The sequence below is a fragment of the Ceratotherium simum genome, chromosome 8, assembly GCF_057802395.1.
Source record: "Ceratotherium simum simum isolate JZ-2026a chromosome 8, ASM5780239v1, whole genome shotgun sequence".
NCBI lineage: Eukaryota > Metazoa > Chordata > Mammalia > Perissodactyla > Rhinocerotidae > Ceratotherium > Ceratotherium simum.
The window spans coordinates 54,815,202-54,887,290 of record NC_141907.1 but is presented as its reverse complement, the minus strand read 5'-3'; the positions used below and the strand labels follow the sequence as shown (position 1 = coordinate 54,887,290).

Genomic DNA, 72,089 nt, shown 5'->3' with positions numbered 1-72,089 from the left:
GCAATATTGAGTAGAGATTTTCCATATACACCCTGCCTCCACTCACGCATTGCTTCCCATATCATCTACATCCTCCACCAGAGAAGTACGTGTGTTACAACTGATGAAGCTATTGTGACACATCATTATCATCCAAAGTCGATATTTTATATTAGGGTTCTCTATTGGTTATACATTCTATGAGTTTGGACAAGTTATAATATCATATTTCCACCTTTAAAATATCATACAGCATAGTTTCACTGCTCTAAAAATCCTCTGTGCTCTGCCTATTCATACTACACATTACTTTTACTGTAATTTTTTTCATCTACAATAAAGTCATTAGATATTTCATTAAATATCTTGATCAAGGCAGACATACAGATTGAGGAGTTACATATTTCTAACACAACACTCTAGGGAGCCTTGAGGAAATTGCTTCCCCTTGTTTAGGTCAGATCCATTTAAAAAATAAACTCTTTTGCCATATTAGCAGAAGGATTCCTTCACAAATGAAAGATACAATGGCTCTATCTCAGACATATGAACCCATAATTCGAGTTTCTAATAATTACACATTCCTTCACTAAGTACTTACAAATCATCTGTTTTACAGGCCTAAAATATTGTCAAGAGGTAGACATTCAAGTTACTAGGCTATATTTTATAAAACAAGGTCTTCCATTAAAGATAAAATGAGCCAAAATTAAGGGTGAGCACATCTAATTCCATATTTTATGAAAACTTTCCAGCTGTATTTTAAAATGACATTCATTCATTATGCAAATATTAAGTTCTTAACATGAAGCAAATACAGGAATAGCCATACATCCAAAAAACTCACAGTTTACTTGGAAAATCTAGGACCAAGTGAATAGCTTGCTAAATTGTAGAAACTAGACTGAATACTCTAGGGAAAGGTTTTCCTGTGGAAATGGTAGGGTTAATTAAGTGAGCAGTTGAAATCATTGTTTACATTTCCGTCAATTACTTTTGCAGCTTTACAGAGTAAACAAATGCATGTTTAATTCTTTAGTGGCTTAGGTTTAATAATTGTTTATGATTGTGAATGCACTGATATGATGATACATATGAAAGCTCTTACATTTCCTCATATATATATATATATAAACAACATATATAAAACATATATATTATGTATATACACACATATTTGGATTATGAAACCACAAACCCTTTTAAACATCTTTGGCTATGTCATTCCAAGCTCCTTTCAGAAAATTACCTGGTATTTTCATTTTACAATACTATTATTTCCTCCACTTTTCTTTGCTTTTTTTCCCTTCAGGAAGGCCCACTACATTATCTGAGTTAATGAAGAAAGCTGAAATGTGGCTCATTCGAACCTATTGGGATTTTGAATTTCCTCGCCCATTCTTACCGCATTTTGAATATATTGGAGGATTTCACTGCAAACCTGCCAAACCCCTGCCTAAGGTGACCTGTTCCTGTTTGTTTGCTTGTTTATTTTGCATTTTCAATAGAAATGATTCTGTGTTCTTCATTTAGAATGTTTGATTACAGTGAGAGTGTTGTGGGAAGCTGGGTAAAGTGACCTGCCAAATAGAAACACATATATTTCAATAACATTACAAGAATTTGAACTTCATTGTCATCACAGAATAAAGTATTATACCTAGAAGACTTTTGGAATAGGGTCAATTAAATGAAAATCTCATTATTTAGCACATAAGAAAGTATCAGTCACTCATTTAAAGAATATTCTTCAAGTGACTAGCATAGTCCAGACATAAGTGCTGGATATGCAGAGAAGCAGTGCAGACACAATTTTCCCCCAAACAACCTAACATTCTACTTGGAAAGATAGAATAGAGGCATGCAATTAAAACTGTGTGAACAGTATAATAATAAGGAAAGACCATAATGCTAAAGAAAATCCAGCAGGGATAATCGAATAAGAATGATTAGGATTTGAAAGTATACTCTTTATCTTGGAAGGGTTCTGTCATTATTTTCCAAAGAGAAAAGAACAAATAAATTTAAAACAGAAGGGCCAAACAAAAAGGATGAGTATGCATTTTTGATGAGATATCCAGGAAAAATTTGACTCTTTTACATTCGTATTTTTTTTTTTGATAAGGGACTATATTGAGCAATAAGAAAATATTACAGTACAGAAAGGAATAAATTGAATGTAAATTGGCAAGAATATGGGTCTACAAATCAGAATAATTCTGAAACAGTGCCAGGCAAAAGAGTAACCGGAAATCTGCTGCAAAATGCTCTGCTGCACCTCTCCCAACGTGGGGCAGCTGCTCCCTGGGAGACTCAGTCAGGTGAGGATGAGGGTCCCTCACAGCCAGTTACACATAGTACATTCCACTAGGACATCCTTTTTACGATATAGGTAAAAGGTATCGTACATAAACAAACCAGAAGTATGGTCACTCAAATTAGTAACATACATGTATATTTCTGGATTATAACTGGGAATCTTAGGGCTATCTCATGGAAACTCCAAACAGTAATACTAGACTCATGAATGACAGCAATTCTGCAGCCTTTAAAGAGTGATTTGGTGGGGAGCTTGGGAAATACTGACAAAGGTTAAGGTGAGGTATCAGTTATTACAGAGCTAAGAGAAAAAAGATGTAAAATCATCTAAATCATAGCAAGCTTTTTCGTAGTGGTCATAGTCAGAGAAATAAAATACTAATGACGAAACTAAAATAATTCTCCATAAATCCTGCCTGCAATAAACACAAGTGATTTAGTAGAACTATAATGATAAAGAATCAAAGGTGAGTTAAGATGCTGCTCGGTGGCCTCCTTCAAGAATCTACATTAGTAATTAATAACAGTGTAAATGGAGAGTCTAGGTATAATATTGTCTAAGAGCATTTCCTCTGCTCTACTGTGTACTGGCTCTGTTTCACTTCTAGCTTACACAGACACACCCATGCACATATTTGTACAAATATACATAATAAAGGAAGTCAATCTCATATGCATTGTGTCATTCTAAAGGAACCAAGGGATTAGATGTGTTATAAACAGCCACTGACTGAGGAAAACAGAATGGAGGTTCCTAAAGAAATTAAAAACAGAATTACCATAAGGTCCACCAATTCCACTTCTTGGTATTTATCCAGAAGAATTGACATTAGGAGAACCATGAGGTATATGCACACCCATCTCCATAGCAACACTATTCACAAGAGCCCAATGTGGAAGCAACCCAAGTGTCAGAAGAATTAATAGACAAAATGTGTTATTTACACAGAATGGAAGATTACTCAGCCTTAAAATGGAAATAAATTCCACACATGCTACAACATGGCTGAACATTAAGGATGTTATCATAAGTGAAATGGGCCACTTATGAAACAAATAATACTGTATGCTTCACTTATATAACTTATCTAGACTGGTCAAATTCATAGAAACAGAAAGTAGAATGCAGGTGCCAGGGAATCATTGTATAATGGGTATAGTTTCAATTTGCAAGATTAAAAGTTCTGGAGATTGGTTGTAGAACAATGATAATGTACATACTCCTGAACTGTACACTTAGGAATGGTTAAGATGGTAAATTTTATGTTATGTATATTTTACCACAATTAAAAATAAACAAGCACTAGTCTAGTAATTCCTGACAATAGATAATTTTCTCTCCTTAGTTGTTTGTAACAATCCTTTCAAAAGTGTTTGCTATGCTGTTGCCCTTTTGTGATGGAGTACATTATTTCTTCACAGGAAATGGAAGAGTTCGTCCAGAGCTCTGGAGAAAATGGTATTGTGGTCTTTTCTCTGGGGTCAATAGTCAGTAACATGACAGAAGAAAGGGCCAATGTGATTGCATCAGCCCTTGCCCAGATTCCACAAAAGGTTAGATAAAGTACTTATAGTGGAGAACTATTTACTGCATCTGTTAAAGTTTGAAAATGGTTTCATTACAGAAATTTCCTGCATGAAAGATAAACGACACTGTATTATGATAGACCCAATTTGTCTCATATATCAGTTTAAAAACCGAAATGTACATGGCAGGTGCCAACAGTGCAGAGAGTGTTCTTGTTTGACAATAACATTTGCATTAACATTGAGATCAGAAATAAATATATTTAAGAGGTGCAGCAGGAAGTGTTGGTATTATAATGATATTACAAGCACATACAAATATCATCAAATTCTGCCCTGTCATTTGCTCCTTTTCTTCGCATGATTCCTGAGGGCACCGTACACAACACAGATGTTCTCAGAGAGGAGTTAAATTTTAACAGCAACCTTAAGAAAGAAACAATAACAGTCTGAAAGGCATCCTGAAGTTTAGGTCTGGTAATCCAGGCCTCTTTTACTTCCCCTCCATTTCAGAATAGGCCTATTCAATGTGCTTTTCACGGTGCTACACAGACAAAGGATGGCCAGGGCTCACCAAGCTGCATCCAGGTACCTTTCCAGCTATGATGATTTAGAGAGAGAAAGAAACTAACCTGGAAAAAAGAAAGAGAAAAAATTGCTCTTGTGTACTGTGCCCTGTTAATGTCTGAAACAGGAAAACATACGTGAAAGGGTAGAGGTGGGTCAGCCCTTAAGGTGTTTTATAAAATGTGGCCCTGCAAAGACTCTGCTCCTAAAACATCTGAAAAATAATGCCTCCTGATTGAAGATGGAGAAGGGAATATAAAAAGTAGTCAACCAGAAGCAAGGCTAGTATGGGAAAGTTTCAGATGTCCTTCTCTATAAATTATGGTAGTAAATTATTTCTAATATATGGAACATACCTGAAGTCTCTGGGTAGTTTAAAACTACCCAGAGTAGTTTTTAGTTTCCTAACTGACATAGCTTTCTGCTTATTATCTATGCTAATTTGCTGAGAACTAAAGTTACTTTAAGACTCACATTGAAAATAGATGATAACACTGGCAAATTAGAATCTCGCTTACAAAGATTGCTTGGGAATTCCACAATCTGGACCTAATCTTGGTACTGGACTTGGAAATAGCTTGGCTATAAGAAACCATATTAATCAATGCTGTCAGTTTTTTGAGTGCATCTTTAAAGTGTTAGCAGTCAGTTGAATAAAATTTAGCATCATCAAAATATTCATTTTTTTGACAGCTTTACTGTTATTTATGAAGTACTAAGAGGCTCTTCTTTTCAGCATTTAAAGAATTTTCAAACCTAGCAATAGTGTTAATACTCTGGATTCATGTGAAAAAATTACTACTTGAAATTTCTCTTGGAAATAGTAAATAATACTTGGTAATTTAAAAGAATCTAAACATACTTACCAAGCAGAAATTATTTATAATTAATAATAAATTGTTAATAATCAGAACTGTTTTCTTCTCACAAACAGCTGATTGCATACATTTCCCTCTCTGTCAATCAAAAGAAGTAGAACTCTAATAAAATAACTTATGGAACAAGTGGATATAAGTAAGCTGCTTCGCCCAACAATCAAAAAGAAATAAACAGGCTAATGTTAAATTTAGAAGCCGAGAGCTAGAATAATAAATAGCCAAATAAGCAGAAAATTAGTAATTTCCATTTTTTTTGCACTACAGTTATAAAGACTACTTTAAAACTTTTGATGCACTTGAATTGTTATTGAAAATGCCATTTGTCTAATCTAAGTGTGAAACATCAAGATGGCAGTCACACTAGACTGAATACAAAATAAGTACATGAAAGATGAGTATTCCTATTACATCAGTGTTTTACTAGTTCTCATTAGCATGTCTTGTTCTCATTTCCTCATCTGTCATGCTGAACAGGTTTAACCAGATTCCTCTTAATCTATTTAGTCTCTAACATGCTGTGTCTTAATTTTGACTCAGGGAATAAGGTTTTTTCTTTACTCTAACAGGTTATATGGAGATTTGATGGCAAGAAGCCAGATACCTTAGGGCCAAATACTCGGCTCTATAAGTGGATCCCCCAGAATGACCTTCTTGGTAAGAATCTGGAAAAGACACCCTGAAATGAAAGTAACTCCCACCAGATAATAATGGTTCACGAGGAAGCAAATTTATTGAACATTTGCTATTGGAAACCTCAAAAATAAAAATTAACTTCATTATATTTATTTCCCAGCCCTAAGGGGAAATGATTAGTGTAACTTTTCCTTCTTCTGATCCCTGTGCCACCACCAACTTCCTTGAAACACTGCTTGTCAGACTCAGTGACTTCATTAGTTCGTTAAGAGAAGTATTCGAACATATCCTCTACCCCTTTTTATTCCACACATTGTTTTTTTATCCAGCGTGTTCTCTTTCAGTACTGTCCACCTGGCAATCTTGTACTCATTTTCCAAGTAGCAAGTCATACATCAATCTTCTATGTAGCCTTCATTTACTTTCAGAACAGACTTAGGTGCTTCTTCCTTTGAGTTCTGAAAGACATTTTAATGTAGTTTCCTGTGTACAATAATCTGTTATCTAGAATACAATGCCTCTTTCAGTGTCTTATATTGCCCTACTCTCATTTTATTCTAAGACTTATACTTAATAAGTTGCTGAAATTCACCTAATCCTAGGTCATCTGAAAACCAAAGCCTTTATAACTCATGGTGGAGCCAATGGAGTCTATGAGGCCATCTACCATGGGATCCCTATGGTGGGCGTTCCTTTGTTTGCTGATCAACCTGATAATATTGAGCGCATGAAGACGAAAGGAGCAGCTGTTAGACTGGACTTCAACACAATGTCGAGGACTGATTTACTCAACGCATTGAAGACAGTCATTAATGACCCATCGTGAGTATCACAATTTCTTTTTAATAGGTGCTATTTACAGATAGGTTCTTTTGCCAATGGTGAGTGTGAGTTTCACCACATTTTTAAGATTCAAAACATGAAATTGTTAAAATGATTTAACCATTCTTAAATCTACGTTTATGATCACCCAGACATTTATTTCAAAGCTGTATTTTAACCCCATAGATTTAATGGGTAATCAACTGGTGCAACAATTTTCTCTTCAAATAATGTAAAGTTTCAGAGGTAATTGTAAGAAGGACATATTTTTAAAAGTATGATAGAACCAGAGAAAAAAGAAAGATAACCTAGAAAAAACATCATAAATTCTTTCAATTCAGTACCTAACATCTCTGAAACTATGAATCTATTTAAAATTTAAAAATTGACCTTATTATTATCATTATTTTAGCAGATTTTATAATGAGATATAATTTATATACTTTAATACTATAAATTCCAATACATGTGTTATGTTTTCAGAGCTACGAATCCTTCAAAATAATATATATTAGGACATTTTTATCACCACAAAAAGAAACCTGACATGCCTTAGAAGTCACTTCTGGGGCCAGCCCAGTGGCACAAATGGTTAAGTGCACACACTCCGATGTGAAAGCCCGGGGTTTGCCAGTTTGGATCCAGGGCGCGCACCTACGCACTGCTTGTCAAGACAAGCTGTGGCGGTGTCCCATATAAAGTGGAGGAAGATGGGCATGGATATTAGCCCAGGGCCAGTCTTCCTCAGCAAAAAGAGGAGGATTGGCAGATGTTAGCTCAGGGCCGATCTTCCTCACAAAAAAAAAAGAAGAAGTCACTTCCCATTCCTGGTCAAGCACCTATTAATCAAATTTCTGTCTCTATAGATTTCACCTTCTGGACATTTCATATATACAGAATCATACAATATATGGTCTTCTGCAACTGGTTTCTTTCACAGAGGATAATGTGTTTTTTTTTTTTTTTTAACTTTTGTTTATTGTGAAATTTTTGTGGTGCATTGTTGTTTGTCAGTCACCATATAAATGCATCCCTTCACCCTTTCTGCCACCCCCCACCCTCCTTGCCCCTGGTAACCACCAAACAGCTCTATCTGTCCGTGTCTTGGTTTATCTTCCACATGTGAGTGAAATCATGCACTGTTTGTCTTTCTCTTTCTGGCTTATTTCACTTAACATAATACCCTCCAGGTGCATCCATGTTGTTGCAAATGGGACGATTTCGTCTTGTTTTATAATTGAGTAGTATTCCACTGTATATACATACCACATCTTCTTTATCCAATCATCAGTTGAGAGACACTTGGGTTGCTTCCATGTCTTGTCTATAGTGAATAATACTGCGATGAATATAGGGGTGCATAAACTTCTTTGGATTGTTACATTCGGGTTCCCAGTAGTGGGATAGCTGGATCATAAGGTATTTCTATTTTTAACTTTTTGAGGAATCTCCACACTGTTTTCCATAGAGGCTGCACCAGTTTGCATTCTCACCAGCAGTGAATTAGGGTTCCCATTTCTGCACATCCTCTCCAACATTTGTTATTTTTTGTCTTGGTGACTATAGCCATTCTGACAGGTGTAAGATAATATCTTAGGGTGGTTTTGATTTGCATTTCCCTGATGATTAGTGGTGTTGAACATCTTTTCATGTGCCTATTGGCCATCTGTATATCTTCTTTGGAAAACTGTCTGTTCATTACCTCTGCCCATTTTTTTATCAGGTTGTTTGTTTTCTTGTGGTTCAGTTGCGTGAATTCTTTATATATTATGGAGATTAATCCCTTGTCAGATATATGGTTTGGACTACCAATTCAATTTGGTAGTTCTATATTGGGGTTCTCTTGGTTTTCTCTTTCTTTACCATGTGTGACTCTGTTCTGATTATTTGGTTAATGGTTACCATGAGATTTGTATAAAAAATCTCGTGGATATGATAGTCCATTTTTTGATGGCCTCTCATTCCCTTAGACTAAGTCGATTAGATCGCAGTTAATATGTAGAAGGCAATAGTGACTAAAATGTCCAGGAAAATGGGGAGCTTCTAGTAGCCTGTGGTATCCTATATCAATGTGTAGGTAGTAGGTACATTGGTATATTCACTTCTTGACAGTTTTCTAGCTGATAATGAAATTTTGAGGTGTTCACTTATGATGTGTGCATTTTTCTAATGTATTTATACTTAAATAAAAGGTATATTTTACAAAAAGTATTTAGAAATCTAGAAATGAAATAGAAAAAAATTTAAAAGTATAGAAACAATGTCCAGGGGTGCTGTCAGTGGGGCCAGGAAAAGCCTCTCTGAGAAGTGACACTGAAGCCAAAGCCTCCATCAGGAGTTAGAATGAAGCCTTGGGTGTCACAGGGAATGGCGCTCCAGGACAGGGACAGAAGGGACGGGAAGTGCAAAGGTGCTGAAGTGGGGACACGTTTGGCAGCTTCAACAAACAGCTACGAGGCCAATGTGCCTACAACAGAGTGTGCTGAGGACAAAATGATTACAGGAGGTTGCCAGTCTCTGCATGTAAGTCCTGAGGCCAAAGTGATGATTTAGAATTTATTCTACATAAGATGAGAAGCCAGACGGAAATTTTAAGCAGGGAAGTGTTACAAATTACCTGTGTCAGAAAAACATTATTCTGGCTACTAGGTGGAAGATAGAAGAGTTATGAAGAACAGAGTAGAAACAGAGGGACTGGTGAAGAGGCATTTTACCCATGATGAAACAATTCCTCTTAAAAACTTCAAGAGCGTCATCCTAATTTGCATTCGTCCTCTGACTTATAGCCTTTTGAATGGCTCCTATCATTTTCCCTGAAGAAAAGATTTAACTTTCTCACCTTAACTTCATCTTCACTTTTTAAAATATTTGTCATCAGAAAATTCCAATTTAAAAACCAAACTATCTGTGAAGACCCAAATAAAAATATACTTCTGCAATTCTATGATATTTATTTTAAAACATATATATGACGCTTCAAAAACCTTTCATGGGAATGATTTGCATAGGCAAATTAAATTCCTTTCAAATTTTCGATCTTTGTGTTTCCCCTTTAGATATAAAGAGAATGCTATGAAATTATCAAGAATTCAACATGATCAACCAATGAAGCCTCTAGATCGAGCAGTCTTCTGGATCGAGTTTGTCATGCTCCACAAAGGAGCCAAACACCTGCGGCCAGCCTCCCATGACCTCAACTGGTTCCAGTACCACTCTTGGGATGTTCTGGGGTTCCTGCTGGCCTGTGTGGCAACTGCTATATTTGTTATCACAAAATGCTGTCTGTTTTGTTGCCAGAAGTTCTCTAAAAGAGGAAGGAAGGAAAAAAGAGAATAGTTGTATCTGAGGCCTGAAGCTGGTATGCCTCATAGATGGGACTCCTCCTGTTAATTTCAGTGAGAAGAAGTTGTGATGTAAAGGTTTCTTCCTTTTGTGACAAAACAACCTTGCATAATTAGCACCTAAGATCAAAAGTTGTTTTCAAGTGCTTGTTTACCTGTTTCAGAGTTAGAAATATATCATGTCAAAGAGAAAAAGAGGCAAAAGATAAAATAAAAATAAAAGTATAGGGGTATATTGAAATTTACTATTCTAAAACAAAAATTATACCAAAAAAATTATGGAAGTTAACTGTGTTTCAACATTGCACATGGACAAAATGACATTAAGTTATCTATTCACAATATCGATATTTGTGTGCAAGTACTTAGAATAATTTAACTTCAGGCTCATGCAGATTTTGTAGTTTTATCTTTTGGTGTCGAAACTATTCAATATTTAGAATTGTATAAAATGATTCACCCCCTCCATTTTCTTTTGGGAGACCACTAGTGCTACTTGGCTTTTACTGTGCAACTAACCTCGGCATCACTCCTTATCTAAAGACATGGCAAGATGTTTGCCTTCATCCAGTTTAACTCATTTGCTAGTGGAATGTATGTGGATTTAGAAATATAACAACTGCTACCTACTTCCTATTACACAACTGAGCTATTTAAGAAAGAGTTTGGTTTCACTAACAACTTCTCTTTACCTCACAGCCCTTTCAAAAGATTCACTTGGCTGCTTTCATGCTCATTTTAGCCTTTGATTATGGGTGTAACATCCCAATTATAGGTTTGATAATATAGAGTCTATTCTCTAAAGGAATTATTGAATTTTCATTCTCACAAAATATGTGTACATATGACCAATCCTTCAAAAAAAGGCAGAACATCACTTAGCTACTTAAAGCTATGGTGAGCAATTCAATGTATTTGTTGAAGGCAGTTTGAAATAATGATTCTTATTCTATATAACCATACTAGATTAGCATGTCTCATCCCTTCTCTGTTTCCTAATAAACCTGTTATCTCATCCCTTCCATTGATCTAATATGGAAACATTAAACCTATTGGCATGAAAAGAATACATCATCATTTTCCTAAACCTAGGCACACTATGACTTATCATAATCAATACCAATGCAAATAAAACAAAAATTATGTAAATTTTATGGAAATATGAAAATTCAATCTCGAGGATGCTCAAGGCCCTTTTAAGACTCAAACATCCGGTGGTGGGAGAGCCAGAGCGGCTGGTTGAGGGGTTGACCCTGCAGCCTAAGGCGACTCTGGTCAGAAAAGAGGTTCTGTGCATAAGGCAGCAGCTAGTGTTGCCTGCACTCGGCATGCAGGAACAGTTGTGCCGGGGGACCACATCCGTGCTGGTCGTATGCTGTGGTGGTCTCTGCTGCCCACACCTTGTAGGTACAACCTAGTAGAAATGAGCAACCTGGTCTGCCAAGTGCTGCATGGGGAGACAGAGTAAAAAAGACAGAGAAAATCTGAATAGGCCTATAACAAAAACTAGAGATTGAATTAGTAATCAAAAGAACTACCTACAAAGAAAAGATCAGGCCCAGATGATTCACTGATAAATTCTATAAAGAATTTAGAGAAGAATTAATATCAATTGTTCAAAAATAGCCTCCAAATAAAAGAACTGGAGAAAACAGTTGCTGAGATATTCAATAAGGCCCTGATATTGAAAACACACAAAGGCATCACAGAAAAGATTAGTATAGACCAATGTTGCTTATTGCTTTAGCATCACAACATGCTAGCAAACTGAATCCAGGAATATACAAAAGGGGTTATAAACCAATAAAAACTGGAATTTATCCAAGGAAGGTAAAGTCACGTTAATAACTGAAAAATCAAATATTTTAATACCCCATACCAATAGAATGAATAATAAAACCTGAATGATCATCTTGATACCGAGCAAGGGCTCAATATGCTTTCCACAAGACAGAAGGTCAAGCAGGTGGTGGTAGAGAAAGAACTTTAATAAGTGAGAAGCTAATTATATTTGGAAGATGGTAGACTATCGTCCAAAAAAACCCATCTCAAAGGGAAATGATTTGGGAGTGACTTATACAAGCAAAGGGGGTTGGGGAGGCTCAGAAACATCAGGTGATGGATGACCATAGAACATTAGGTGCCTCTCTATAGTGGGTATGCTGAATCCAGTATTTCTGAGGAATCTAAGAAAACCTCAGTTACTTCCTTATCTGGGAAAGAAGGAACAGTTTGGGCAGAGGACATAAATTTTCTGCTAACAAGTTATTCTTTCTACCGGTTACAGATTGGACATGCAGTTCTAAGGGTTTTCCAAAGCATACTGTTGGAATAAGATGGGGATGGGAGCATGTTGCCTTGGGGGCTGAATTTCCAGGAGTTCTCTGCACAGAAGTGACTGTCTTTCACATTTTTTCATAGGCTGCATGTGCAAATTTAGAGAGGGTCTACGTGTTGCATGCAGTGGATCTTTAGTCTATGACGTGTGAAGTTTGCAATCCGTCGTTTTAGCTTCTCAAAGCTCCTGCATGATGCTTAGTCAGGCTTAGGGCTGTCAGTAAGCTACCCTCTGCAACGGTCTCCCTGCTGTTCTGCAAAGGAAGCTCAGAAACTTTTGTTACTTTGTTTCCCACATTAACCTTGTGGATACAGGCACAAGTTTCATCCTAATGCAGGAAACTTTAACTCCTTTGTTCTCAGTTTCAATCTCAATAAACAGAAAAATCATTTGACAAAATCCAGTACCTTTTATGATAAAAATACTCAGTAAACTAGGAATAGAGGGAAACTTCCTCAAATGGATAAAAGGAGTCTACAGAAAACCCACAGTGACTTCATACTTAATGGTTAAAGACTAAATGCTTTCTTTCTAATATGAGGAATGAGAAGAGGCGGTCCACTCTCATCCCTTCTATTCAACATTTTATTGCAGGTTCAAGCCAAACTAATTAGGCAAGAACATAAAATAAATCCACATTGGAAAGGAAGACCTAAAACTCTCTCTATTGGCAGATGACATAGTCTTATACACAGAAAATCTTTGGGAATTCACTAGAAAATATACAATACACAATTGCAATGAATAATCCAAAACGAAGTTAAGAAAACAATTCCACTACAAAACCTTCAAAAGTATAAAATACATAAGAATAAATTTAACAAGAAAAGTGCAAAACTTATACTGTAGAAAGTACAGATAATTTTAGACGTATACTAAAAATTTTCTAAATAAAAGGAAAGACATCTAGTATTCATATATAGAAACAGTTAATATTGTTGTAATGGCAACTCACTACAAATCAACAAATGTCTATCAAAATTCCAGATGACTTCTGCAAGAATTGATAAACTAATCCTAAAATTCACATAGATATTCAAGAGAGCTAAAAATAGTCCAAAATTTTGCAAAAGAAAAGAACAAATTTGGAGGAATTACACTGATTTCAAAGTCAACTACAAACTACAGTGTTCAATAGAGTGCGGTACAGGCATACAGATAAGCATGTACACCAATAGAGTAGGTTTTGGAATCCAGAAATATTCTCAAACATGGTTGGTTAGTTGATTTTTGACAATGGAATGAACACTCTTTTAAATAAGTACTTCTGGAAAAAGTGAGTATCTACAAGTAAAATAATGAAGTTGGGCTGTCTACCTCTAGTCATATGCAATAATTACTCAAAATCTATCAAAAACTGAATGTAAAACTAGAACTATAAGATTCTTAAGGAAAAATGTATAGGGGTAAAACTTTGAGATCTTGGATTTGGCAATGGTTTCTTAGATATGACACCAAGAGCACAAGCAAATTAAAAATGGAGAAATTGGACTTCATTAAAATTTAAAACTTTTGTTCTATAAATGACACTGTCAAGAAAGTGAAAAGACAACTCACAGAATTCGAGAATATATTTTCAAATCATATGTCTCATAGGGGATTTAAATACAGTCTACATGAGGAAAATATCTTACAATTCAATAATAAGACAATAAACCCAATGTTTTAAATCAACAAAGATTCTGAATAGACTTTTCTCCCAGGAAGATATACAAGTGGTCCACAAGCATTTGTAAAGGTGATTAATATTATTAGGCACCTGGGAAAGGTACTCAAAACCACAATGGGAAAATTGACATAAGTGGAGCCATTTTAAAATACACCTGAAGCAGCGATTCCAGTGGAACCGCCATGCTCATCTTTATCCTTCAACCTTGCACTGGGCCAATACGGCAATTATTTTACAAGCAATTGTTTAAGAAGCCAGCAGGAAAATGAGCATTCTAATTACAAAGACTGATAATTTTTGAAGATAGAGTCAACAATCAATGCATGTATAATCAAGAGTAGCTTAGCTTGTTAAAATCAAAAGAATTTATTTTCTTTCCTCTTTCAACTCATGTAATTTTCCCCTTCCATTTCTCATAAAAATCCCTTGCTTTCATTCTGTAATTGGGACACTATTTGGGTTTCTACTTGAATCTGTACTTCTCAAATTGCAATTCTTTGATCTCAAATAACACATTGTCTCTTAGACTGGTTTCTGTTTTTGAAGGTTGACATATGTTGTCAGAAGCAGAACCTCAAGCAATGTCACCTTTGTGGACCAGCATTCCCTGGCACCGGGAACAGTACCTACATGAGCTTCTTTTGCTCACTACTTACATGGACCACCATCTCCTCCAACCATGAGACCTCTCAGGCTCGGACTTCCCTCCTTTGGTTGAAGTCACTGCCTTGATTTGGGATTTGTGGGCAATTGCCCAGCAGGAGATGATGGTCTCAAAGCCGGTTCATGGCTGTTGCCATTCAGAAGGGTTTCCCTATTTGGTCCAGCATTGCTGTCTGGAAGTGTTTCCCTACTTATTTGGTGAGTACTCTGACGAAATGAAAAGGGCTCCCTTTGGTAGGGGTTCCTCTATTATTATCATTATTACATGATTTTCTTCAATGTGGGACCTTTAATTTCTAAAAACTCCTGAGAAATTCCTCCTTTGGGAACTCTAGCTGGTTTTATGCTCGAAAATTATGCTCCCTTCCCTTGTAAGTTTCTACCTCTGTGGAACAAAATTACTAAGAATGATTTAAAATTGCAGTGGCCATTTTGGGACTCTTTTGAATTCCAAAAACTTGTGATTTTGCAACTAGACATGAGAAGCACAGATTAAAGACCAGACAAATTCAATGAGATCTTGAATTTTTAAAGAGTTAAGCACACCACCTTCCAGCACACCTGCTTGAGAACTATGCTCCCAGAAGCTAGAAATATTTACAAAAACAGCAAAATCTTACTAAGCTTGTTTCATGTTCTGAGAGCTTGGCTTTGTAAACATCAAGTTGGGATCCCCAAATGCGGTCAGAGAGAAATGTGGTTGCACCCCATTTGCATTAGATATGGCTGGGCAGAAATGGAGAATGAACTCCATTTGTAGCTAAGGTCCTACCAAAATATTGCCAGCCTCAGGGGAATAACAACCTGGAATAATAATGATCATTATGAGGAACATTCAAATCAGATAAGATCATTTTGAGACAAGAACCAGCCTAACAAGACAGGGCCATCTGCAAGGCCTCTGGCCTAACAACATAAGGCCCCTAACCAATCCACAAGCTAGGAGAATCTGATAGAGATCACCAAGGGCCACATTCCACCGTTTCAGGACTTTCCTGGGCTTAGGCATATGCCTTAGCACCCAGGAGTTGTCTGAAGGTGACCCTAGCGCCATTACTATACTAAAAATCACACACAGGGATGGAGAACTAGCATGGAAATGATACGGTCAACACATGTGGCAGCATGTCAAACAAGAGTGCAAGTGCAAGAAAAACCCCACCTCTACATGCCATGACAAAGCACTCCTCCCCAACCTTTGCCTAATAAAAGCCCCATACTCCCATTCCCAAACAACCCCGTCACCTGCGCCTTTCCTTTCTGAACTGGCTCCCTTGTGCCTCTCCTGTGCACAAGCTAATAAACTTTTACTTTTTACTCGCATTTGTTGTCTCTCTTGATTTCTATCCCGGGGTACAGCAAGAGCACAATGTGCCAATCACATTTTAAGAAGTGCCCTTAAAAGCAAAGGCTTTGAAATTCCAAAATAGCTGTACTGAAAGTTGTGTTGCAAAAAACCAATGAAAGTTAAAAACGAGGTACCTAAAGGGAAAAGCTACAACTCTAAACAAAAGTTTACCAACTTAATGATATTACAGACACCCCCATGTCTACTTTTGAAGGAGGGTCCCCATATGGGTCCCTCCCAGAGTTGATGAGCCTCTAAGAAATTTTTTGGTAAACCGCCTCCGAATTCCCTTAAACTATCGAGGTGGAACTCAAGTTAAAAGTTAGTGGGCTTGACTAATATTGCCAGAAATATTTACTGTTTGTCTTGGCTAAAATCTGACAAGATACTTGAAAGAATCTAATAATCACAATTTGGCCAAATTGGAAGCTGACATTCAGAGCCTGATAGGAGTTATCTTTAGGCCTTCTCAACCAAGTTAAAATAAACCTATGTACCCAGAGGAAAAGAACCAAATTGAGGGTAACGTAGTTGGATGGGTGGATCGATTTACAATGTAATTTAATTTCATCTTACAAATTTTTGCAAACTAGAAGTGCAGTCCTAGTGATAATTCAAATTCCATCTATTCCTTTCATTAATTCCAGAACCTCCCACAATTTATCTCAAATTGATGATAAGTATTCTGGACCTAAAAAACCAATGTCCTTCTTAGAGGTGTTTGCATTCTTTCCCTGTGCCTTTGAGTTGTAAAAATTTTACCAGATCTCCTCCTGGTAACAATTATCTAGACCATCCCTAATTCCTAAGAAAGAAGAAAAAATAAAGAAGGGGAGATGCATTTCTAAAATTTAAAATACTATAAAAACCCCTTGCCCCAGCTTTCATAAGATTACTTGTCAATGGCAAATACAAATCTTAAATGTCTTCTCCACAAATTTAGTGGAAAAGCTTTTGCCATCTGAGCAGATAAACTTACCCTATTCCAAATTGTAAAACAATGTTTGGATCTAACAATTCTTTCATAACTAGTGAGTTTTGTATTACTGTATCTAATTTGTGGCAGAAGATTTAAATAACTATAGCTGTGGATCTCTATATATGTAGGTCTATATTTATATGTGTTGTAAATGTATGATACTTTTTTGCCTCCAGATGACATTGCTAAAATTGATTTATTAAAAAGCACTATTTATTTGGTTTAAAGGTCAAGCACTTATAAGGACTGAGTATTCCAACGCTCTCAGGAACGTAGAAACTAACTCAAATGTTTTTCTTTTTTTTTTTTTTTTTTTTTTAAAGATTTTATTTATTCATTTTTTTCCCCCCAAAGCCCCAGTAGATAGTTGCATGTCATAGGTTCACATCCTTCTAGTTGCTGTACGTGGGACTCGGCCTCGCGTTGGACGGAGAAGTGGTGCCTCGGGGCGCGCCCGGGATCCGAACCCGGGCCGCCAGCATCAGAGCGCGCGCACTTAACCGCTAAGCCACGGAGCCGGCCCTAACTCAAATGTTTTTCAATTTTACATGATCTAGGATCAATCTTTACTAAATAAAAGCCAGTTTAGTTCATTGATTTAATTGAAACAGACATGTCTTTAAAATTATCAACATTGAATGTAATGCAGATAAAGAACTTTTATTCTTCCTGTGTTTACTAGTCAAATTCATGTTATCTCTGTTATAAAATTTTTCAGCAAAGAAAATAACTTAGAATGATGATTTATTTTGTCTAATGTCTCATGAAGTTTTCGTGGGTAATCTAAACATAATTGTTGGGAGCATTGATTTAGAACTGAATGATAAAAAGATTTTAGGTGAACTCTGTAACAATAATTATATTAAAAAAATAGTTTCCAAAATCTCTTTGGTAGCTAGAAACTTTGAGTTTTGCTAAGATAAATTAAATGATTGAAATTCCTTGAATACCTAGATCATTTCCAAATAAGATAAAATAATGAAACATTAATTCCTAAACATAGGTTCACCTATTTTTGGCTTCCTAGTGCAGAGGAATAAAACGTATTTGGATTTATTAGTAAACATGTTTGTGCCATGCTGCGAAATTTTCTAGAAACTACAAAACATGTTTATAAATCTGTCAATCCACAGAATGCTAATATAGAAGACAGGTCATAATTGTTTATTTCTTAGTTTTTCACTAGAAATTAAGATTTGTGTGTGTGTGTGTGTGTGTGTGTGTGTGTGTGGAAGATCATCCCTGAGCTAACATCCATGCTAATCCTCCTCTTTTTGCTGAGAAAGACCAGCTCTGAGCTAACATCTATTGCCAATCCTCTTTTTTTTCCCCAAAGCCCCAGTAGATAGTTGTATGTCATAGTTGCACATCCTTCTAGTTGCTGTATGTGGGACACGGCCTCAGCATGGTTGGAGAAGTGGTGCGTCGGTGCATGCCTGGGATCTGAACCCACCCCACAAGTAGCAGAGCGCAAGCACTCAACCACTAAGCCATAGAGCTGGCCCCAGAAATTAAGATTTTCAAAGGTTAAATAGTCTAGTATTAAGATGTATTTTTGTTCAGGGAAGTAAGACTTATTTTGTTTCAGAATAGGGTGGAAAGAAAATGAAGAAGAAACTAAAAGTATATAGAAATTGGAGAAGAGAGAGGGAATTTTACCTTGTGTAGTCCAGTTTGTTGCCACACCAGGTCCATTTTTGCCCACCACCCAGAAAGCCAAATACTGAGATAATGAGATCGCAACAGAGAGAGAGGGTTTAATAATCACAAGGCTGCCAAGTGAGGAAACAGGAGAATGAATCTCAAATCTGCTTCCCTAAAAATAGGGACTCTGGAATATTTATGGGGTAGGGAGCAAGGTGGTCTTAAATGATTGGAGGTGAGGAGATACAAGGTAATTGATGATCTGCACAAGCATAGTCAGTCTTCATGTCTCTTCTTAGGAGGCATGTTCACAGAATGGTGGCATGAGCATGCCTTGAGGGTGGAGTTCCAACCTCTTGACATCGACAGGTTAGCCCAACATTTTAAATTAAATTCTAATACTTATTTGGTCAATTTAAAAAATTTACTTACGGGTAGGTGGAGTCAAGATGGCGGCGTAGGCAGGCTCGGAACTCACCTCCCCCCGTGGACACAGCCAATTTACAACTTCTCGTGGAAAAATTACCCCTGAGACAGAACTGAAAAGTGCATAAGAGGAACTCCTGCAACAACGGACAATCCTAACTGAGGTGGAAGAGGCAGAGACCCCCTTCCGGAGAGGAAAAACGCTGCCTTCACAAGCCGCCAGCTTCACGGCCGCCGGGAGCAGCTCACAGGTACCCACCGTCCCTGGAGGCGCAGGGCCCTGAGCCAGGGAGCGCCCCTGCTGTGGGCATTTTGTGGACCCAGCACAATCGAGACCAGCAGCATAATATCTGACTGTGCCTGCTACTAAAACACTGGGGAGTACCCCCAGAAAACCCGGTTCACAAAGAAACTAAAACTGGCTCTTAAAGGGCCCGCGCGCAAACTCACCCGTTTCAGAAAGCATCCTAAAATCACCAGAAAGAAAGGTGCACAGTGCTGTGGTGAAAAGAGACTCATCTAATAGGCCCTGAGTGCATCTCGGTGAGAGGTGAGACCTCTCCAGGGACTGGGACATTGGCGGCGGCCATTGTTGTGGCCCGGTGTGGGCGTGCTGACACAGATGCCATTGGAGTTCTCCCTGAGGCCTGCTAGCCCAGGTCTGCCCCACCCGCTAGAGCACCGATTTAATCCAGCTCAGCCAGGGCAGGCAGCCCACCCTAGAGACGGGCCCCATGCAACAACAAGCCCTCAGGCAACTAGTGGGCCTGCATAGATTGGTGACTGGATTCTCTGCAGCCTGGCAACTGAGCCAACTTGAGTGGGGCAGGGTGTGCACAAGGAGTGGGTAGAGAGTGTGGGGCGGTGGCAGAGTGTATGGGGCTCCCGCTGTGGAGAGACTGGGTCCGCTTCGGGAGGTCGAGGCGCTCACACGGGGCAGGACTGTGTTGATTGTGTGTGTGGACCTGTGGGTGGCAGGGTTTGTCAGCTGCAGAAGACTTGTGCTTCTCAAAGACCCACATAGGAAGTTTGCCCCACCTTCCAAAGCCTGAAATGATTGGGTGCTCCTGTGCCTGAGGCCAGCCCCACCCAGCTGCAATCCTCAGAGAACTGACAAGAGACCTAATAGGCTAGAGGCTTACAGCAATTGTAAGGCCCTGAGCCTAACAACCTGCCACACTGGGGGCCTACTCACTGAAAAGAAATGCTGCAACACAAACGTGGTATTAGAACTTGCAGCCAACTGTGCTGGGGATCCCCACACCTGATAAAGTGACTGAAGGGCCCACAACAACTACAAGCAGCTGAGCATTACAACAGCTGGCAAGGAGCATAACTCAGCCTCCCTGGGCACCTACAGGGAGAGCAAACAGGCCACAACAGAAGGACACACGTAGCCCACATAGGGGTCACCCATGGAACATTGAAAACTGAGGGAAGCACACTGGAAGCCTCCTAAGGCATCACTTACACAAGGTCACCTATCCAAGAGCAGGAGACGTAGCGGACCTACCTAATACATAGACACAAGCACAGGGAAAGAGGAAAATGAAGAGGCAAAAGAATACATTCCAAGTAAGGGAACAGGACAAAACCCCAGAAAAGGAACTAAGTGAAACAGAAATGAGCAACCTACCTGACAGAGAGTTCAAACTAAGAGTGTTAAGGATGCTCACTGATCTGGGGAGAAGAATAGATGAACTCAGTGAGAATGTCAACAAAGAAATGGAAGATATAAAAAAGAACCAATCAGAAATGAAGAATACAATATTGGAAATGAAAAATTCATTAGAGGGACTCAAAAGCAGAGTAGAGGATACAGAAGAACGGATCTGTGAGCTGGACGAAAGACTAGAAGAAATTACCCAAGGTGAACAGGTAAAAGAGAAAAGAATTAAAAAGAGTGAGGACAGTCTAAGGGACCTCTGGGACAACATCAAGCGCACTAACATTCGTGTTATAGGTGTCCCGGAAGGAGAAGAGCAAGACAAGGGGGCAGAGAATCTATTTCAAGAAATAATAGATGAAAACTTCCCTAACATAAGGAAGGAAACAGACATCCAGGTACAGGAATCACAGAGAGCCCCAAACAAGATAAACCCAAAGAGGCCCACACCAAGACACATCATAATCAAAATGTCCAGAATTAAAGATAAAGAGAGAATCCTAAAAGCCGCAAGAGAAGGTCAAGTTACATACAAAGGAAACCCCATAAGGCTATCAGCTGACTTCTCAGCAGAAACCTTACAGGCTAGAAGAGAATGGCACGATATATTTAAAGTGCTAAAAGGAAAAAACTTACAGCCAAGAATACTCTACCCAGCAAGGTTATCATTCAAAATGGAAGGAGAGATCAAAATTTTCCCAGATAAGCAAAAATTAAAGGGGTTTGTCACCAAGAGACCAGTGCTACAAGAAATGTTAAAGGGACTGATTTAAGGGGAAAAGAGAAGACCACAAATAGGAAAAATTATCTATTTCCATGATTAGAACGTAATGGATACAAATGCACAAAAAAGAGGTTGGATATGATATCAAAAACATAAAAGGAGGTAGGAGGGGAGTTAAGAGTACAACTTTCAGACAGAGATCAAACTAAAGTGACCATCAATTCTGCATAGAAGAAGAAAGGAACAGAGAAGGACTACTAAAACACTGAGAAAAAAAAAAAGTTAAAAAATGGCAGTAAGTACATACTTACCATCAACAAAACGAAAAGACAACCTAACAATTGGGAGAAGATATTTGCAAACCATACTTCTGATAAGGGCTTAACCTCCAAAATATATAAAGAACTCATGCATCTCAACAACAAAAAAACTACCAACCCAATTAAAAAATGGGCAAAAGACTTGAACAGACATTTCTCCAAAGAAGATATACAGATGGCCAACAGACACATGAAAAGATGTTCAAAATCACTATCAGGGAAATGCAAATCAAAACTACAATGAGAGATCACCTCACGCCCGTCAGAATGGCTATAATTAACAAGACAGGAAACAACATGTGTTGGAGAGGATGTGGAGAGAAGGGAACTCTCATACACTGCTGGTGGGAGTGCAAACTGATGCAGCCACTATGGAAAACAGTATGGAGATTCCTCAAAAAATCAAGGATAGAACTACCATATGATCCAGCTATTCCACTGCTGGGTATTTATCCAAAGAACTTGAAAATACCAATTTGTAAAGGTACATGCACCCCTGTGTTCATTGCAGCATTATTCACAATAGCCAAGACTTGGAAGCAATCTAAGTGCCCATCAGGGACGAATGGATAAAGAAGCTGTGGTATATATACACAATGGAATACTACTCAGCCATAAGAAACAATGAAATCCAGCCATTTGTGACAATATGGATGGACATTGAGGGTATAATGCAAAGTGAAATAAGTCAGAGGGAGAAGGTCACATACCATATGATTTCCTTCATTAAGTAGTAGATAATAACAACAATAAACAAACACATAGGGACAGAGATTGGATTGGTGGTTACCAGAGGGGAAGGGGGGAGGGAGGAGGGTGAAAGGGATAATTCGGTACATGTGTGTGGTGATGGGTTGTAATTAGTATTTTGGTGGTGAGCATGATGTAATCTAAGCAGAAATAGAATTACAATGATGTACCCCTGAAATTTTTACAATGTCATAAACCAATGTTACTGCAATAATCAAATAAAAAAGACTATTTTGGAGGTCAAAAAACAAAATTTACTTACTTTTGTTTATTTCATGGGAGTCAATGTTAAGCCTTCCTCTGCTCTGGTGCTCTTGTTACTCAAATGTGGTCAAAGGGCCCCTAAGGAAACCACGTTCCCGCCAACACAGGACATGACATACCAAAAATGAGCCTTCCTAGTGAGGGGAGACCAAAGACGCTTTCCAATAGTCAATCAGCCATGATTTCAAATGGCTGATGAGTGATTTTTTCAGAGTAAGATCTTGATCAAAAGAGGAAAATATGAAAATCAATATAGTGGATCCACTTTAAAATACAGCTGGAGCAGCCACTTCAGGAGAATTGCCTTGCTCTTCTTGTTTCATAATACTTGAACTAGGCTAAACATTTGGACTGGGTCAAAACAGCGATTGTTTTAGAAGCAATTGTTTGAGAAGTTTGCAGGAAAATGGACACCCTGATTTCAATGACTGATGACTGTGGAGTTTAGAAGATAAGATTAATAGCCAATCAACATATAACCAAGAGTAATTTAGTTTGTTGACACCAATAATTTTTTTTCCTTCCTCTTTCAACTCATATCATTATCCCCTTTTTTTCCTCATAAAAGCATCTTGCTTCCAACCTGTAATTGGGACATTGTTTGGGTTTCTTCTTGATTCTGTGCTCCTCAGATGGCAATTCTTTGATTCCAAATAAGCACTTTGCCTCTTAAATCGGTTTCTTTTTTGAGTTTGACAAAAATGAGATATGACTTCACTCCCATAGGCATGGCTATAACCAAAGAGACAATTAATAAGTAGTGGCAAGGATATGGAGAAATTGGAACCATCATACGTTGTTGGTGGAAATGTGAAATGGTGTCTCCACTTGGCAGAACTGTATGCCATATCCTTATGGGTCAAACATAAACTTACCATATGACCCAACAATTCCACATCTAGGTATATATGTAAGAGAAAGGGAAACATATCCACAGAATCCTTTTACATGAATGTTAATAAACAACATTATTCATAATAGCCAAAAATTGAAAAATGACAAATGTTGATCAACTGATGCGTGAATAAACAGAAGTGGTATATCCATACTATGGAATGTTATTTGTCAATAAAAAGTAATGAACCCTGATACATGCCTAACATAAATAAGCCTTTAAAACAAATGCTAAGTGGAAGAGGTCACTCACAAAAGACCACATATTGCATGATTCCATTTACAGAAAATTCATAGAATAGGTGAATCTATAGATACAAAATCTAGATAAATGGTTGGCTAGGGTTTGAGACAGACAAATATTCTGGAGATCCATCTAAAATGTAAAGGGTTATTTTTGGGATGACAAAAATGCTCTTAAGTTGATTATCATGCTGGTTGCAGAATTTTGTAAACATACTATGAAATATGGAATACTACCCTGTAAATTTTGCTATTGTATGTTGTGTGAAATACATATCCACCAAGCTTTTATTTAAAAAATCTCTTTAAACATCATATCCAACAAATTCTGATTCACCGTATCATAGCCTTATCTTTACTTCTTGAATTAAGGAGACTGCAAGCACAGTCGTTTCTCAATTGCCACTGTTCTTGATACTCTTCTAAAATACATTACATAACAGATAACTTGCACGTGCAAGATCACTGGCTACTAGCTGAATAAAAATGACATCAAACACTTTTGTATAAGCTAGAGGTCACCTACCTTTTGCTTTTTCCACTTACCATAAAAATACTCTTACTGTTTGTATAATGTATTTACTTCGAGGTGTAGGAGCTATATTTCAACACTCTGATTGATTTCTCCTTGGATATGAACATGGAAATGGCAAAAGGGAACAGCAGTTTGAAAAAAAGCATTGCATTCCAAAAGGATGTCTATGAAATGGATTTCAGTTCTGCTGCTACAGCTGAGTTGTTACTTTAGCCCTGGGAGTGGTCAAAAGATGCTGGTGTGGCCCACAGAACATAGCCATTGGATCAATATGAAGACAATCCTGCATGAACTTGTACAGAGAGGTCATAAAATGATTGTTCTGACATCTTCAGTTTCCATTCTTGTTGATCTCAATAAACCATCTAGTATTAAATTTGACATTTATGCAAAACATTTGACATTTATAACAAAATATGATTTTGAGGTTTTTTTCAGGAAATTGATCAACAAATGGACATATGATCTGCCAAAAGATATATTTTGGCTGTATTTTTCACTAGTGCAAGAACTCTTCAGTGACTATTCTGATTGTATTGAAAAGCTCTGTAAAGAAATGGTTTTGAACAAGAAATTTAAAACTATAAGAGTTAAGGTTGGATCTCATTCGCACAGATGCCATTAGACCATGTGGAGAGCTGCTGGCTGAGCTACTGAAAATACCTTTAGTGTACAGTCTCCACTTCATTCCAGGCTATAAAATGGAAAAGTATAGTGGAGGACTTCAATTCCCTCCGTCCTATGTACCTGTTGTCATGTCAGAATTATGTGATGAAATGACATTCCTGGAGAGGGTAAAAAATATGATATATGTGTTTTATTTTGACTTTTATTTCCAAACAGTTAATGAGAAGAAGTGGGGTCAGTTTTACACAAGAGTACTAGGTACTCATATTTTTAATAGCTCGAAGTCTTAATTTTCCTAGTGCCTTGGAAGGTGGGTTTTTAATTGTGTTTGATAAGTCAAATGATGAAATGAAAATATAATGATACGTCAACTCTCACAAATAGTACCGAAATGCTTAAACTATTGGGTCATTTAAAACTCTGTGGTCCATTACTAGTACAGGACACTCCAGGAAGTCAAAAACCACAGATTAAAGCAATGAAGAATTCTTTAAGCAATCATATATCCATTCTTGATTATTTGTTTCTTTGTAATAGGCTTTATTTCATAGAGGAGTTTTAGGTCCCCAGGAACACTAAGTAGTGATTTACCATATGTGCCCTGCTCCCTCACATGCATTGCTTCCTCTGTTCTTAACATCCACCACCACAGAAGTACATTTGTTACAAATGATGACAATACATTGACACATAATTATCATCCAAAGTCCACAGTTACCTTAGAGTTCACTCTTGGTAGGCTACATTCTCTGAGTTTGGACAATTTTATAATGTCCTTTACCCACCATTATAGTATCTTACAGAGTAGGTTCCCTGCCTTAAAAATCCTCTGTGCTCTGTTTATTCATAATATACATCAAATAGACTGTATATTTTTTTCATTTTTGGTAAAAGGTATTAGAAATTTCTCTAAATACTTTAATCAAAGCAGACATGTAGATTGAGGAATTACATATATCTAGCACAGCAGTCTATGAAGCATTGAGGAAATTATTTCTTCTTGTATACTTTAGATTCATTTAAAAATTAAACTATTTTGCCATATTACCTGAAGGATTCCTTCACAATTGAGAGATATGGTGGCTCTATCCCAGACACAAGAATCTATAATTTGGGTTCTTAATGATTACATTCCTTCACTAAGTACTTACAAATCATCTGTTTTAAAGGCCTAAAATCTTATTGAAGGGTGATCATATACATTATTAGTCTATATTTTTGAAAACTGTGTCCATCCATTGAAGAAAAATGATACAAAATCAAGGATGAGCACATGTATTTCCATGCTTTACGACAATTTTCCAGTTGTTTTTGGCAAATACATTTACTTAATACACAAATATTATTAAGCTCCTAACATGAACAAAATGCCAGAGCAGCCATACTCTCAGAAAATCTAGGATCAACTGAGCAGCTTGCTAAACTGTGGAAACTAGACTGAGTACTCTAGGAAAAGGTGTTTCCATGAGTATGGTAGGGTTAACTGATTGAACAGTTGAAATCATTGTTTACATTTGCATTTGTTATTCTTGTAGCTGTAAAGAATAAACAAATGCATGTTTATCTCTTTAGTGGCTTAGCTTTAACAATTGTTTATGATTCAGAATATCCTATGGTGGCATTAAAGATAAAATTCTATTACACTTTTGTCTATATATATGAATAACATTTATAAAAATGATGTGTATATATATATATATATATATACACACACACACACACAAATATAAGTATACAAATTGTATTTTCACACCACAGACACTTTAAACATCTTTGGCTATGTCCTTCCAAGGTCTTTTCAGAAAATTATCTGGTATATTCATCTTACAATATTCTCATATCCTCTACCTTTACTTGTTTTTTTCCCTTCAGGAAGACCTGCAACACTATCTGAGTTAATGAGGAAAACTGAAATGTGGCTCTTTCAAAACTATTGGGATTTTGATTTTCCTTGCCCATTCTTGCCACATTTTGAATTTTTTGGAGGAATCCACTGCAAACCTGCCAACCCCTGCCTCAGGTAACCTATTTCTGTTTGTTTTGCTTAGTTTAATTGGCATTTTCAAAAGAAAATGCATTCTTTATTTAACATATTTGATCACAGTGAGAGAGATTTGGGAAGCTGAGTAAAGAAACTTGCAAAGTAGAAACTTAAATATTTCAATACCACGGCAATTGTCTTAATTTCATTATAATTACAGAATAAATATTACACCTGGAAGATAAAATATTATATCTTTGTGAATAAGGTCAGTTAAATTAAGGCCTCATTACTCAACACATAGGGAAGTATCAGTCATTCATTCAAAGAATATTCTTAGCATAGTGCAGGGATAGTACTGGATATGCAGAGAAATAGTATGGAAACAATTTCCACCCATACACACCTAGCATTCAACTTGGAAAGATATAATATAAACAAGAAATAAAAATTGCATGAAAAGTATTATAATAAGGAAAGACCACGATGCTAGAGAACATCCTGCAGGATCTCAGAGTCATTGATAATTAAGTGAGACCTGAAGGATGTGCAGTGACAGGAGGAAGAGCTGGAGAGAGAGGAAGATGCGAAAGGTAAAGCAGGGAGAGTAATAATGAGAGTTCTCAAGAAGTCTAGGTATAGTCTAGTGGGAAGAGGCTGAGGAAAGAGATGGATAATGCTAGAGAAGTTAGAGACTAATAATTATAAGGATGTTGAAGCATCGAGTAAAGGCATTAGGAAGCCAATCAGAGGAGAAAAGGGAAAGATATGATCAGATATCTTTTTTTAAAAAGCACTCAAGTGCAGTCACTGAATTAGACTGCAGAGGGGAAAGAGGAGACAAGGGGACCATTTAGGAGGTTGTTGCAAGAGTTCAGGCAACAGAAGATGGAAAACTAGAATTTAAGATATGACTATGCCTACTCTTATAATCTCAACCTCCTATTTCCATTCAGTGGAAAAAAAATACTTAGTACATACAAAATGCTTAAAATGTCTCTGGCACATAGTCAGTGATTCAGAGGTAATATTAAGTATTGTCACTATTGTTATTTTTGCTACTATTATGAATATTAATAACTACTGTGTCAGCTTATTTTGATATGATTTCTCATTTAATAAGAATTGTTTTCCAATAGATCAAGATTGAATTTTCTAGCAAAGTCACAGGCAACACATATCTTGTGCAGTACTTAAAAGTAAATGTGTAATTTGGCAATCACATGAGGAAATTGAAAGGCTAAAATTTTTTGTAAGGTTAGAAGCTCTTCATCAGTATTGTAGCATTAAGGGAAGACCATTTTTCAAAAATAAGAAAGTGTACCCAAACACTATTGTCAGCCAAACCCAATGTTTACTTACCTTTGCTACAGCATTTAAACAATTCTTCTCTTGAGATCCAGGGTTGGACATCTGAAGCATAAAAGGAATTTGCTTATTAGAACAAGTGTGTTCTGCCATACACCAAGCCTGTATGATATCTCAGTAAGGATCTCTTGGGGAACATGGTTCTCAACATCATAGCTGCCTGTCAAAATGATCAAAGAGAAAATGAACACTGCATATATATTAAAGACCATAAATTATGCTTATTCAATAAAGACCTAATAATTTCTACCACTTGGATCTGAAAACTGCCCACAGTATAAAATTACAACATAATTCTGTTAGTATGTAGGATGATATTCCTTATAAGAAAAAGAAAGAATCTGTATGTTTTAAGTTGATATCATACCTTTAACAGATAAATAGAAAGCAAGCATCCTTTAACGAGCTATTAAATGATCTATTAAGAGATTCTTTTTGTCTGCCATTTGATTGGCAGCAACGTAACACTTAGATCTTCTTCAAGGGTTAATGCAATATCTCTTTCAATTTAAAATTATTGAGGCTCATATGAAAACTTTCACAAGGGTAAAGCCTGAGGTAACATAAGTAAAATTCTAGTCAATCCAAACCTATTCTTGAAACACGTTCCCTTTTACAGCAAGGGAAAGTGGCCACGTCCGTAGGAGTGAAAAAAGAGGAGGAGAAGAAGATGGACATGGAGAAGGATAAATAGCAGTACAATCATGATAATTAGTAACGGCAGCTGTTGTTACTAAGTTGCAGAAATAAGACTTGAATCCGTCAACGATTATGAAGCTTGTTCTTACTCTCTATTATATAAATTGCTCCCCAAACAACTTGCTTTCCATTAACTATTAGGATCACAGATTATTTCTGTACTTTCCTTTTAATAAATAAGACATTTGACATATTGCATCAAAATTCTGAAAAATGCTTATAGACTGTGACTGCACTATACACTCATGTGAAACTATACGGAGAAAAATAATCAAGATGAGCAGAAAATCATAAAAATTCACACCAAAGATGTACCTGGAGGGAAAGTAGAGCTGAATTTTAATTCCTTTTTGATTCTTTTTCATACTTTTCCAAACATTCTTTCAATGTATTATTTTTTAAGTATGTCAATGAATGAAGAAGATCAGTCCAACTCAGTGACTGGCCTACAAAGAGAGGTTGTATTGCTATAGTTCTATAGGAAATCATCTTCCACAGCATGGTTGAAAAAGGCTATTGGAAGAGAGATAATGAGACAAAACATTGAACACAGGTAAATATAAATGTTGCTACAGGTTACCGGGCTTCCACAGATTACCAGGATGCACAATGTTAGTCATAGGGATGTACAGTGACCTTCATATGAAAGTAATGTCTTCAGAGTGGAATTATACTTTTAAAGAATTCTCTAGACAAGGTAAAGTCTCTAAGGTAAAATTTGAAAATTTATTCCACTTTTCTTTATTTTGTAAAAAACTGCTTTGAGAAAAAGCTTTACAACAATGATTAGGATAAGAAAATATACTATTTATATTGGAAGGATTAAGTCATTATTTTCCAAAGAGAAAAGAACAAATGAATGAATTTAGAACAAGAAAATTACTTTAAAATAGAAAGACCAAAAAAAATTGGATATGTGGTTTTAGCATCATATCCAGGAAACTTTTGGCTCCTCTACATTTGTTTCTTGTTGTTGTTGTTTTTGGTGAAAGAGCACATTGAGCAATGAGGAATTATCTTGCTCAATAATATTTTTTAAAATTGTCAAGGACCTGGGAATAATTCTAAAATAATTCCAGGCAAACACGAATTCACCAGAAACTTTATGCATTTGACCTGAGCCCCTCAAGTGGGTGACCAGATCTCCACTACAGAAAGCCCTGCTGTACCTCTCCCACTGTGGGGCAGGTGCTCCTTGGGGGACTCAGTGAGGTGATGATGAGGGACCCTCACAGCTGGTTACAATAGCACATTCTACTGGGATATCAATTTTGTAATATGAATTCAGACAAAAGGTGTCATACATAAATAAGCCAGAAATATGGTCACTCAAATAAGTAACTAGACAAGTACAATTTTGGATTATAAATAAAGATCTTAGCGTTATTTCATGGAAATTCCAAATAGTAATAGCAGACTCATGAATGATAGTGACTGAACCTCCAGCCTTTAAAGAGTGATTTAGGGAGAGAGCTTAGGAACATCTCATAAAGCTTCAAGTGATGTATAAATTATTACAAAACTGAGAGAAAAAGAAAAATAAAGTCATTCCAATCATAACAAACTTTTTCTTTTTGCTCATAGTCAGAGAAATAAATACTAATGGCTAAACAAAAATAATTCTCCAGAAAACTTGCCTGGAACAAATACTAATGTTTTAGTAGAAATCTAACAGTAAAGAATTAAAGACTAGTTAAGATCCTGCTGTACAGCCCCCTTCCAAGAATCCATATTAGTCCAGGCCTACCTCATTTTCTTCGATTGCTTCATTGCACATTGCAGATATAATCTTTTTTTAATTGAAATAACATTGGGTTACAACATTATAGAAATTTCAAGTGTATGTCATTATGTTATGACTTCTGTATAGACTGCATCGTGTTTATCACCAAGGTCTAGTTGTCATCCATCACTCTACACATGTGCCCCTTTATTCCTTTTGCCTTTCCCCAACTCTTACCCCTCAGGTAACCACCAATCTGTTCTCTGTATCTGTGTGTTTGTTTGTTCATTTATCTTCCACATGCTAATAAAATCATACAGTATTTGGCTTTCTCTGCCTGACTCATTTCATTTAGTGCTAGAAATAATTAATTTTAGTGAGGAAGGCATATTGAAACCTGAGATAAGTTGAAAGCTAGGCCTCTTGCATGAAGAGTTAACCAAGTTGTAAATGCAAAGGAAAAGTTCTTGGAGGAAATTAAAAATGCTACTCCAGTGAACACAAGAATGATAAGAAAGCATAACAGATTTATTGCTGTTATGGGAAAGTTTTAGTAGTCTGGATAGAAAATCAAACCAGCCACAACATTCCTTTACGCCAAAACCTAATCCAGAGCAAGGGTCTGACTTTCTTCAATTCTACGAAGGCTGAGAAAGGTGAGGAAACTGCAGAAGAAAAATTTGAAGCTAGCAGGGGTTGGTTCTTAAGGTTTAAGGAAAGAAGCCATCTCTATAACATAAAAGTCCAAGGTGAAGCAGCAAGTGCTAATGTAGATCCTGCAGCAAGTTATTCAGACCTAGATGAGATAATTAACAAAGTGGCTACATCAAACAACAAATTTTCCATGTAGATGAAATATCTGTATTTTGGAAAAAGATGCCATCTAGGACTTTCATAACTATAAAGGAGAAGTCAATGTCTGGCTTCAAAGCTTTATATTTCCTTTTATATGTTGAAAAGGCAATTTATGTTTTGAATAAATATATTTTGTTGACATTTCATAGGAATTTTTTGACCCCTCACTGAATTGTTAATTTTAATTTACATACACAAGTCTAAATTCTTATTTGTCAAAATTATTTCTAAGTCCTAAGAGAGGATAAGTTTATCTGGGCTCTATGGACCATTCAGAGAGAGGATTGGTTCATTGATGGATTAGAGGTCAATGAATTCTTCTAATTATCCGCAAAAAAAAAATAGGCTGACTCTCTTGTTAGGGGCTAATGTAGCTGGTGACTTTCAGTTGAAGCCAATGCTCATTACTCTTTTGAAAATCCTTGGGCCCTTAAGAATTATGCTAAAGCTACCCTGCCTGTGCCTTATAGATGGAACAACAAAGCCTGGGTAACAACAAATCTGTTTACAACATGGTTTACTGAATATTTTAAGACCACTTTTGAGATCTACTGCTCAGAAACAAGATTCCTTTCAAAATATTACTGCTTGTTGTCAATGCACCTGGTCACCCAAAAGCTGTGAGGGAGATGTACAACAAGATTAATAGTTTTTTTCATGCCTGCTAACACAACATCGCTTCTACAGCCCGTGGAACAAGGAGTTATTTGGATGGGCAAGTCTTACTATTTCAGAAATACATTTTATAAAGCTATAGCTGCCATAGATAGTGATTCCTCTGATGGATCTGGGCAAAGTAAATTGAAAAGTTTCTGCAAAGGATTCACCATTCTAGATGCTATGAACATTTATGATTCATCGGAAGAGCTCAAAATATCAACATTAACAGGAATTTGGAAGAAGTTGATTCCAGCCTTCCTGGATGACTCTGAGGGGTTCAAGACTTCATTGGAGGATGCAACTGGAGGTTTGGTGGAAATAGTAAGAGAACTAAATTGGAAGTGGAGCCAGAAGATATGGCCGAAATGCTGCAATCTGGTAGTAAAACTTTAATGGATAAGGTATTGCTTTTTACGGACAAGCAAAGAAAATGGTTTCTTGAGATGGAATCTACTCCTGATGAAGATGCTGTGAAGATTGCTGAAATGACAACACAGGATTTAGAATATTACGTAAACTTAGTTGATAAATCAGCGGCAGGGTTTGAGAGGATTGACTCCAAATTCGAAAGAAGTTCTACTAGGGGTAAAATGCTATCAAACAGAGAAATGCTACAGAGAAATCATTCGTGAAAGGAAGACTCAATTAATGCAGCAATCCTCACTGTTGTGTTACTTTAGAAAATTCCCACAGCCACCCTAACCTTCATCAACCATCACCGTGATCAGTCAGGGCATCAACTTCGAGTCGAGACTCTCCACTGGCAAACATGTTATGACTTCCTGAAGACTCAGAGGATGGTTAGCAATATTTAGGAATAAAGTACTTTTTAATTAAGGTATGTACATTGTTTTCTAGATATGATGCTATTGTACACTTAATAGGCTACAGTATAGTGTAAACATAACTTTTATATGCTCTCGGAAACTAAAAAAATTTGTGTGACTCCCTTTATTGCAATATTCACTTTATTGCAGTGGTCTGAAACTGAGCCTGCAAGATCTCCAAGGTATGCCTTAATTAACGACATTATAAATACAGAGTCTGGATATAATATTGTCTGATAGCTTTTCCTCCTCAATACTGTGTACTGGCTCTATTTCATTTCTTGCTTGTACACACAATGACACACACACAGACACTCACATATTTGCACAAATATAAATAATAAAGGAAATCAATCTCATACCATTTGTATACCAGCAAAGGAAATGAGGGATTACATCTGTTATAAAGAGCCACTAATGTAAAAGAAATGGAGGTTCCTTACAAAACTAAAAATGAATTACCATTTGGTCCAGCCATTCCTTTTCTGGGCATATATCCAAAAGAATGGATATTAGCATCCACATGACATATTTGCACACCCATCTTCATAGCAGCACTATTGACAAGAGCCAAAACACGGAAGCAAAACAAGTGTCCATAGGCGAATGAATAAAAAAACAAAATGTGGTATTCACATACAATGGAATATTAGCGTTAAAACTGAAGGAAATTCTAACACTTGCTCCCACATGGCTGAACACTAAGAATGTTATGATAAGCGAAATAGGCCACTCACAAAAAGACAAGTACTGTATGATTCCAGTTATATGAGGTATCTAGACTAGTCAAATTCATAGAAACAGAAAGCAGAATGATGGTTGCCAGGGCTGGTGAGGAGGGAAATGGAGAATTATTGTATAATGGATATGTTCCCAGTTTTCCAAGAAGAAAAATTTCCTGAGATCAGTGACGCAACAAAGTGAATAAACTTAACACTACTGAACCATACAGTCAGGATTGGTTAAGGTGGTAAATTTTACGTCATGTGTATTTTACCACAATTAAAAATAAAAAACATGATTTTTTAATGATTTCCCATAATACAAAATTTCCTCTCTATAGTCATTTGTACTAACGCTTTCAACACTGTTTGCTATGCTGTTGTGCTTTTCTGATGGAGCAAATACTGTCTCCACAGGAAATGAAACAGTTTTCCCGAGCTTTGGAGAAAAGGGTATTGCGGTGTTTACTCTGGGGTCAGTGTACGGAACATGACAGAAGAAAGGGCCAATGTGATTGCATCAGCCCTTGCACAGTTTCCACAAGAGGTAAGATGTAGTAGCTCATAATGAGCAACTATTTAATGTGTCTGTCAAATTTTTAAAAGAGTCTGATATTGAAATTTTCTGCATGAAAGAATACTGCACTGTATTATGATATAGATCTAATTTATCTCAGAGATTAGTTTAAAAACCAAAATATACAAGGCAGGTGCTAAAGTAATGTAGATGGTGTCTTTGACTGACAATAACTTTGGCATTAACTTTGTGATCAAAAAGAAATATATTTAAGAGGTGTAGTGTGAAGTATTGGTATTATAATGATATCGTGGGCAGGTACAGACATCACCAAATTCTGCCCTGTCCTTTGCCCTCTCTCCTTGCAGGATTCCTGAGGGCACTCTACACACTACAGATTTACTCAGAAAGTGGTTAAATTTTAACAGTAACATTCAGCAGGGATTGAAAACAGTCTGAAAGTCATCCTGAAGTTTAGGCTTGCCAGGTAATCCAGGCCTCTTTTACTTCCCCTCAATTTTGTAATAGGCCTAGTCAATGTGCTTTTCAGGGCGCTATTCGGAAAAAAGATGGCCAGGGCACACTGCATCCAGTTACTTATCCAGCCATGATGATTTAGAGAAAGAAAAAAACTGGCATGAAAAAGAAGAAAGAGAAAAAACTGCCCTTTGAACTGGGCCCTGCTAAACTCTGAAGCAGGAAAACATAAGCCAAAGGGTGGAGGTGGGTCTAGCCCTTAAGGTGACCCCGTGCTTCATAAAATGTGGTCCTGAAAGGACTCTGGTCTAATCAATCAGATAATACCTCCTCTGGATTGAAGAAGGAGAAAGAAATATAAAAAGGAGTCAACCATAACCAAGCCTAACATAAAAATTTTCAGATGTCCCTTTTCCATACAATACTGTAGTAAATTATTTCTAATATAGAATGTACTTGGAGTCTCTGGGTATTTGTGAACTACTTCGTAGTTTCTTAACTGATATACCTTTCTCCTTATCACCTATGCTAATTTTCTGAGACTCTGAACTTACTTTAACACTTACATAGTAAATAGATGTTAACCACTTGCAAATTAAAATCTGCCTTATGAGGATTGCTTGGAAATTCCAAAATATGTACCTAATTTTGGTCCTACACTTGGAAATGGCTTGGCTATAAGAAACCCTATTAATCAATGCTGTCAATGCATTGTATCACATCATTGACGTGTTAACTGTCAGGTGAATAAAATTTAGCATCATCATGATATTCAATCTTTTCTAATGGCTATACCATTATTTATGATGTGCCACTGGGCTCTTCTTTTCTACTTTTAAAGAAAATACTGGATTCATGTAAAAAATTACCACTTGAAATTTTTCTTGGAAGTAGTGACTAATAACTAGTAATCTAATAGAAGATAAGCACACTTGTTAAGCAGGAATTATGTATTATTATTAACAAATTGTTAAATATCAGAATTATTCAATTCTCACAAATAGCTGCTTACATTGATTTTTAAATCAAACATGTAAATGTAATAAAATAACTTATGAAATAAGAGGTTGTATCTCAACCATTTCCTGTATCATTTAAATAAACAGGTTCATATTAAACCTGGAAAATGAGAGCTAGTATAATAAATATTTAAAAGAAATTAAATATACAGATCATTACTAATTTGTTACTGTTTTTTGCATGAGTTATAATGACTACCTAAAAATTTTTAAATGCTTAAATTGGTCACTGATAGTCCCATTGTCTAACTCCTAAGTGTGAAAGAATACAATTGCATTCACACCTGATTCAGTATAAAAATAAGTACATATAATATGTGTTCCTATCCGTGTTTCATTGGTTCTCATTATCTAACATCTCTTGTCCTCATTTGTCATATGGAAGGGGTTTAACTAAATGACCCTTAATCTATTTAGATTCTATCATGCTTTACTGTAGAAGTTTGACTCTTGGAATAAGGTATTTTCTTTACTGTAACAGGTTAGATGGAGATTTAAAGGCAAGAATCCAGATACCTTAGGGCCAAATCCTCAGGTCTATAAGTAGATCCCCTTGAATGGCCTTCTTGGTAAAACTCCGGAAAACAACACTGAAATGGGAGGAACAGCCAATAAGTGTGATAATAGTTCACCAGGAAAGAAATTTATTGACTATTTATTATTGAAAACATCCAAAATAAAACATAATTTTCTTATATTTATTTCCCAGTCTTAGGGGAAAAGGATAAGATATAAGAGTTGGCATTTTATTATACACAGTCATACTCCTCATGGAATCAAAGTCTCTTTAGTTCACGTGTAATCACCTCTCACACAGCATTTTTCATCACCTTTCTGGGTTGTCCCTCTGTCACCTAATTCTCCCTTTGTTGCTGAAAAAAACCAGGACCTTGTCACCATAGCCAAATCAATGAACACAATGACAAGAGATTGAGGAAAAGAAAGTAATTTTTAATTTTGCTAGTAAAATAAGGTTGTGAGGGGACAGTGCCTCAAAACCCACTGTCTTGCTGAAGTGTTAGTAGCTAGGGTTTTTTAAAGGGGAATCCAATGGAAAGAATGTATTTTCAGACATCCATCCAGTGGGCAATTCCATGAGGGTCCCAGACATTATGGCACCAAGTCAGCTGTTATCTCTACCTATAGTAGAAGGTCCACCATGCCATTGATCAATTTTCCAGTGCCACCCAAAATTGGGCCCTGGGCAGAGGAAGGAAACTGCTGCCAATTAACGATTACAAAGTTTACAAGGTTTTAGATATGGAAGGGGGAGCTGTGGCTTTGCAAGTTGATGCCCTAGCACCATCCTGCATATGGCTGAGATGAGGGAAACTGCAAGTGGTGTCCTTGGTTGTCTGCCTCCGTGATGAATGGTCAATTTTGGCACTAGGAAGCCAAAAAGTTGGGGAAGATTCAGCTTCTTGATATTTTATGGATATCAGTTTCCCTGTAATAAAACTTCAAAGGACTCGTTGTTTCCAAACTTCAGTGTGAGCCCCAGCAGGCCACCTGGGCTTTAACAATTTGTAACCTCCATTTGCCATGTGAAATTCAGGGATAAGAAGGTTAAAAAAAAATGACATTTACATGTGAATGTAACTTAGAGAAGCAGAGAAAGGGGATGAGTGCTTTTGGTTTTAACCCCATATGTGCTGGGTTTAACGTAGAGAAACTGATATCAGGGACAGCATCACCTTTACACCAAGTCTTTCCCCCACTGTGGGGGTGTACCATGTGCCACTGATAAATAGCATCTGCTCTTTTATTACTGGTGACTCTCCATTTTCTATAGGAAAATAATCCACAATCTTTTTCAAAAAGTAATAATACAATTCATGATAAAATGTAGTCTTTCCTTCCACTGATTCTTGTGCCTTCACCATAATGCTTCCTGCTACCTTGACACACTACTTATTAGACTCAGTGACCTCACTACTTCATTAGGAGAATACGTTCTCTCGTGCCCCACCCTTATTTTTTTTTTTTTGCACATACTGTTTTTTTATGCAGAATAATCTCTTACAATTTGTCTCCCTGGCAACTTATATTCATTTTTCAAGTCAAAAGAAACACACCAATCTTCTCTGTAGCCTTCACTTACCTCTCCAGCTGACTGAGGTACTTATTCCTTTGAGAACTGAATGATAAAGATATTTTAATGCAGATTCAAGTGTATACTAATCTCTTATCTAAATACACTGCCTCTTGCATTGCCTTATATTGATGCACTGTCAGATTGTTATCAGACGTAATTAATAACTTGTTGAAATTCAACCAGTCCCAGGTCATCCAAAAACTAAAGCCTTTATAACTTACGGCAGAACCAAGAGCAAGTATGAGGCAATCAACCATGGGATCCCTATGGTGGTCATTCCTTTGCAGATAAACCTAATAACATTGTTCACATGAAGGCCAAGGGAGCAGCTGTTAGACTGGACTTGAACGCAATGTCAAGTACAGATTTGCTCAATGCATTGAAGACAGTCATTAATGACTCTTTGTTAGTATCACAATTTTTTTCAATAGATAATATTAACAGATATGTTCTCTTGTTAACCATGAATATGAGTTTAATCTCATTTTTAAGAAGCTAATTTTGAAATTATTAACAAGATTTAACCATTCTTAAGGTTACTTTTATTTTTAAACACATATTTATTTCAAAGTGCACTTTAACTCCTTTGATTTAATGAGTAAACAGCTAGTGCAACAATTTTAATACAAAAAGCGTTAAGTTCTAAAAGTATTTGTAAAAATCAGATATTTTTAAAATATGGTAGAACCCATAGAAGGAAAGAGTGATGAACTAGAAGAAATATCATAAAATATATCAATTCAGTACCTAAAATTTCTAGAACTACAAATATCTTTTTTCAAAATTGATTTTATTATTATGATTATTTTAATATATTTTATAATTAAATATAATTTACATACCATAAAATTAACCTGATTAAAGTATAAAATTGAAATATATGTAGTATATTTATAGACACATAAAATCATCAACATAATATAAATTTAGGACATAGTCATCACTGTAAAAAGAAACTTGACATGCCTTAGACATCACTTTCCATTCCTCAGTGCCCTAGGAACTGTTAATCAACTTTCTGTCTCTATAGATTAGCCTTTCTGAACATTTCACATAAATGGAATCATATAATAAACAGAATCATGTAATATATGGCCTTTTGCAACTGGCTTCTTTCACATAGTGTAATATTTTTGAGTTTCTTCCCTGTTGCAGCTTTCTATTGCTGAATAATATTCTATGATATGAATATAGCAGATACCGTTTATCCATTCATCATTTCATGGATATTTTGGTTGTTTCCATGTTTGGCTATTATGAAGATTGCTATTATGTTTTTGTATGAACATATGTTTTCATTTGTTTTGGGTAGTTTCTACAAGTGGATACTCGGTCATGTAGTAACTTTCTGATGAACTGCCAAACAGATGTCCAAAGAGGCTGCACCATTTTACACTCCCACCAGCATTGTATGAGGGTTCCAAGTCTCCACATTATTGCGAACACTTGTTATCATCGTCTTTGTAAAGTGGTCTCTTCTTGTGGTCTTGATTAGTATTTCCCACATAGCCAAAGATGTTGAGCATCTATCCTCATGCTTCTTGGCCATTCATCTATCTTACTTGGGGAAATGTCTATTTCAGTACTTCACCAAGTTTTAATTGGGTTATTTGTCTTCTTATTATTGGATTGTAAGAATTTTTTATATACTATAAATACAAATACTTTATCAGATATTTAATTTGCAAATATTTTCTCCCATTCTGGGTGGTTGATTTCTCACTCTCTGATTGGTGTCCTTTCAAACTAAAAACTTTTTAATTTTGATAAAATAAATCTTTAATAGTTAAATTTTTTCATATTCCAAAGAAAAATAACGGTGAATTTGAAGTGCCTAACACATGAACATCAATTCAGTATTTATTACTATTAACAGCAGTATTATTATATTAGAGGATATCACCTAAGAATACTTTAAAAATGTATTAGTAAGAAGAAAACAGTAATACAATTGAATTTAAAACATACTTTTAGGGCCAGCCCAGTGGCGCAGCAGTTAAGTGCACGCGCTCTGCATCAGCTGTCCATAGGTTCCAGGTTCGGATGCGGGGTGAGCACCAACCCACCACTTGTCAAGCCATGCTGTGGCAGTGTCCCATATAAAGTAGAGGAAGATGGGCACCGTGTTAGCCCCGGGCCAATCTTCCACAGCAAAAAGAGGAGGATTGGCATCGGATGTTAGCTCAGGGCTGATATTCCTCAGAAACAAAAAAACAACACTTTTAAAGGAGGCAAGTAAGAAAAGAAAAAGACACAAAGCAAGTTAACAAATAGAAAAGAAAATACAGGGTAATGTAGTAGATGCAAACATAAAGATGTCCATACTGACAGTAAAGCTAAACAGACTAAATTGATTAAACACAAAGATAGTCAGACTAGATTTCAAAAACTATGTATATTGTTTACAAAACATGGTTACATAGAAGTGTACAAGAAGACTGTAAGTACAAAGGAATAAAAAATTCTATTTCAATAGTAACCACAGAAAGATGCTGTACCTATACTAATATCAGATACAGTAGACCAGAAGCACTACTAAAAATAAATACTTCATAATACAAAATAGGCTAATCATTCTAAACAATACAAAGATAAATACTTCATAATACACATAGGCTAATCATTCTAAACAATACAAATTATTCATTGGTGGCATCTACAAATAAATCCTTCAAATAAAGTAAAAGTAGACAAAAAGAAAAAACAAAATATACAAATCTTTAGTCATAATAGGACATTTTTAAAGAATTTTCTCAATAATATAGAAAAAGATGAGAAAATAATGAATTGGTACAAAAAAGATTTGAAGAAAACATTTTAAAAATATAACCTTGAGGGTATTATGCTAAGCGAAATAAGTCAGAGGGAGAAGGCCAAATACCATATGATCTCACTCATAAGTAGAAGATAAAAACAACAACAAACAAACACATAGAGACAGAAATTGGATTGTTGGTTACCAGAGGGGAGGAGGAGAGGGAGGACAGCCAAAGGGATGGTTAGGCACATGTGTGTGGTGATGGATTGTAATTAGCATTTGGGTGGTGAACATGTTGTAGTCAATGCAGAAATAGAAGTACAACGATGTATGCCTGAAATTTATTCAATGTTACATACCAATGTTACTGCAATTTAAAAAAATGTTTAAAATAAATAAATAAATTATAAAAAAAAACCTATCTTATTTACATGACAACGAGGAAAACACATTTTTCAAGAGTATATAGAATTATTAATTAAATTGACTATATGTGCTGTGGCATAAACCAAAATGCAGTAATTGAAAATTTTCATATCATAGGGAGTATATTGTCTGGTGAGACTAGAATTAAGTTAGAAATGATCAAATACAAGATAACTAAAAAACCTCTAAATTTTGAATTTTAAGCAATACATTTCTAAATAATGGACTCAACAAATAAATCATAACCATAAATGCAATTTCTTCCCATAAAATCCACTGCTAGGTATATACGCAACAGAAATGCATGAATATGTAAACCAAAAGACCTACACCAAGCATGTTTATAACTTCACTAGTGGTAATGGTTAATAAAATATTAATAACTCAAACGTCCATCGATCAATAAATGAAGAGATAATCTGTGATATCATCATTCAATAAAATACGATACAGAAAAGTAATTTACCAAGAACTGCTACAGAAAACACAAAAACAAATACATGCTAACATTTCAATTAGTACAAAACAAAAACTAAACGATGATATTTAAAATCAAGATAGTAGGTAATTCGGGAAAGGGAGTAGTGAAAGGGGCCAGGAAAATGGGGTGCTTCTATGTAGCTTGTGGAATCCCATATTGATTTCTGGATAGAGAGGACATTGGTATGTTCATTTCACAACAATTTATTAGCTAATTTTGAAACTTTTGCTTGATGACTTATGATATGTGCATTTTCCTTACGTACCTCATCACTTAAGGAATATTTTACAAAATGTATTCTATTTAGAAATTCTAGGAATCAAATAATAGAAAAGGAATAAAACAAAAAAATCAAAGAAATGCGGGGAATGCTACAACAGCATGGCTTGGAAAAGCCTACATGTGATGTGAATATCTCTACTAATAGGAGGTGGAAGCAAGCCTTGGGGTGTGGCAGGGAAGAGTGCTCCAGGAGAGGGACAAAGGGGACTGAAAGTGCAAAGGTGATGAGGTGAGAACTCTTTAGGCACAGGTGAGTTCTATGAAACATTTAAAGAAGAGTTAATACCTACCCTTCTCAATTTATTCCAAAATAATGAAGAGGAGGGACCAATTCCAAACCATTTTAGGAGGCCAGAATTATCCTGATGCCAAAATCACAAAAAACACCATGAGAAAAGAAAATCATAGGCCCATATCCATGATGACCATAGATGCAAAAATCCTTCAACAAAATATTAGGAAACCAAATTCATCAATATGTTAAAAGAATTAAAAACCATGATCAAGTGGGATTTATTCTAGGAATACAAGTATGGTTCAACATATGCAAATCAATCAATGTGGTACACTAACAAAATGAAGGATAAAAATCATATGATCATCTCAATAGATGCATAAAAAGCATTTGACAAAATTGAACATTTATTTATGATAAAAACTCACAACAACGTGAGTGTAGAGGGAATGTACCTCAACATAATAAAGGCCATGTATGACAAACCCACAGCTAACATCACACCCAATGGTGAAAAGCTAACAGCTTTCCTTCTAAGATCAAGAACAAGATAACAATGCCCACTCCAACCACTTTTATTCAAAATAGGATTGGAAGTCTTAGCCACAGCAATTAGAAAAGAAAATAAATAAAAGGCATCCAAATAGGAAAGGGAGCTGTAAAACTGTCACTATTTTTAGATGGCATGATAATATATATGGAAAACCCTAAAGTTACCACCAAATAGTGAGAAGTAAAAATTAAATTCAGTAAATTTGCAGGTACAAAAGTAATAGAAATTGGTTGCATTTCTATACACTCATAACAAGCTATCAGAAACAGAAATTAAGACAACAATCTCATTTACAACTGCATCAGAAAGAATAAAGTACCTAGAAATAAATCTCACCAAGGAGGTGAAAGACCTGTACCCTGAAAACTACAAGACTGATGAAAGAATTTGAAAGTGACACAAATAAATGGCAAGTTATACCATGGACTGGAAGAATTAACATTGTTAAAATGTTCATACTACCCAGAGCAATCTACAAATTCAATGCACTTCCCATCATAATACCAATGGCATTTTTCAAAGAACTACAACAAAATCCTAAAATTTGTATGAAACCACAAAAGACCCCAAGTGGCAAGAGCCTTCTTGAGAAAGAAGAACGAAGCTAGAGGTATCAAACTCGCTCACTTCAAACTAAACTACAACTGTATAGTAATCAAAACATTATGGTGCTGGCAAGAAAAGAGACACATAGATGAATGGAATAGAATAGAGAATGCAGAAATAAACCCATATTTATATGGCTAATTAATCTATGACAGAGTAGGCAAGATTATATATTGGAGAAAAGATAGTCTCTTCAATAAATGGTGATGGGAAAACTGGACAGCTACATGCAAAAGAATGACACTGGCCCACTATCTTACACCAAACACAAAAATAAACTCAAAATGGATTAGAGATTTGAATTGAGACCTGAAATCATAAAAATCCTAGACGAAAACATAGGTAGTCAGATTTTTGACATTGGTTTTAGCAGTATTTTTTAGACCAGTCTCCTCAGGCAAGGGGAACAAAAGCAAAAATAAACAAATGAGATTACATCCATCTGAAAAGCTTTTGCACAGAAAAGGAAACCATCAACAAAACAAAAAGACAACCCGCTGAATAGGAGAGGATATTTATAAATCACACATCCTATAAGGGGTTAAAACCCAAATTTTATAAAGAATTTACATAAGTTAGTATCAAAAGAACAAACAACTTGATTAAAAAATGGACTGAGGACTTGAATAGACATTTTTGCAAGGAAGACATACAGATGCCCAATGGGCACGTGAAAAGATGCTCAACATTACCAATCATCAGGGAAATGCAAATCAAAACCACAATAAGATAAAACCTCACACCTTTCAGAATGGAAATTATCAAAGAGACAAAAAATAACAAGTTTTGGAGAGACTGTGAAGAAAAGGGAACGCTCCCACACTGTTGGTGTAAATGTAAATTGGGCAGCCAATATGTAAGACAATATGGAGATTCCACAAAAGATTAAAAAATAGAACTGTCATACAATCCAGCAATTTTGCTTCAGGGTATTTATCTGAAGAACACAAAACACTAATTCAAAGAGATATGCAACCCTCTGTTCATTGCAGCATTGTTTACAATAGCCAAGATATGGAAGCAACCTAAGTGTCCATCAATAGATGAATGGATAAAGGTATGGTATGTATATATACAATGGAATATTACTCAGACAATTGCAAAAACATCGATGGACCTAGATAGTATTATGCTAAGTGAAAGAAGTGAGACAAAGAAAATATATGATTTCACTTATATGTAGATTATAAAAGAAAAAAATGAGTAAACAAAACTAAACAGAAACATACTCATATATACAGGAATAAAACTAGTGGATACCAAAGGGAGGAGGCATTGGAGGGTGGGTGAAATAGAGGTATGATTAAGAGGTACAAACTTCCAATTATAAAATACATAAATTATGGGGATGTAATATACAGCATAGAAAAAGTAGTTAATAATATTGTAGTAATTTTGTATGGTAATAGATGTTAACTAGACTTATCATGGTGATCATTTCATACCGTATATGAATATAAAATCACTATGATTTACATCTAAGGTGATATTGTATGTTAATTATTCCTCACTAATAGAAAAGAAATGAAATTATACGAAATAAAAAATACATGACTACGAATGCTTTGACAGTCCTCCCATCATGTCTCCAGCTCTTGAACTTTGGTAGGCCTTGCAGCTGTCTCAATAAAAGAATGCATTGGAAGTGAGGCAACTTAACTTCCGGTCTGGGTTAGAAAAGGCCATATAGTCCATCTCTCTCTCTGCGTCTCTTTCTCTCTGACTCTTTTTCCCTCCCTCTCTCTCTTTCTTTATCCACTCACTTTGGAGCCCTGTGCCATACCGGAAGTACTCAAGAAAAAGAGATCATGTGGTGGAGAGATACATAGACAGGCCCAAGAAGTCTCAGTTGTTTCAGCCCCCCAGCAGTGAGTCTTCTCAAACCAATCACCAGAAGTGTGAGTGAACGACTTTCAGACGATTACAGCCCTAGCCACCATATGACTGTAACCACCTGAGAAACTCTGTGCAAGAACCAACTAGCTGAGCCCAGCCAACACCCAAATTATGAAAGATAATAATAAAGTGAGTGCTATTGTTCTAAGCCCCTACATTTGAGGACAGTTTGTTATGCGGTGAATGGAAACTGAAGCAATATATGCATTTATTTTTTAGTTATAAATTTTTAATAATGTTACAATTAAAATATAGCCAGATAAATGAGAAACTATAAATTTTACATTTTGTAAATCACTGTAACCAAGAAAGAGGAGTCAGAGTAGCATGGCAGTTAAGAGCTTGCTTTCTGGACCCAAATAGCCTGGATTCAAGTCTAGGTAAACTACTACAGAGTTATGTGGGGTTGGGCAAGTTATTTTACCTCCCTATGCCTTACTTCCCCAGTGAAATCGAGATCATAGTAATGGTATTATCTTCATCTTGTTATTTGAATGAATTAATGCAAAACACGGTAAAGTGTTAAAAATATTTCTTCTATTTACTTGCTGTATATAGCAAAATTCAATTTGTGTTAACTATTATCACTACTAAATGAATAGAAACATTTCCACAGTGATTCTAGTGTCTGTATAAATTACCTAATATATGTTTAAAATTCAGCTTGATTCAAATGTACGTGATAAAAATGATAGCAATTCTTATTTTGACTGTGTAGGAATTAAATTTATGGAATAATCCAGTGACTGACAAATTAGGGCTTCTAGTCCAAATCTGGTCAGTCATCTGTTGTTGATGATTTTTGTTTTAAATGAAGTATATCACATAATACAGAATTCACCATTTTAAAGGTGCAATTTAGGGGCATTTAATACATTCACAATGTTGTGCAACATCACCACAATTGGATCCAGAGCATTTTCATCGCTCCAAAAGGAGACCCATTAAACAGTCACTTTCCGCATCTTCCTTTCCGCAGTCTCTGACAACCACTAACATGTTTTCTGTATCCAGGGACTGCGTATTCTGTACATCTAATATAATGGAATGATACAAAAAATAGCCTTTTGTGTCTGGTTTCTTTTATTTAGCATACTTTTAGTATCAATCTGTGTTGTGGCATGTACTATTACTTCATTCGTTTTGACTGTGAATTCTATTCTATTGTATAGACATACCACATTTCTGTTTTTCCATTCATTTGTTGGTGGACATTTGAGTTATTTCCATAAGTAGCCTATTGTGAATGGTGCTGTTATGAAGGATAATGTCAAGCTTTGGTTTGAACACCTGTTTTCAATTCGTTGGGGTGTGTATATGCCTAGAAGTGGAATTGCCTGGTTATGGTAATTGTATGTTTAACCAATTGAGGAACTGCTAGACTGTCTTCCACAGCTGTTGTACCATTTTATATTTTCAGCACCAATTCATGAGGTTCTAGTTTCTCTGCATCTTTCTCAAAACTTTTTTTCTTCTATTTTTTTAATTATAGCCAACCTAGTGGTTACAAAGTGATATCTCGTTTTGGTTTTGACCTACATGTCTCTAATGTCTAATGATGTTAATCACCTTTTCATTTGCTTATTGACAACTGGTATATCTTCCTTGGAGAAATGTCTATTAGGAACCTTTGCCCATCTTTATAATTGGGTTGTTTGTCTTTTTTGTTGTTGAGTTGTAAGAGTTCCTTGTATATCTCTGATATAATTGCCTTATCACATGCATGATTTGCAAATATATTTTCAAATTCTGTGTGTTGTCTTCACCTTCTTGATGATGTTCTTTGATGTACAAAAGTTTTTAAGTTTAATGAGGCAAAATTATCTATTTCTAATTTGGTTGCTTCTGCTTTTGTGTCATGTTAAAGAAACCATTGTCAAATTCAAAGTCAAGAAGATTTACTTTTGTATTTTCTTCTAAGAGTTTTATGATTCTACCTTACATTTAGTTTTTTGATCCATATTGAGTTAATTTTGTATGTAATGTGAGATAAGAATCCAACTTCATTATTTAGCATATGGGTATCCAATTTTTCCCCACCATTTGTTTAAAAGGCAGTTCTTTCTCCATTGAATTGCTTTGGAATCCTTGTCAAAAATCAGTTGACTGTAAGATGAAGATATATTTGTGAATTCTCACATCTATTTTATTGATCTGTATATCTATCCCCTGCCAGGACCACATAGTCTTGATTACTGTGAATTTGTATTACCTTTTGAAACCAGGAAGTGTGAGTGCAATGACTTGGTTCTTCTTTTTCAAGATTGCTTTGGCAATTCATGGCCTCTTTGCAATTCCATATGAATATGAGTATCAATTTTTTCACTAAGAAAAAAAGGCCGTTGAAATCTTGATAAGGTAGCATTGAATGTATAGATCGCTTCAGGGGTTATTGCTGTCTTTACAATATTAAGTCTTCCAGTCTGTGAATATGGGATGTCTTTCCTTTTACTTGTCTTCTTTAATTGCTTTCAGCAATATTTTGTAGTTTTACTATCCAAGACTTGCCCCTCCATGGTTAAATTCATTACTAAATATTTTATTCTTTTAAATGCTTTTGCAAATGGATTATTTTCTTTTCAGATTTTTTCATTGCCATATAGAGAAATACAACTGACCTGTGTGTTGACATTGTATCCTGAAGCTTTTTTGAATTTGCTTGTTAGCTCTAATGATTTTTCTGTGAATTCTTTAAGATTTTCTATATATAAAATCATACAATATGTGAACAGAAATAGTTTTACTTCTTCTTTTCCAATCTGGATGACTTTTTTTGTTTTGTTTTGTTTATTGCAGTAACATTGGTTTATAACATTGTATAAGTTTCAAGTGTACATCATTATACTTCTATTTCTACATAGATTACATCATATTCACCACCCAAATACTAACTACAACCCATCACCACACATTTGAGCCGAATTATCCCTTTCACCCTCCTCCCTCCCCCCTTCCCCTCTGGTAACCACCAATCCAATCTCTGTCTCTATGTGTTTGTTTGTTGTTGTTATTATCCACTACTTAATGAGGGATGACTTTTATTTTCTCTCTTGTCCTTTTGCTCTGGCTAGAACTTCCAGTCCAGTGTAAAGTAGAATTGATGAAGGCAGGTATCTTTGTTTTGTTCTTGATCTTAAGGATAATGCTTTCAGTCTTTCATCATGAAGTATGATGTTAGCGATGGGCTTTTATAGATGCCCTTTATCATGTTAGGAAATGAAGGTGTTGGATTTTCTTAAATGTTTTTATGTGTTTATTTAGATGATCGTTTGCTTTTTTCTTTTCCTTCTATTATGTGATTTACATTGATTGATTCTTGTATGTGGAACCACCCTTGCGTTTCTGGGAAAAATCCTACTTGAAAATGCTATATAATTTTTTTATGTGCTACTGGATTCAGTTGGCAGGTACTTTGTTGAGAATTTTTACATCTATATTCATAAGGGATATTAACATGTAGATTTCCTTGTGATGTTTTTCTGGATTTGGTTTGCAGGACAACTCATAAAATGAGTTGGGAAGTTTTAGAGAACACTCTCTTTTCATATTTTTGGAAGAGTTTTAGAAGATTGGTGTTATTCTTCTTTGACTATGTGGTACAATTTACCACTGAAATCATCTGGTCCTGAGTTTTTCTTTGCTGGGAGGTTTTTGATTATTGATTCAATCGCTTACTTGTTAAAGGTATGTTGCAAGTACCTACTTTCGATCAGTTTAAATATTTTCTTTTAGAAATTTTTCTATTTTATCTAGGTTATCTAATTTGTTAACATAAAATTGTTAAAAATATTCTCTTAAATTTTTTTTGTAGGATCAGTAATGTCTCCATTTTCATTACTAATTTTAGTTATTTGCATTTTCTCTCTTTTTTGCAACTAAAGTTCTTTTATCTTACTTTTTTATTTTTTATTGAAGTATAGTTGACATACAATATTATATTTGTTTCACGTGTACAACATTGTGATACGACATTTATATATATTATGATCTAATCACCATGATATCTCATTACCACCTATCACCATACAAAGTTATTACAATATTATTGAGTATATTCTCTATGCTGTACATTACATCTCAGTGACTTGTTTATTTTATAACTGGAAGTTTGTACTTCTTAATTCTCTTCACCTATTTCGCTCATCCTCCTCCTCCCTTCCTTCTGGCAATTTTCCAGTTTGTTCTCTATATCTATGAGTCAATTTCTGTTTTGTTTTGCTTGTACATTTGTTTTGTTTTTAGATTTCACATATAAGTTAAATCATATGTTGTCTTTCTCTTACTAGTTTCTCATAGCATAATACCTCTAGATCCATTCATGTTTTCCAGAATGGCAAGATTTCCTTCTTTTTTATGTCTGAGTCACATTCCATTGTATATAAATATACCACATCTTCTTTATCCATTTGTCTATCAGTGAACATTTAGGTTGTTTCCATACCTTGACTATTGTAATTAATGCTACAATGAATATAAGGTGCAAATATCTTTTCAAGTTAGTGTTTTTGTTATCGTTAGATAAATACCCAGAAGTAGAATTGAGGCATCATGTGTTATTTCTATATTTTACTTTGTAAAAAATCTCTGCACTGTTTTCCATAGTCGTTGTACCAATTTATATTCCCACCAATGCTGCTGGAGGGTTCCCTATTCTTCGCATCCTCACCAACACTTGTTGTTTCTTTTCTTTTTGATGATCGCCATTCTGACAGGTGTGGTATTCCAAAAGTATTTTTTTTTATTTTTTTGTTTATTGTGGTAACATTGGTTTATAACATTGTATAAATTTCGGGTATACATCATTATACTTCTATTTCTGCATGGATTACATCACATTCTCATGTTCACCACCCAAATACTAATTGCAATCCATCACCACACACATTTGCCTAATTATCCCTTTCGCCCTCCTCCCTACTCCCTTTCCCTCTGGTAACAACCAACCCAATGTCTGTCTCTGTGTGTTTGTTTGTTGTGTTATTATCTCCTACTTAATGAGTGAGATCATATGGTATTTGACCTTCTCCCTCTGACTTATTTCACTTAGCATAATACCCTCAATGTCCATCCATGTTGTCACAAATGGCTGGATTTCATCGTTCCTTATGGCCGAGTAGTATTCCATTGTGTATATATACCACGTCTTCTTTATCCATTTGCCCCTTAATGGGTGCTTAGGTTGCTTCCAAGTCTTGGCTATTGTGAATAATGCTGCAATGAACATAGGGGTGCATGTATCTTTACGCATTGGTGTTTTCACGTTCTTTGGATAAATATGCAGCAGTTGAATAGCTGGATCATATGGTACTTCTATCCTTAATTTTTTGAGGAATCTCCATACTGTTTTCCATAGTGGCTGCACCAGTTTGCACTCCCACAAGCACTGTATGAGAGTTCTCATTTCTCCACATCCTCTCCAACACTTGTTGTTTCCTGTCTTGTTAATTATAGCCATTCTGACGGGTGTAAGGTGATATCTCATTGTAGTTTTGATTTGCGTTTCCCTGGTGATTAGTGATGTTGACCATCTTTTCATGTGTCTGTTGGTGGTCTGTATGTCTTCTTTGGAAAAATGTCTCATCAGGTCTTCTGCACACTTTTTAATCAGATTGTTTGTTTATTTGTTATTGAGTTTTATGTGTTCCTTATAAATGTGAGATATTAACCGTTTCTTGAATATATCATTGCAAATATCTTTTCCCATTCAGTAGTTGTCTTTTTGTTTAAAGTTTCTTCTGCTGTACAAAGCTTTTTAATTTGATGTATTCCTATTTGCTTATTTTTGCTTTTGTTGGCCTTGCCTCAGAAGACAGATGCAAAAAAATATTACTAACACCAATGTCAAAGAGCTGACTGCCTATGTTTTCTTCCACAAAAAGTTTATGGTTTAAGCTTAAGTCTTTAAGCTATTTTGAGTTTATTTTTGTATATGGTATAAGCTAGTGGTCCAGTTTTATTCTTTTGCATGTAGCTGTCTAGTTTTTCCAACATCATTTATTGAGGAGACTGTCTTTTCCTTATTTATCATAGATTCCTTCTTTATCATAGATTATCTGACCATATAAGCATGGGTTTATTTATGGGCCCTCTACTCTCTTTCATTGATACATGGTCTATTCAGATTTTCTGTTTCTTCTTGATTAAATCTTGGAAGACTGTATGTTTCTAGGAATATATCCATTTCCTTTAAGTTGTCAATTTGTTGGCATATAAGTGTTTCTAGTAGTCTCTTATGATTCTTACTATTTCATTGGTATCAGTTGTAACTTCTCTTTCATGTCTGATTTTATTCATTTTGGTCCTAGCTTTTATTTTTACGAATCTAGCTAAAAGTTTTCAATTTGGTCTTTTAAAAGGACCAGCTGTTAGTTTCATGGATGGTTTCTATTTTTTTTTTAGTCTCTGTTTGATTTCTTGCTTTTGTAATTTTATTTTTTCATTAAAAAATGTCTGCTCCTACATTTTTCACAGGGATGTGCAGTTGTGAAACAACATGTAGCTTAGGGACATTTTAAGGGACAGGATGGTGGTTTTCTAAGGCATGCAGGAGGAGAAATCGTATAAATGTCTTTCTTGACTCATCTGACACATTCTCCTCAGCTTAGTACAGAAGCCAGGGTTGCTGTTGGGATTCACTTAGAGTATTTCCCCAAATGGTGATTATTTCAACAGGGGTGATAGCATGCTCACTTTTTGGCCTTTTTTTGCTCAGTACCAAGGACAAAGCCACTCTTAGCTAAATCCCTCCCACTGACTGCACTATAACACTCTGGGAGCCCAAGAAGGAGTGGGCCAAATTATAAGCTTCCATATATCTTGTAGACAGGTATGCTTTGTCAATATCTCCCTCTCTTTCTCACTGATGTGAAGGGTGCCAAGGAGGAAGCTTAGGGCTACAGCTAAGACCCTCCTCTAGAGATGCACTCCCTTCTCCTCAGGCACAGTTTTCAGGTTAGAAGTCTGACACCCAAGTTCCTTTTCTAAACTCTCAGAAGCAGTGACATCCAGGGATCAGAACCACATTTTTATTTTGCAGAAGATTGGCCCTGTGCTAACATCTGTTGCCAATCTTCCTCTTTCTTTTTCTTTTTTCTCCCCAAAGCCCCAGTACATAGTTGTGTATCACAGTTGTAGAGTTTTATCTCTTCTATGTGGGATGCCGCCTCAGCATGGCTTGATGAGTGGTAAGTGGGTCTGTGCCCAGGATCCGAACCAGCAAATGCCAGGCTGCCAAAGCAGAATGCATGAACTTAACCATTACGCTACTGGACCAGCCCCGAGAACCACATTCTTATTTCCTCTCTTTGAAGAGATGGAAGAGAAAACTTGAGCTTTCCTCCAAGAAGGTATTAAAGACCACTACAACACCATTTCTAAAATGCAGCTTTCCAGACTCCCATTCCCCTTAAAAATATTATCATATAATTTTAAAAGGCAAGATTTTAATATCTTGTTTCATTTATTTTTGCTCTGATCTTTACTGTTTCCTTCTCTCTACTAACTTTGGGCTTTGTTTGTTCTTCTTTTCTAGTTCCTTAAGATATAAGGCTAGATATTTTTCCTTGAAGTTCTTTCCTATTTCTTGAGGTAGGCGTGTATCACTATGAAAATCCCTCTTAGAACTGCTGGTGCTGTGTCCCATAGATTTTGAAAGGTATGTTTCTGTTTTCATTATCGCTAGGTGCGTTTTGATTTCCTCTTTGATTTCTTCATTGACCTGCTGATTGTTTAGTAGCATATTGTTTAGTCTCTAGGTTTTTCTATTTTTCCCCAGTTTTCTTCTTGTACTTGATTTCTAGTTTCATACCATTGTGGTCAGAAAAGATGCTTGATATCATTTCAATCCTCTTAAACTGATTGAGACTTGTTTTGTGACCTAACACATAATCTGTCCTGAGGAATATTTCATGTGCACTTGAAAAGAATGTGTATTCTGCTGTTTATGGATGGAATGTTCTATATATATCTACCACATCCATGTGTTCTAATGTGTCATTTAAGGCCAATGTTTCCTTATTGATTTTCTATCAGGATAATCTCTCCATTGATGCAAATGGGGTGTTAAACTCTTCTACTATTACCGTATTACTATAAATTTCTAACTATATGTCTGTTAATATTTGCTTTATGTATTTAGGTGTTCCTATGTTGGGTGTGTATATAATTACAAGTGTTATATCCTCTTGTTGGATTGATATCTTTATCATTATAAACCCTTCTTTGTCTCTTGTTACAGTCTTTGTTTTAAAATCTATTTTGTCTGATATAAATATTGCTACCCTAGCTTTCTTTTCGTGTCCACTTGCATGGAATATCTTTTTCCTTTCCTACACTTTCAGTCTGTATGTCTTTAGACGTAAAGTGATCCCTTGTATGTAGGTAAAGATGGGTCTTGTTTTTTTATCCACTCAGCTACCTTATAACTTTTGATTGGAGCACTTAGTCTATTTACATTTAAAGTAATTATTGACAAGTATGTACTTATTGCCATTTTGTTCATTGTTTTCTGGTTGTTTTGTAGTTCTCTGTTCCATTTTTCTCTTGCTCTCTTCCCGTGTAATTTGATGACTTTCTTTAAAGTTATGTTTGAATTCCTTTCTCTTTATTTTTTGTGCTTCTATTATATCGTTGTTGTTTGTGGTTACCATGAGGTTCATACAGATCAACCTATGTATACAGTAATCTATTTTAAGTATGGGCTTAAGTTTGAATGCTTTCTAAAAACACTACATTTTTATTCACCCTCCCATATTTTCTGTTTTTGATGTCATATTTTACATCTTTTTATTTTGTGTATCCCTTAAGTAATTATTATAGACATAGTTGATTTTACTACTTTGTCTCCTAACCTTCATGTCAGCTTTATAAGTTGTTGATCCAGTACCTTTACTATGTTTGCCTTTACCTGTGAGATATTTTTTCTTTCGTAATTTTCTTATTTCTAGTTATGGCCTTTTCTTTTCCACTTAAAAAAAATCCCTTTACCATTTCTTGTAAGGCTTCTTAGTGGTGATGATCTCCTTTCGCTTTTGCTTGTCTGGAAATTTCTTTATCTCTCATTCAATTCTGAATGAATTGATAACCTTGCCAAGTATAGTATTCACGGTTGTCATTTTTTTCTTTTCAACACTTTGAATATATCACACCACTACCTTATAGCATGTAAAGTTTCTGCTGAAAAATCAACTCATGGTCTTTTGGGGGTTTCTTTGGACATAACTATTTGCTTTATTCTTGCTTCTTTTAATATTCTCTCTTTATCTTTACTTTTTGACAGATTCTTTATAATGTTTCTTGGTATAGACCTCTTTGGGTTCTTCTTGTTTGGGACTCTCCATGCTTCCTGAACCTGGATGTCTGTGTCCTGCCTCATGTTAGGGGAGTTTTCAGCTATTATTTTTTCAAGTATGTTTTCTGCCCCCTTCTCTCTCTCTTCTTCTTCTGGGACACCTATCATGTGAATGTTAGTACACTAGATGTTCAGAAGATCACTTAAACTATCCTGATTTTTAAAAATTCCTTTTCCTTTTTACTGTTCTGATTGGGTGATTTCCACCACCCTGTCTTCCACATCACTGATCCATTCTTCTGTATCTTCTAATCTCTGTTGATTCCTCTAGAGTATTTTTCATTTCAGTTATTATATTCTTCAGCTCTGATTCATACTTTCTTATATTCTCTGTGCCTTTGTTGAGGGTCTCATGGAGTTCATCCATTCCTCTCTCAAGTTCAGTAAGCATCTAAATGACTAGTACTTTGAACTATTTATCAGGTAGATTGTTTATATCAGTTTCATTTAGTTCTTCTTCTCAGGTTCTTGTCTTATTCTTTCATTTGAAGAATATTCCTTTGTCTCTTCATTTTGTCTAATTCTCTGCATTTGTTTCTGTATATAGACAGAATAGCTACACCTCCCAGTTTTGAAGGAGTGGCCTTCTGCAGAAGATGTCCTTTGGGGCCATCTAGTGCAATCCCCACCGGCCACCAGAGCCAGGTGCTCAAGGATTGTCCATTGTGTGGGCTACATGAGCCCTCCTGTTGTGACAGAGCCACAACTGCTGCTGGTGTACTTGTGGCACAGGTAGACCCCTGGCCCAGTGGCTGTGAGGCCCAGCTATGACTGTTATGGGCATGCTAGTAGGCAGAGTTATTGTCCAGCTAGCTGCAAGGTAAAGCCAAGGTGGGGGAATGGTGGGGCTCTCCACACCAGCAGGTTAGAGGAAGCACACCAAAATGGCACCTTCAGGGCCTGCATTACCACAGCAGAATGAGATCACAAAAATGGCTGCCACCAGTGTCTCAGCCTCTGCTACCTCCTGTTTCTCCAGTTGGCACTACAAGATTAGTAAGTGGGTCTCCCTCAGCTGTGGTCTATGCACTTTTCATCTGGTGTTTTTCTATTGGGTCTGGGTCTGGTGAATCTGCATATGAGCCCTTTAAGAGTGAGTTTTCCTCTCCTTACAGTTCCATAGCTTTCCTGATGTATTCCTCATTGGTTTACAAAGCCAGGTGTTTTGGGGACTCATCTCCTTGTTCAGGATCTTATGGTTGGGGTGCCTGATGTAGGGCTTGAATCCCTCAGTCTACAGAGAAAAGCTTCATAAGTTTGAGATCCCTCGTGACCATAAAATGCCACAGCTAAGGTGTGATTTTTTTCCTTAACAGGACCATATCTCTGCCTTTCCAGCCCTTCTCAGTGCTGTCCCTTGTTGTGGAGGCTCTGTTCACGCAGTTTCCAGGTCCCTTTCAGAGGGAATTAACCCATATGCAGGGAAGATTTCTTGTGTCAGAGGGAGGAGGTAAGCTCAGGATCTTCTGATGCCACCATCTTCTCTCTGCCATTTGTACTTTGTTTCTTCCTGAGTCTAGCTAAAGTTTCGTCAATAATGTTGATCTTTTAAAACAATCAATTTTTGGTTTTGTTGATTGTCTCTCTTGTTTTTCTATTCTCCATTTCATTAAACTCCATTCTAATCATTGTTATTTCCTTCTGGCTGATAGCTATGGGTTAGTTTTTTGTTCATTCTCTTGTTTCTTAAGGTACAATTTAAGTTACTTGCTTGATTTTTTTTCCTTTTTTATGCAGACCATTGCAAGTAAAAAGTCTCTCTCAGCACTGTTTTTGCTGGATCCCATAGTGTGGTATGTAAAGTTTTCCTTTACATTTTTCTCAAAGTGTTTTATAATTTGCCTTGTAGTTTTCCTGTCACATATTGGAGGATTAAGAGTATATTTTTTAGATTCGGTACACATTGGTGCTATAGGAGTCTCTAAACTCGCCGTCTCCCATAGACACACTGAATCAACACCAAGGCATAAATTAAATCCCTCTGAAAGAAATCCAAGAACTACCTGAGTGGCTGCGACACATTAGGCAAACAAAAATACACCTACATCTAAATTGGTAGGAAAAGTTAAGACACACTCTTGCCATAAACCTCCTGCATGGCATGGCACTATACAAATGGGAGGGAACTCAAAACTTCCATCTGCTTCCTAAGAAGCAAAGAGTTTGAACCCAACATCTAGCACAAAAACTTTTACAACTACCATCTGAGGGAATGGCCCCCAAACCACAGAGCTCTAAGTGACAAGGGGGCTTGTGTCCATGAGGCCCACAAGACTGCAGTAAACAAAGAAACAGTTCTTAACTGGCTCACAATGACTTATTGTGGCTATCTCCCAAGTGTTCCATGCAGAGAGAGCAGAAAGAAACATCCATCTCTAAGTTTTTCCCCAAATGTGGATTATTTGTGTATTTCAAAAGCTGCTGCTTTTGAAAAGGCTTCTAGATTAGCACAAATATAGGGGCTGATTGTATCCTCCTGGAGACCAGGGAGTGCAGTGGGTGCCATATCCATGTTATCCATCCTGCCTGCTCAATGTCACTGGTGTCTCCTGGAAGAAATTTCTCTACACCTCTGTAGCCCTGGCTTTTGTACTTGCTGCCTAGAAGATGCACCCATTGATTCTTTGGCCATGGTGGTGAACAGAACCTGAAATCACATTTCCCACAGGTCTGCATCAAACAAAGAAACAATTATTGATGGGCTATCTCTCCAGGGCTCAGCTTAGAGCAACCAGGCAAAACCACCCATCTCCCACTCTGTCCATTAAGGAGGCCTACTACACACTTTAAGAGCTGATACCTGAGGGTGTGGCTTCAAATCAGCCTGCATGTAGTGCTGAAATCCTTCCTTTTGAGATAGTCACGGGTCTTGGCACACCCTCAACTACTGGGATCCAGTAGGAAAAAAGAAAAACACAAAAATAACGAAGAACTCAAGCCAGGCTAAATAATAAAGTTCATATCTGACATAAGACATTCAAGACTCGGAAAGGTGGCTGTTTTAACAAGTGCATGGAAACCAACACAGAGAGTCAATGAAAATAAAAAAGCAGAGGAATATATTCTAAACAAAAGACCAAAATAATACTCTTTAAATAGAGCTTAATGAAATGGAGATTATTTGAACCCTAATGAGATCAAATAATAGTCATAAATATGCGAACAAAAGGTCAGAAGAACAATGCATGAACAAATGAGAATTTCAATAAAGAGATAGAAAATAAAAGAAAGTACCAAACAGAAATCACAGAGCTGAAAAATGCAATAATTAAACTGAAAAATTCAATTGAGGGGTTCAAGATAAGTCTAGATCAATGAATAGTCAGAATCAATGAATTCAAAGACAGGGCAGTGAAATTCATTCAATCAGAGTAGTAAAAATAAAAAAGAAGGTGAAGATAAACTAAAGGGTTTTATGGGACAACAACAAACAGACCAATATTTGCCTTACATGGTTCCCAGATGAGTAGACAGAGAGAAAGAAGCAGAAAGTTATTCAAAGAAATAATGGCTGGAAACTTCCTAACCTAGGGAAAGATAAAAACATCTACATCCAGGAATCCCAGGGAGATGCAAGTAAGATGAATCCAATAAGACCCACACCAAGACACATTATACTTAAGTAGTCAAAAGTTAAACACAATGGGAGAATCTTAAAAGCATCAAGACAAAAACAACTTGTTACGTACAAAGGAATCCCATTAGATTACAAGCAGATTTTACAGCAGAAATTTCGCAAGCCAGAAGGGATTGCACTATATATTCAAAGTACTGAAAGAAAAAAGAACTGCCAACCAAGAATAAACTCCTTGGCAGGGTTGTCCTTCAGAACTGAAGGAGAGATATTAAATTCTCCCTACAATGGATGCTGAAGGAGTTCATCAAGCCTAGACAAGCCTCATAGGAAATATTAAAGGAAGTTCTTCACACTGAAAAAAAAGGATGCCAATTAATAACAAACAGAAGAAGATATAAAAGTATAAATCTCAATGGTAAAGGTAAGTATGTAGATAAATTCATAATACTCTAATGTAATGGTAGTAGGTAAATCACTTATAAATCTAGTTTTGAGAGAAGTCAAGATGGAGGCATAAACAGACTCTGACTCACCTCCTCCCACGGACACAGCCAATTTACAACTACTCGTGGGAAAATTACCCCAGAGAAGGAACTGAAAACTGGATAAGAGGAACTCTCCCACCGTGGAGAGACTGGGTCTGCTTCGGGAGGTCGGAGTGCGCACACGGGGCAGGACTGTGTTGACTGTGTGTGGACCTGTGGGCAGCAGGGCTTGTCAGCTGCAGAAGACTTGTGCTTCTCAAAGACCCACATAGGGGGTTTGCTCCACCTTCCAAAGCTTGAAACATTTGGGTGATCCTGTGCCTGAGGCCAGCCCCACCCAGCTGCAATCCTCAGAGAGCTGACAAGAGACCTAAAGGCTGGAGGCTTATAGCATTTGTAAGGCCCTGAGCCTAAAAAACTGCCACGCTGGGGGCCTACTCACTTAAAAGAAATACTGCAACACAAATGTGGTATTGGAACTTGCAGCCAACTGTGCTGGGGCTCCACACACCTGATAAAGAGACTGAAGGGCCCACAACAACTACAAGCAGCTGAGCATTACAACAGCTGGCCAGGAGCATAACTCAGCCTCCCTGGGCGCCTACAGGAAGAGCAAACAGGCCACAATAGAAGGACACATGTAGCCCACATAGGGGTCACCCATGGAACATTGAAAACTGAGGGAAGCACACTGCAGGCTGCCTAAGGTATCACTTACATAAGGTCACCTATCCAAGAACAGGAGATGTAGCTGACCTACCTAATACGTAGACACAAGCACAGGGAAAGAGGCAAAATGAGGAGGCAAAGGAATACATTCCAAGTAAGGGAAGAGGACAAAACCCCAGAAAAGGAACTAAGTGAAACAGAAATGAGCAACCTACCCATTGCAGCACAGTTGGCTGCAATGACAGAGAGTTCAAACTAAGAGTGTTAAGGATGCTCACGGATCTAGGGAGAAGAATAGACGAACTCAGTGAGAATGTCAACAAAGAAATGGAAGATATAAAAAAGAACCAATCAGAAATGAAGATTACAATACTGGAAATGAAAAATTCACTAGAGGGACTCAAAAGCAGAGTAGAGGATACAGAAGAACGGATCTGTGAGCTGGACAAAAAACTGGAAGAAATTACCCAAGCTGAACAGGTAAAAGAGAAAAGAATTAAAAAGAGTGAGGACAGTCTAAGGGACCTCTGGGACAACATCAAGTGCACTAACATCCGTGTTATAGATGTCCCAGAAGGAGAAGAGCGAGACAAAGGGGCAGAGAATCTATTTGAAGAAATAATAGAAGAAAACTTCTCTAACCTAAGGAAGGAAACAGATATCCAGGTACAGGAAGCACAGAGAGCCCCAAACAAGATAAACCCAAAGAGGCCCACACAAAGACACATCATAATCAAAATGTCCAGAATTAAAGATAAAGAGAGAATCCTAAAAGCCACAAGAGAAGGTCAAGTTACATACAAAGGAAACCCCATAAGACTATTAGCTGACTTCTCAGCAGAAATCTTACAGGCTAGAAGAGAGTGGCACGATATATTTAAAGTGTTAAAAGGAAAAAACTTACAGCCAAGAATACTCTACCCAGCAAGGTTATCATTCAAAATGGAAGGAGAGATCAAAAATTTCCCAGATAAGCAAAAATTAAAGGAGTTTGTCACTAATAAACCAGTGCTACAAGAAATGTTAAAGGGACTGATTTAAGGGGAAAAGAGAAGACCACAAATAGGAAAAATTATCTATTTCCATGATAAGAACATAATGGATACAAATGCAGAAAACAGAGGTTAGATATGATATCAAAAACATAAAAGGAGGGAAGAGGGGAGTTAAAGAGTAGAGCGTTCAGACAGAGGTCAAATTAAAGAGACCATCAATTCTGTATAGAAGAAAGGAAGGAACAGAGAAGGACTGCTAAAACACTGAGAAAAAAAAAGTGAAAAAATGGCAGTAAGTACATACTTATCAGTAGCTACTTTAAACGTCAATGGACTAAATGCTCCAAATTAAAGGCATAGGGTGGCTGACTGGATAAAAAAACAAGTCCCATATATATGCTGCATACAAGAGATGACACACTTCAGACTTAAAGACACTCACAAACTGAAAATGAAGGGATGGAAAAAGATACCCCACGCAAATGGAAATGAAAAGAAAGCCGGGGTAGCAATACTCATATCAGACAAAATAGACTTTAAAACAAAAACTGTAAAAAGAGACAAAGAAGGACATTACATAATGATCAAGGGAACAATCCAACAAGAGGATATAACACTTGTAAATATCTATGCACCCAATGTAGGTGCACCTAAATATATAAAGCAGTTATTAACAGACATCAAAAGAGAAATAGACAGTAACACAATAATAGTAGGGGACTTTAACACTCCACTTACACCAACGGATAGATCATCCAAACAGAAGATCAATAAGGAAACATTGGCCTTAAATGACACACTAGAACAGATGGACCTAGTAGATATATACAGAGTGTTCCATCCAAAAACGGAAGAATATACGTTCTTTTCAAATGCACATGGAACATTCTCCAAGATTGATCACATATTAGGCCACAAAACAAGCCTCCATAAATTTAAGAAGATTGAAATAATACCAAGCATCTCTTCTGACCACAATGGTATGAAACTGGAAATCAACTATAGGAAGAAAATCAGAAAAGCCACAAATACGTGGAGATTAAACAAAATGTTATTGAACAACGACTGGGTCAATGAAGAAATCAAAGAAGAAATCAAAAAATACCTGGAGACAAATGAAAATGAAAATCTGACATGCCAGAATTTATGAGATACAGCAAAATGGTTCTGAGAGGGAAGTGTATAGCAATACAGGCCTACCTCAACAAACAAGAAAAATCTCAAATAAACAATCTAACAATGCACCTAAAGGAACTGGAAAAAGAAGAAAAAACAAAGCCCAAAATCAGTAGAAGAAGGGAAATCATAAAAATCAGAGCAGAAATAAATGAGATAGACACTAAAAAAAAATAGAAAAAATTAATAAAACCAAGAGCTGGGTCTTTGAAAAGATAAACAAAAGTGACAAACCTTTAGCTAGACTCACCAAGAAAAAAAGAGAGAAGGCACAAATAAGTAAAATCAGAAATGAAAGAGGAGAAGTCACAACAGACACTTCACAAATACAAAAGATTATAAGAGAATACTATGAAAAGCTATATGCCAACCAATTTGACAATCTGGAAGAAATGGATAAATTCTTAGAGTCATACAACCTTCCAAAACTGGATCAAGAAGAAGTAGAGAATTTGAATAGACCAATCACCAGTAAGGAGATCGAAACAGTAATCAAAAACCTCCCCAAATATAAAAGTCCAGGATCAGACGGCTTCACTGGGGAATTCTACCAAACATTCAAAGAAGACTTAATACCTATCCTTCTCAAACTCTTCCAAAAAATTTAGGAGGAGGGAAGCTCCCTAACTCATTCTATGAAGCCGACATTACTCTAATACCAAAACCAGACAAGGACAACACAAAAAAAGAAACTTACAGGCCAATATCACTGATGAACATGGATGCAAAAATCCTCAACAAAATACTAGCAAATCACATACAACAATACTTTAAAAAGATTATACACCATCATCAAGTGGGATTTATTCCAGGTATGCAGGGATGGTTTCACATTCCCAAATCAATCAACGTGATACACCACATTAATAAAATGAAGAATAAAAATCACATGATCATCTCAGTAGTTGCAGAGAAAGCATTTGACAAGATACAACATCCATTTATGATAAAAACTCTGAATAAAATGGGTATAGTAAGAAAATACCTTAACATAATAAAGACCATATATGAGAAACCCACAGCTAATATCATCCTCAATGGTGAAAAATTGAAACCTAACTCTCTAAGAACAGGAACCAGACAAGTATGCCCACTGTCACCACTCCTATTGAACATAGTACTGGAAGTGCTAGCCAGAGTAATGAGGCAAGAGAAAGAAATAAAAGGGATCCAAATTGGAAAGGAAGAAGTGAAAGTGTCACTATTTGCAGATGACATGATTTTATATATAGAAAACCCTAAAGAATCATCCAAAAAAATTTTAGAAGTAATAAACAAATACAGTAAAGTTGCAGGATACAAAATAAACATACAAAAATCAGTTGCATTTCTATACACTAACAACGAGTAGCAGAAAGAGAAATTAAGAATACTATCCCATTTACAACTGCAACAAAAAGAATAAAATACCTAGGAATAAACTTAACCAAAGAGGTGAAAGATCTGTACACCGAAAACTATAAAACATTGTTGAAAGAAATTGAAGAAGACACAAAGAAATGGAAAGATATTCCGTGCTCTTGGATTGGAAGAATTAACATAGTTAAGATGTCCATACTTCCTAAATCAATCTACAGATTCAATGCAATCCCTATCAAAGTTCCAACAACATTTTTCACAGAAATAGAACAAAGAATCCTAAAATTTATATGGAACAACAAAAGACCCCGAAGAGCTAAAGGAATTCTGAGAAAAAAGAACAAAGCTGGAGGTATCACACTCCCTGATTTCAAAATGTACTACAAAGCTATAGTAACCAAAACAGCATGGTACTGGCACAAAAACAGACACGCAGATCAATGGAATAGAATCGAAAGCCCAGAAATAAACCCACACATCTATGGACAGCTAATCTTTGACAAAGGAGCCAAGAACATACAATGGAGAAAAGAAAGTCTCTTCAACAAATGGTCTTGGGAAAACTGGATAGCCACATGCAAAAAAATGAAAGTAGACCCTTACCTTACACCATACACAAAAAGTAACTCCAAATGGATTAAAGACTTGAATGTAAGACCTGAAACTGTGAAACTTCTAGAAGTAAACATAGGCAGTATGCTCATTGACATCGGTCTTAGCAACATACTTTCAAGCACCATGTCTGACCGGGCAAGAGAAACAATAGAAAAAATAAACAAATGGGACTACATCAAACTAAAAAGCTTCTGCACAGCAAAGAAAACCTTCAACAAAAAAAAAGACAACCTAACAATTGGGGGAAGATATTTGCAAACCATACATCTGATAAGGGCTTAATCTCCAAAATATATAAAGAACTTATGCATCTCAACAACGAAAAAACTACCAACCCAATTAAAAAATGGGCAAAAGACCTGAACAGACATTTCTCCAAAGAAGATATACAGATAGCCAACAGACACATGAAAAGATGTTCAAAATCACTAACTATCAGGGAAATGCAAATCAAAACTACAATGAGATATCACCTCACGCCCATCAGAATGGCTATAATTAACAAGACAGGAAACAACATATGTTGGAGAGGATGTGGAGAGAAGGGAAGTCTCATACACTGCTGGTGGGATTGCAAACTGGTGCAGCCACTATGGAAAACAGTATGGAGATTCCTCAAAAAATTAAGGATAGAACTACCTTATGATCCAGCTATTCCACTGCTGGGTATTTATCCAAAGAACTTGACAATACCCCTGCGTAAAGATACATGCACTTCTGTGTTCATTGCAGCGTTATTCACAATAGCCAAGACTTGGAAGCAATCTAAGCGTCCTTCAAGGGACGAATGGATAAAGAAGATGTGGTATACATACACAATGGAATACTACTCAGCCATAAGAAATGAAGAAATCCAGCCATTTGTGACAACATGGATGGACATTGTGGGTATTATGCAAAGTGAAATAAGTCAGAGGGAGAAGGTCAAATACCGTATGATTTCCTTCATTAAGTAGTAGATAATAACAACAGTAAACAAACACATAGGGACAGAGATTGGATTGGTGGTTACCAGAGGGGAAGTGGGGAAGGAGGAGGGCGAAAGGGATAATTCGGCACATGTATGTGGTGATGGGTTGTAATTAGTATTTGGGTGGTGAACATGATGTAATCTATGCAGAAATAGAAGTATAATGATGTACACCTGAAATTTTTACAATGTTATAAACCAATGTTACTGCAATAAACAAAAAATTTTAAAAAATAAAAATAAAAAAATATCTAGTTTTAAAGTTAAAGACAAAAGTAATAATAAATCATAACTACAAAAATTTTTAATGGATACACAAGATAAAAAGATGTACATCATGACATCAAAAACATAAAATCGGGAAGAGAGTAAAACTGCAGAGCTTTACTGTACATTTCAACTTAAGTTTTTATCAGCTTAAACTAGATGGCTAAAAGTATAAGATGTTTTCTCTAAGCTTCATGGTAACCACAGAGGAAAAGACTATAATGGTTACACAAAAGAGAAAGAGAAAGAAACCTAACCATATCACTAAAGGAATTATTAAAATGCAAAGGAAGAGACAAACAGAAGAAGAAAGGAACAAAAGAATTATAAAACATCCAGAAAACAATTCAATTGTCAATAGTGATGGTGCTCAGGGCAAGCTACCCCAGGAAGCACCACTCTGGTATGTGGATTATTTCGAGCTGAAGACAATAAGGACTCAGAGAACTCAGGAAGAATATTTGAGTTTCCCCTCCCAAACTGTCTAAAGAATTTAAAACAAAAGATCTGTTTCAGGAAGGAGTTATTATCATGACTGCTATAAAGATAATGTAGGATAGAGGTTACAATAGAAAAGGCACCAACAAGCCCATCTTATCAGAAGTTCTGTCTCTCTGGCCACATGCTCTGGATGGCCCTGCGAGGAGTTACCAGACAATCATTTACAAGGGAAGTCTCCATTTGTAAAGCTATCTCCCTCTCTGTATTGGGAAGAGGGGGGATGACCTCATTTCTAGAGACTTATCAATGTGGAAGGTGAGGCCTTAAAACTGCATAATAAACCTTACTCTTGTTTACAGTGCTTTAGTGATAATCTCCTGTAACTAACACCCCCACCCCCAACATCCTCCTTGTCTTTGGTTGAACATGGTATTTAAGACGAGAATTTCTGCTATTGTGTTGAGAAACGCAGTGTCCCTGCTTTCTCCCATGTATACATGCTATTAAACTTGGTATTATTTTCTCCTGCTAACCTGTCTTGTTAATTATTTGGCCAGCCATAAGAACCTTAAGGAAAAGGGCAGAGGGAGATTCCCCCTTTTGCCCCGACAATAGTAATTCCATACCTATCCATAATTATTTTAAATGTAAATGAACTAATTCTCCAATCAAAAGACATAGAGTGACTGAAAAGATGAAAACACAAGACCCAATTATATGCTGCCTACAAGAGACTCACTTCAGTTGTAAGGTCATACGTAGGTTCAAAGTGAAGGGATAGAAAAAGATATTTGATACAAATGAAAAACAAAAGAAAGTGAGGATAGCTATCCTTAGATGTTAAGACAAAAACAGTAACAAAAGACAAAAAAGATCATTATATAATAAGAAAGGAGTCAGCTCATCAGGAAGATATAACAAATGTAAATATATATACACATAACAGGGAAGCACCTAAATGATTAAGCAAATACTAACAGAATAACACTCAGAACAAGATTCAAAGCCATGTGGATTTGGATTTTGGATATATGGTTTACATCTCTGAACATGGCATAGATTTTTGCCTAATTTAATCCTGTTCTCATTAATAATGATGGAAATAAAATGCCACCACAGTATATAAGATTGAATATAAAAGTTATTTTGAGATTATATATCAATTTACTCTTTTCACAATGTTCAGCTTTAAGAACACACACAGACTGAGGGTGAAGACATGGAAAAAGATATTCTGTGCAAATGGAAACCAAAAGAAAGCAGAGGTAGCTATTTTATATAAGTCATTTTTAAGCCAATGACTGTAATGAGATGAAAAATGTCATATGTAGTTAGAAAGGAGTCAATCCAACAATAGGATATAACATTTATAAATGCATATGCACCCAACATAAAAGCACCTAAATACATCCAGCAAGTATTAACAGACTTGAGAGAGAAATGGGAGCAATACAATAACAATAGTGGACTTCAGTTCCCTACTTTCAGCAATGGATAGATCATCCAGACAGAAAATCAATAAGGAAACAGAATTTAAACTACATAATAGACCAGATGGACTTCAACTTTAACAGAACATTCCATTTAACAGCTGCAGAATACATATTCTCTCAAGTGCACATGGAACATTCTTCAGGATAGATCATATGTTTGGCCACAAAGCAAGTCTTAATAATTTTATGAAGATTAAAATCATGTCAAACATCTTTTCCAAACACAATGATATAAACTAGAAATCAATTACAAGAAGATAACTGGAAATTCACAAATATATGGAAATTAAACAACAAACTTATCAATGTAAAAAAAATCAATGAAGCAGAAAAGAACAGAGGGAGAGAGGAAAATAGGTACAAAAGTACTCTAAGAGAGGCCAAAAACAATTTAAAAAATGGCAATTATAAAACTTTCCTATCAATAATTGCTTTAAATGTAAATGGATTGAACTGCCCAATGAAAACATGTAATGTAGATGATTGGATACAAAAACAAGATCCAACTATGTGATATCTACAAGAGATTCATTTAGATTTAAGGACACATATAGGCTGAAACTGGAAGAAGGCAAAATAATATTCCATGCAAATAGCAGCAAAAAGAATGCAGAGATAGCTAAACTATCAGACAAAATAGACTTTAAGACAAAATTATGACGAGAGACACAGAAGGGCATTATATAGTGATATAAGGGCCATTCATGAGGGAGATATAACAATTATAAATATACACACATATAATATGAGAGCAGCTAAATATATAAAGCAAACATTGTCAGAACTGAAGGGAGAAATAGCAATATAATAATAGTAGCAGACTTCAATACTCCACTGTCATTAACGGGTAGAATATTCAGTTAAAAAATCAATAAGGAAACAACAAACTTGAACAACACTATTGTCCAAATGGACCTAACAGACGTACACAGAACACAGCACCCATCAGCAGCAGGACATATATTCTTCTCAAGCACACACAGAAAATTCTCCAACGTAGACCAAATGTGGGTCACAAAACATGTAGTAACAAATTTAACAAGATTGAAGTTGCATACCAAGAATCCTTTCTGACCACAATGGAATGAAACTAGACATCGACACAAGAAGGAAAACTGGAAAATTCACAAATCTGTGGATATTAACCAACACAAACACACCCTTGTACAACCAGTGGGTCAAAGAAGAAATCCAAAGGAGAATTAGAATATGTCAGGGGGAAAAATGAAAATGAAAACACAACACACCAAAATTATGAGATGCAGCAAAAGCAATATTCAGAAGAGGCAAGTTTATAATGAAAAACAGCTACACTACAAGAAGAAAGATCTCAAAAAAACCACTAACTCTACACCTCAAAGAACTCAAAAAAGAACATCTAAGCCCAAAGTTAGCAGAAGAAAAGAAATAAAAGAGATTAGAACAGAAACAAATAAAATAGAAAATAGAATAACAATAGAAAAATCATCACAATTAAAAGTTTTTTTTTAAAGATTGACAAATCATAAGATAGACTAATTCAAAAAGAGGGAATATCAAAAATAAAATCAGAAATGAAAGAGAAGACATTACAATTGATGCCAAAGAAAGATTCATAAAAGAAAACTATAGACAACTGTATGCCAGCAAATTGAATAACCTAGAAGATATTGATATATTCCTAGAAAGATAAAACCCACCAAGACTGAATCATGAAGAAATAGAAAATTTGAGCAGACTTCTAACTGATAAGGTATTGAATCAGTAAGCAAAACCTTCCAACAATGCAAAACACAGGACCAGATGGCTTCGCTTTAATTTTCTACCAAACAGAGAAGAATCAATGGCAATCCTTCATAATCTCTTCTGAAAAACTGAAGAGGAATGAGCACTGCTAAACTCAGTTTATGAGGCCAGCATTACCCTGACACCAAAGTCAGACAAACACATACAAGAACACTACAGACCAGTATCCCAGATGAACAAAGACGCAAAAATCCTCAACAAGGTACTAGCAAGCAAAGTTCAATAGCACATAAAAAGATCATACACCATGACCAAGCTGGATATATCCCAGGGATGCAAAGGTGTTTCAACATATAAACATCAATTAATGTGATATACCACAATCGCAGTATGGAGAATAAAAAAATTCATCATCTCAAACCACTATATTGTATTTACAACTAAAACTAATATAATATTGTATGTCAGTTATGCTTCAATTTTAAAAACCGAGGAGAAAATAAAACTCATGGTCATCTCAATAGATGCAGAAAAAGAATATCACAAAATTCAACACCCTTTCATGAGAAAAAGTGTCAACAAACTTGGAATATAAGAAGATTACCTGAGAATAATAAAGGTTGTATATGAGAAGCCTACAGGTGACATCATACTCAAAGGTGAAAAACTGAAAGCATTTCCGTTAAAATTAAGAACAAGGCAAAGAAGCTAACTTGCCCCACTTCTATTCAACGTATTCCTGAAGTCCTAGGCAGGCCATTAAGCAACAAAAAGAAATAAAATGTATCCAAATCAGGAAGGATAAAATAAAATGATCTCTGTTTACAGACAAGCTGGCCTTATATGTAGAAAACCTTAAAGACCCCACAGAGGAAATATTAGAACTAATAAACAAACTCGGTGAATTTGTAAGATAAAAATCAATATAAAAAATCAGTTATGTTTCTATACACTATATATAAGGGATTTATATCCAAGAAATACATATATATAAATGCTCTTACAATTCAACAAGAAGAAGACACATAACCCAATCAAAAAAGTGAAAAAGTTTCTGAATAGACATTTCTCCAAGGAAGATATACAAGTGGTCAACAGGCATATGTCAAGGTGCTTAACATCATTAAGCAACAGGGAAAGGTAAGACAGAACCACAATTGAGATATGACTCCACAATGTGATATGACTTCACCCCCACTGGCTTGGCCATAATCAAAGAGACAAATAACAACGAGTGTTGGCAAGAATATGGAGAAATTGAAACCATCATAAATTGCTGGTGGGAATGGAAAATGGGGCAACAACTTTGGAAAAGAGTGTGCAAATTTCTCCGTGGTTAAGCATAGAGTTACCATATGGTGCAGCAGTTCCACTTCTAGATACATACCTAAGAGAAAGGAAAACATGTTCATTCAGAACTTGCATGTGAATGTTAGTAAATATTAGTTATAAAAGCCAAAAACTTGAAAAAAGCAAATATCTGTCTACTGATGCACAAATAAACAAAATGTGGTATACCTGTAGTATGGAGTAATAAAAGAGAATGAAGCCTTTATATATGTTATAATATGGATCAAACTTCAAAATATTTTGTGAAGATTAGAGGAAATGCTCAGAAAAGATAAATCTACTGAGAGAGAAACTAGATAAATGATTGGATAGGGCTTGGGGAGTCAGAGATTAGGGCATTCCATCTAAAGAGTAAAGGTTTCTTTCAGGATAAGAAAATGCTCTTCAATGATCGTCATGGTGATAGCACAATTCTGCAAATATGCCAAGGACCACTGAGCTGTACACTTTAAATTCATCACTTGAATGGTGCGTGAATTACATGTGGAATAAAGTTTTATAAAAAGAAAAATCTCTTGAACTATCATGCAGGAAATTCCAAGTCAGCTGTATAACAGCTATATCTCTATTTCTTCAGAGACTACAGACACAGTCACCTCTCACTTCCTATAGTTCTCACACTCATCTATAATATATTACATAGCACAGGTGTTTATGCACATGCATGGACATCGACTCTTAGCTGGATGATAGCCCTTGTAGACATTAAACACATTAGTATAAAAATGAGATCATCTACATTTTGTTTTTTCAACTTGCCAAAAAAATGCTCTGACTTTTCATATAATGTATTCACTTTGAGGTGGTTGAGTTATATATTAACTTCTTGATTGATTTCTTCTGGGATAGAAGCATGAGCAACAGTAGAAGGGATCAGCAATTTGAAAAGAAGCATTGCACTCCACAAGGATGTCTATGAAATGGATTTCAGTTCTCCTGCTGCTCTAGCTGGGTTGTTACTTTAGCCCTGGGAGTGGTGGAAAGGTGCTGGTGTGACCTACAGAATATAGCCATTGGATCAATATGAAGACAATCTTGGATGAACTCGTCCAGAGACATCATTAAGTGATTGTTCTCACATCTTAGCTTCCACTTTTGTTGATCTCAACAAACCATGTGCTATTAAATTTGAGATTTATCCTACATCTTTAACAAAACATCATTTTGAGGTATTTTTCAGAAAAGTGATTGACAAATGGACATATGATCTGCCAAAAGTTACATTTTGGGCATATTTTTAACTAATGCTAGAAATCTTTTGGGAATATTCTGATTGTATTGAAAAGCTCTGTAAAGATGTAGTTTTGAACAAGAAACTTATGACAAAACTACAAGAATCAAGGTTTGACGTCATTCTTGCAGATGCTGTTAGACCCTGTGGGGAGCTGCGGGCTGAGCTACTGAAAATACCTTTAGTGTACAGTCTCTGCTTCTCTGCTGGCTACACAATTGAAAAGCATAGTAGAGGACTTACTTCCATTCCCTCTATCCTATGTACTTGTTGTTATGTCAGAATTAAGTGATCAAATGACATTCATGGAGAAGATAAAAAATATCATACATGTGCTTTATTTGACTTTGGTTCCAAGCATTTAAAGAGAGGAAGTGAGATCAGTTTTACAGTCAGGTACTAGGTAAGTCATGCTTTTATGGTAACTTGAAGTCCTAACTCTCCTAGTGTCTTGGAAGGTGAGTTTGTATAAACATAAAGTCAGAGAAATATGTCTTTTATGAGTGAAATTATGAAATGAAATTATAAAATGATCTCGAATTGATAATTATGGAAATCTTAAATTATAGGGTCATTGAGGAATTGTTTCCTCTTGTAAGGTTTAGTTTCATTTAAATATTAACCTTTTTTGTCATATTCTTTGAAGAATTCCTTCACAATAGAGAGACACAGTGGCTCTATCCCAGATTCTGGAAGCTATAATTGGAGATTTCTAAAAATTTCACATTCCTTCACTAATTACTTAGAAATCATCTGTATACAGACCTAAAATTTTGTTGAAGGTAGACATATAAGTTATTAAACTGTGTTTTTTGAAAACTGTCTCTTCATTAAAGACAAAATGACCCAAAATTGAGTGATCATATTCATTATCATAGTTATGAAAAATTTCCAGCTATTATTTGCAAATATTTTTATTTAATAAGAAAATATTATTAAGCTTCTAACATGAATTGAATGCAGGAATAGCCATATACTCAAAAACCTCACAGTTTACGTGGAAAATCTAGGATCGAGTATATAGCTTGCTAAATTGTAGAAACGAGACTAG

At 36.0% G+C, this 72,089-nt stretch overlaps 1 protein-coding gene and 2 pseudogenes across 1 annotated transcript in view; all 3 read left to right on the top strand.

The window, feature by feature from the left end:
• LOC101402744 (UDP-glucuronosyltransferase 2B31-like) overlaps positions 1-10,061 on the top strand; it is an 11,111-nt gene extending 1,050 nt beyond the window's left edge. The window contains exons 2-6 of the mRNA XM_004419120.3: positions 1,292-1,440; positions 3,721-3,852; positions 5,837-5,924; positions 6,506-6,725; positions 9,782-10,061. Of these exons, the coding sequence (XP_004419177.2) occupies positions 1,292-1,440; positions 3,721-3,852; positions 5,837-5,924; positions 6,506-6,725; positions 9,782-10,061 (869 nt within the window). The remainder of the gene's footprint in view (positions 1-1,291; positions 1,441-3,720; positions 3,853-5,836; positions 5,925-6,505; positions 6,726-9,781) is intronic.
• A 14,628-nt stretch (positions 10,062-24,689) lies between these two features.
• On the top strand, positions 24,690-40,928 carry LOC101398317 (UDP-glucuronosyltransferase 2B31-like; annotated as a pseudogene).
• Positions 40,929-70,716: 29,788 nt separating this feature from the next.
• The window catches only part of LOC106800040 (UDP-glucuronosyltransferase 2B31-like), a 1,924-nt pseudogene continuing 551 nt past the window's right edge, over positions 70,717-72,089 (top strand).